Source organism: Bidens hawaiensis, unplaced genomic scaffold, assembly GCF_021521415.1.
Source record: "Bidens hawaiensis isolate Kalapana, Puna unplaced genomic scaffold, B.hawaiensis_p1.1 tig00017009_1, whole genome shotgun sequence".
NCBI classification, from domain to species: domain Eukaryota; kingdom Viridiplantae; phylum Streptophyta; class Magnoliopsida; order Asterales; family Asteraceae; genus Bidens; species Bidens hawaiensis.
The window spans coordinates 427,841-499,655 of record NW_027492574.1 but is presented as its reverse complement, the minus strand read 5'-3'; the positions used below and the strand labels follow the sequence as shown (position 1 = coordinate 499,655).

The 71,815-nt window shown below is 33.1% G+C and overlaps 5 protein-coding genes, 1 non-coding gene and 3 pseudogenes across 9 annotated transcripts; 5 read left to right on the top strand and 4 right to left on the bottom strand.

Annotated features, from left to right (window-relative positions):
- Nucleotides 1-463: 463 nt before the first annotated feature.
- On the top strand, nucleotides 464-6,511 carry LOC143552729 (heat shock protein 90-5, chloroplastic-like). Its single transcript, XM_077042877.1, has 19 exons — nucleotides 464-883; nucleotides 2,319-2,392; nucleotides 2,525-2,650; nucleotides 2,729-2,822; nucleotides 2,920-3,003; nucleotides 3,093-3,236; nucleotides 3,331-3,447; nucleotides 3,530-3,577; nucleotides 3,776-3,850; nucleotides 3,936-4,040; nucleotides 4,126-4,266; nucleotides 4,354-4,446; nucleotides 4,544-4,621; nucleotides 4,718-4,972; nucleotides 5,044-5,146; nucleotides 5,361-5,535; nucleotides 5,608-5,713; nucleotides 5,797-5,886; nucleotides 6,162-6,511. The coding sequence occupies exons 1-19, from the start codon at nucleotides 626-628 to the stop codon at nucleotides 6,357-6,359; spliced, it is 2,364 nt and encodes a 787-aa protein (XP_076898992.1). The 5' UTR covers nucleotides 464-625; the 3' UTR covers nucleotides 6,360-6,511.
- Nucleotides 6,512-12,269: 5,758 nt separating this feature from the next.
- Nucleotides 12,270-13,912, top strand: LOC143552712 (B3 domain-containing protein At5g24050-like). The gene is made up of 2 exons (XM_077042860.1): nucleotides 12,270-12,860; nucleotides 12,956-13,912. Exons 1-2 carry the CDS (start codon nucleotides 12,700-12,702, stop codon nucleotides 13,542-13,544), a joined length of 750 nt encoding a protein of 249 aa, XP_076898975.1. The 5' UTR covers nucleotides 12,270-12,699; the 3' UTR covers nucleotides 13,545-13,912.
- A 3,318-nt stretch (nucleotides 13,913-17,230) lies between these two features.
- Nucleotides 17,231-18,286, bottom strand: LOC143552687 (B3 domain-containing protein At5g24050-like). Its single transcript, XM_077042839.1, has 3 exons — nucleotides 18,180-18,286; nucleotides 17,952-18,041; nucleotides 17,231-17,856 (listed from the first exon to the last, which is right to left on the bottom strand). Exons 1-3 carry the CDS (start codon nucleotides 18,284-18,286, stop codon nucleotides 17,268-17,270), a joined length of 786 nt encoding a protein of 261 aa, XP_076898954.1. The 3' UTR covers nucleotides 17,231-17,267.
- Nucleotides 18,287-25,774: 7,488 nt separating this feature from the next.
- Nucleotides 25,775-25,853, top strand: LOC143552735 (small nucleolar RNA R160). The gene has a single exon (XR_013138702.1). It is a non-coding gene; the product is annotated as a small nucleolar RNA R160 (small nucleolar RNA).
- Nucleotides 25,854-34,077: 8,224 nt separating this feature from the next.
- On the top strand, nucleotides 34,078-42,577 carry LOC143552728 (F-box/FBD/LRR-repeat protein At1g13570-like). Its single transcript, XM_077042876.1, has 4 exons — nucleotides 34,078-34,115; nucleotides 40,698-41,496; nucleotides 41,972-42,139; nucleotides 42,224-42,577. The coding sequence occupies exons 2-4, from the start codon at nucleotides 40,702-40,704 to the stop codon at nucleotides 42,488-42,490; spliced, it is 1,230 nt and encodes a 409-aa protein (XP_076898991.1). The 5' UTR covers nucleotides 34,078-34,115; nucleotides 40,698-40,701; the 3' UTR covers nucleotides 42,491-42,577.
- LOC143552686 (F-box/FBD/LRR-repeat protein At1g13570-like) lies at nucleotides 34,651-37,409 on the top strand (annotated as a pseudogene). The gene is made up of 3 exons (XR_013138694.1): nucleotides 34,651-35,600; nucleotides 35,692-35,859; nucleotides 37,167-37,409. The product of XR_013138694.1 is annotated as an F-box/FBD/LRR-repeat protein At1g13570-like (transcript).
- Nucleotides 42,578-50,412: 7,835 nt separating the features above from the next.
- Nucleotides 50,413-51,480, bottom strand: LOC143552710 (3'-5' exonuclease-like; annotated as a pseudogene).
- A 692-nt stretch (nucleotides 51,481-52,172) lies between these two features.
- On the bottom strand, nucleotides 52,173-62,319 carry LOC143552727 (protein PHYLLO, chloroplastic-like). 3 transcript variants are annotated; one of them, XM_077042873.1, is made up of 26 exons: nucleotides 62,149-62,319; nucleotides 61,839-62,042; nucleotides 60,204-60,421; nucleotides 60,061-60,139; nucleotides 59,878-59,986; nucleotides 59,711-59,805; nucleotides 59,558-59,611; nucleotides 59,380-59,448; nucleotides 59,189-59,296; nucleotides 58,904-59,098; nucleotides 58,719-58,817; nucleotides 57,442-57,996; nucleotides 56,372-56,890; nucleotides 56,214-56,281; nucleotides 55,979-56,137; nucleotides 55,663-55,890; nucleotides 55,470-55,587; nucleotides 55,242-55,397; nucleotides 54,911-55,153; nucleotides 54,654-54,821; nucleotides 53,931-54,074; nucleotides 53,391-53,834; nucleotides 53,027-53,320; nucleotides 52,793-52,950; nucleotides 52,580-52,687; nucleotides 52,173-52,508 (listed from the first exon to the last, which is right to left on the bottom strand). In XM_077042873.1, the coding sequence occupies exons 1-26, from the start codon at nucleotides 62,257-62,259 to the stop codon at nucleotides 52,256-52,258; spliced, it is 4,956 nt and encodes a 1,651-aa protein (XP_076898988.1). In that variant the 5' UTR covers nucleotides 62,260-62,319; the 3' UTR covers nucleotides 52,173-52,255. The 3 variants fall into 3 exon arrangements, with proteins under 3 accessions (XP_076898988.1, XP_076898989.1, XP_076898990.1); XM_077042874.1 differs by having other exon boundaries at nucleotides 59,189-59,293; XM_077042875.1 differs by lacking the exons at nucleotides 59,711-59,805; nucleotides 59,878-59,986; nucleotides 60,061-60,139; ... (1 more) ...; nucleotides 61,839-62,042; nucleotides 62,149-62,319 and having other exon boundaries at nucleotides 59,189-59,293; nucleotides 59,541-59,611.
- A 3,808-nt stretch (nucleotides 62,320-66,127) lies between these two features.
- On the bottom strand, nucleotides 66,128-67,011 carry LOC143552709 (basic leucine zipper 43 pseudogene; annotated as a pseudogene).
- Between the last annotated feature and the right edge of the window lie 4,804 nt (nucleotides 67,012-71,815).

The window sequence follows — 71,815 nt, the reverse complement described above, 5'->3', positions numbered from 1 at the left end:
AGAAATCAAACCTGGGTCACATGAAACACCAAATCTCTTCCTTATCACTCCATCACCGGCTCATTAACTAGTCATTAAACAAAAAAAATCATATAAAACATTAATTGAAGATACTTATTAGACTATAAGTTCCCAAAGCTTAACCATCATCAAGTAAACTGGACCGACCCATAATTTAAACATAAAATAAACTGGTTTGAAACCGATTATGCAGAAATCAATTAATCGAACCGAAACCAGACAAAACCTGACAAAAACCAGTCAAAACCATAACCAAAATCAATCATAACCTGATCAGTAAACCGATCATAAACCGATTTAACTTTTATTTACATAACCAAATCAGTTCCAACCCAAACAAGTTCTGCGTTTTAAACTCGTCATTGCACCTAATTTACTCTTACATAAAAAAATAAAAAAACATAAAATGAAGATAATGTAACCGATGATGAAATGGCAAAATCCAAACCACACATCTAAGACCAAGAAACCTTCCAAACTCACACACCCTCTTGCCTACTTCTAGAACCCTCTTCCTCACCTCCAAAACCCCTCAATCTTCAACACCCTTCAAGGGTTTTTCATTTCTGCAGCCACCCTTTAATCTTTAACACACAAACCCATCATGGCACCTGTTCTAAGCAGAAGTTTAACACCTGCTTCTGTTCTATTCTCTTCAAAATCCAATACCCAAAACAGGTTATTGTCAAGAAGTGGTTTCTTGCATCAAAATGGGTTGAAAAGTAATAATCTTTCTTGCTCTGGGTTGAAGTTAAAGGTGGGTAAGAGAGGTGGTAGTGTGGTGGTGAAGTGTGAGGCTTCTGCTGTTGCTGAGAAAGAAGGTGTTGAGGCTTCTGGGGAGAGTTTTGAGTACCAGGCTGAGGTGGGTTTGTTGTATTTATTATTATTATTATTTATTATTATTATTATTATTATTATTATTATTTTTATTATTTTGGTCTTTGTTTGTGATAAAGTTTATAACTTTAGTGTTTCTTTTAAGGTTCTTTCAATTTTTATTAACAAAATGTTTGCAATTTTCTAGGCTTATTATGTTTATGTTCTTGTTGACTTTTGAAAATTATATAATTATTGCTTATGAAGCTAAAAATCTTGAATTTTTATCAGTTTGGTTGAGATTGGGTTGCCAAGTTTCATAATTTTTTAGGGTTAGCTGTTTTTGATGCTCTTGATTGAAAATTTTATCTTAAAATTATTTACTTATTAGTTTATGATAAAGTTTATAACTTGTGTTTTTATTATTTTTGGTTGAAATTGGGTTAGTTTTGTAATATTTTAGGGTTGGTTGTCTTTGATGTTCTTGATATTTTGATTGATTGGGATATTGTTATCTATTTGTCTTTGTTTATGATAAAGTTCATATTTTTATGTTTCTTTTAAAAATTGTGTTTCAGTTTATCATGTTTATGTAGCTTAAAATCTTGAATTTGTATCATTTTGGTTGAAATTGGGTTGCCAAGTTTCATAATTTAATAGGGTTAGTTGTCTTTGATGTTTTTGATTGAAAATTTGTAATCTATTTGTGTTTATTTATGATAAAGCATATAGCTTGTGTGTTTCTTGTGATGATTTCTTAATGTTTATGAGCAAATTGTTTGTAGTTTTTCAGTCTTGTCATGTTTTTGTTCTTGTTGACTTTTAAAGAATCTTTAATGTGATGCTTATGAAGCTTATCATTTTGGTTGAAATATTCGGTTGCCAAGTTTAATAATATTATAGGGTTACTTATTCATATTTTTGACCGCCAATTTGTTATCTACTTGTCTTTATTTATGTTAAAGTTTATAACTTGGGTGTTTCTTGTAATGATTCATTAGTGTTTATGAACAAGTTGTTTGTAGTTTTTCAGTCTTATCATGTTTATGTTATTGTTGTCCTTTAAAGAATCTTTAATATAATGCTTATGAAGCTTAAAGTTTTAAATTTTTATCATTTTGGTTGAAATTGGGTTACCAAATTTCATAATTTTAAAGGGTTAATTATCCTTATCTTTGATGTTCTTGATATTTTGATTGATTGAAAGTTTATTATCTATATGTCTTTACTTATGATAAAGTTCATAACTTGCATTTCTTTTGAAATTTTCTCAATGTTTATGAGCAGAATGTTTGCAGTTTTTTAGTCTTTTCATGCTTATGGTCTTGTTGACTTTTCAAGATTCTTTAATGGTTTTCTCAATGTTTTTGAACAAAATGTTTGCAGTTTTTTTTAGTTTTTTTTTGTTTATGTTCTTGTTGATTTTTAAAGATTCTTTAACTGATGCTTATAAAACCTAAAATCTTGAATTTCGGATGCAGGTGTCTCGTTTGATGAATCTGATAGTTCATAGTTTATACAGCCACAAGGAAATTTTCCTCAGGGAACTTGTGAGGTAAAGACATCTCTTTCTGTTCTGCACTTATTATTAAGTTTATTGAAGATTTTGTGTAATTTGATTGAGCCCATGTTATCTATAACTATGTATGCTCATATTTTCTTCTTTTTTACCTTTTTTTTGTTTCAGTAATGCTAGTGATGCACTTGATAAACTAAGATTCTTAAGTGTAACCGACCCGTCATTACTCGGAGATGCTGGTGAGCTAGAGATCCGTATCAAACCCGACCCTGAGAAAGGGACCATCACAATTTCGTAAGACTCTTTACTTATTTCATTTGGAAAGATTTCGTTAAAAGTCGAATCAATATTCTAATTACAATTACTTTTTAGAGATACCGGTATTGGAATGACCCGAGAAGAGCTAATTGACTGTCTTGGAACCATTGCTCAAAGTGGCACTTCTAAATTCTTGAATGCACTTAAGGTACTTGTTCTTTTTCATCTTACAATCATTTACTAGTAACACATATGTAATTCAGATTTTTAATTTTTAATTTTTTTTATTATTATTTTTTTAATAGGAGAACAAGGATCTTGGAAGTGACAACAGTTTAATCGGTCAATTTGGTGTCGGGTTCTATTCGGCTTTTTTGGTTGCTGAAAAGGTATTTAATTTCATAATCATAACTTTTTTTTAATCTCTTCTTATAGTTAACTTTACTGTTTTGCTGATTTAAATATTGCATTTAAATAGGTTAGCGTGTCTACAAAGAGTCCCAAATCTGACAAACAATACATTTGGGAAGCGTCAGCCGATAGCAGCTCGTATGTAATTAAAGAAGAAACCGACCCCGAAAAGCAGATTCGCCGTGGAACAGAAATAACACTTTATTTGAAGGTAGTTTATATGTTTTTTTTTTCATAAAGTTTTTATTTTTCTTTGTAGTTTTTTATGTTTTGATTGTATTAATCGTTTTTTTGTTTGTATATAGGATGATGACAAATATGAGTTCACCGAGCCTAGCAGGGTCCAGGGTTTAGTGAAAAACTACTCACAGTTTGTTTCGTTTCCCATATACACGTGGCAAGAGAAATCAAGAACAGTTGAGGTTAGTTAGTTATAACTTCTAGTTACCATATTTTCATAAATAAGTATAAATAGTAATGTGATATTGTTGTTTTTGTTTACAGGTAGAAGAAGAGGAAGAACCGAAAGAAGGAGAAGAAACACCACCAGAGGTAACTTTAAGCGTGTTGACCTTTTGACCTGTGTTGACTTTGAGCTAGCTAGTTTCTTTTTTTTTTAAAACTAACACACTAATAATAATGCCTAGAGAAACATATTTTGTATTTAACCTTATTGTGTTATTATTATATTATTTTATTTTTTATAATTTTATTTTTTATAAAGTTTATGCTGTTTGTTACGGTTTTCAGGGCGAGAAGAAGAAAAAGACGATAACTGAAAAATACTGGGATTGGGAATTGGCCAATGAGACAAAACCTATATGGGTAAGTTAAACCACTTTAAATATATCTTTTAGACATTTATTTATTTTAGATTTTGGAATTTGTTAATTACATGATTAAAATGCAGATGAGGAATCCAAAGGAAGTTGAAAGAGATCAATATAACGAGTTTTACAAGAAGACATTCAACGAGTTTCTTGATCCACTTGCATACACTCACTTTACCACTGAGGTATGTACCGTTTAGTTTATTTTTAACATATTTAATATATTATTGTTATACAATAAAATTATTTTAATGCTAACAATTTGTGCAGGGTGAAGTGGAATTTAGAAGTGTAATCTACGTTCCCGGAATGGCACCAATGAACAATGAAGATGTAGTAAATCCCAAAACGAAGAATATCCGTCTTTATGTGAAACGTGTGTTTATTTCAGATGATTTCGATGGCGAATTGGTAAATGTGTTTCCATTAATTTAACAAGCAAAAAATAGCTAAAACGTATTTTAATTAAATATCCTAAATTTGATTTTTGACATGCAGTTTCCAAGATACTTGAGCTTTGTAAAGGGTGTGGTGGATTCTAATGATCTTCCTCTAAATGTTTCTCGAGAAATACTTCAAGAAAGTCGAATTGTACGTTAAAAATTCCATTTTTACTTAATAAAATATATTATCTTAATCTTATATATTAAAGACACTATTTTTTTATTTTTTTGTTCTTGTGCTACAGGTTAGAATAATGAGAAAGAGGCTTGTTAGGAAAACTTTTGATATGATACAAGAACTTGCAGACAATGAGAACAAAGAGGTTAATAATTTAATATATCTTAAATTTGTAACACTTTTTTTTATATATTAAGGTGTATATATAAGTTGAGTTTGATCATTGATGAAATGATTATAGGATTATAGAAAGTTTTGGGAGAATTTCGGCAAGTTTATAAAGTTGGGATGCATCGAGGACACCGGAAATCATAAAAGAATAACTCCATTGTTGCGGTTTTTCTCATCGAAAAGTGAAGACGAGTTGATATGTTTAGATGAATATATCGATAACATGAATGAAAAACAAAATGCGATTTATTATATTGCAACCGACAGCTTGAAAAGTGCTAAATTGGCTCCCTTTTTGGAAAAATTGGTGCAAAAGGATATCGAGGTATGCGTTTCTATCAAAAAGATTTAGACTTTATTAAAAACAAAAATGATTTGTGGGTCCCGTCTTTGAAGGTGTTATATTTAGTCGAGCCTATTGATGAGGTGGCGATTCAGAATCTTCAAACATATAAAGAAAAGAAATTTGTTGATGTGAGCAAGGAGGATCTTGAGCTTGGTAAGTTGACCTATAACTGGGCATTAAACGAACACGAATGGATCACATTTGTGTACATTCGTTTAACTTTTACTGAACAAGCGATTGAACACGAACAATTAACGCACATGCATAAATATGTAAATGAACGAACATATGCGAACTTCCCGTCAAACGGTTCGCAACAGTTTCTTGACCTTGGTGAGCTGACTTTTGACCAACCGTTGACTTGTAGGTGACACGGACGAGGTTAAAGAACGTGAAAACAAACAAGAATATATCCTTCTTTGTGACTGGATGAAACAACAGCTAGGTGACAAAGTTGCAAAAGTACAAATCTCAAACCGTTTAAGTTCTTCGCCTTGTGTTCTTGTTTCTGGCAAATTCGGCTGGTCTGCCAATATGGAACGGTCGGTATTCATTTAAAAAAACAATCTTTATGTTAAAAGATTAAATCTTTATGTTAAAATATTATTTTTCAGATTAATGAAAGCACAAACTCTTGGTGATACTTCAACTTTGGAGTTCATGAGGGGTAGAAGAATAATGGAAGTCAACCCTGATCATCCAATCATTAAAGACTTAAATGTAAGTAATTAGTAATTACATTTTTTACATTTTTTTAATAAAAAGTTAGTTTTTGGATTTATTTTTTTTATAATATTTTGCAGGCTGCATGTAAAAATGCACCAGAAAGTAGTGAGGCAAAGAGAGCTGTGGATCTTTTATATGAAACAGCTTTAATAGCAAGTGGATTTACTGTAAGCATTTATTTTAAAAACATTTTTTTTGAACTGCAAATTTCAATAGAAACAGGACCGAAAACCCCTCCCGAGAAGCTAGCAGGGGCCGAAAAACAAATGATTTGATTTATTTCTTTATTATTATTATTATTTTATGAAGATGATCTGGTGGGTCAATGGCCCGTCAGTGTTCGAATTGGCCGTTAAAATATTTATTATTATTATTATTATTATTATTATTATTATATATATATTTTTTACTTGTTTGATAATTTTTTATTTTGAATGTGCAGCCTGATAGTCCAGCTGAATTGGGCGGAAAGATTTATGAGATGATGGCGGTTGCTCTCGGTGGAAAGTGGGGAAGAGTTGAGGAAAGTGAAGGTGTTGACTCGAACGTTGACCCGACAATTGAGTCCGAGTCCACTAACGAGACGGAAGTTGTCGAGCCTTCTGAAGTTAGGACCGAAACTGACCCATGGAGTACATGATCGAGTATTAATCAATAAACGTCAGTCAGTCGTTAGAAATCGAATCGGGAGGGATACGGATTTTGGATTGAGAGTTTTATACTTTTATGATTTGGATTTATTGAAATATGGATTTTAGTTCATATTTATATTGAAACTTTGTGGTTTATTTACATTACCTTGCATTGCAAATTATTTAGTTTAAAAATAAGTTATACAAAATTTTGACTGTATATTATCAAATATATCTATCTATAATATTATATATAAACGAATAAATAAGATAACATGTAGCGATCAATCTTTCTCATTCTTTATATTTTATATGTTTTTTTGCGCTAAAAAGGCCATGCTTCCGTATATTAAATATTTAATAATTTAGCGAGAAAAAAGTCAATGAGAAAATTTAATAATTTAGGATATCCAATGAGAATCACTTCCGGTTTTATCGACGTGTTGAGCATGAGAATCAGAACCACGACAGTGTTCATAATTTGAAACTACTTCAGAGTCCATAATAAGCTTAGTATGCGCTTCAATAGTTCCACTTTTGATGATATACGCCATTCGGTAGCTTCTTATTCTCATGCTCACGACGACGACCAATCCCCAAGTAAGTTTCATGTTCTTGAATCTCAATCTGTTGAAAATTGGAGAAGAAACTAAGTAACCAATGCATGTATAAATGTACGGAGTGTATTGAATATATAAAATATAACAAGAGGGTATTTTGAGAGGGGGGATCCAGAATTTTTCTTCGCTGGGGCATAAACGAAACAGTATGTTACAACTGATCAAAACAGGTCTAATCTTCATAGGTTATTGAACCTCGATATATATATATATATAGTAACGGACGTTCCCCTTAGAAAAAGATAAACATTTCAACTTCTTTTATATTAAAAATGGTTCAAGTTACTAACTTATTTGAATTTTGAAAGAAAATAAAATTCAAATTTGATTACAATAATTTATAAACTAATCGTTTGTCAATAATTTTTTAAAAATAACCCAGTAAATTAATAAACGAATTTTTTTTTAAAACAAAGTTTTGATCATAAACTTGTAAAATCGATATCTTATCTTAAATCTTATTTTATATATATATAAAAGAAACATCCCTAAATTTCATTAAGCGATTGTTTTATTTGCAAATGAAGGTTTCTTATGCGTTTGATCCGAATTCAAGGGTATAGGTCTCATCAAACATATATACGCTCGTGCTCGAATTACCTTTTTAAATTACTATTATTAATATTACATATAATTATAATATATATACACGGATATATAATTACCTTGGCCCACTATCTAATATGTTATCAAACGGGTCCAGGACTGTAAATTACTATCCTAGCCGAGAGGTGCACAAAAAACCCATACCCGTAACCGGATCTGAAAAAATACCTGAAACCGTATCAGCAAAAAATATCCGGAACCGGTTTTTTTGATACTTGGGTATTCTATACCCGAAACCGGAACCGACCCTACCCGTAGGGTGTGGATAGGGTATGTTTTTTGAGCCCAATACCCGTACCCGGAACCGTACCCGGTTTACCCGGAACCGGTCATACCCTATACCCATACCCGGTTATACGTGATACCTGATACCAATTTTTTAATACCCGAAATAATGCATGAGTTTTTATAGTATATTTTTATGTTTACTTCACAACTTTTATGTTTAAGTTTTATTAAAATGCATATAATAATCTGTCCTTAATTTGGTTCATAGTTTTTGTAACATAGTTTAATTATTTTTTATAAATTACAAAGCATATTTAAATTTTAAACAAATTAAAAATTGAACACAAAAATTACAAATTCAAAACCGGGTATTACTACCCGGTCGTACCCGGACACATACCCGGTTATACCCCAAGCCGATCATACCCTACCCGAGTACATTGGGTTGAGTTTTTCTCCTCAATACCCTATCCAAACCCTACCTGATTTCTCTTAATACCCGATTTTCCAATATTCGATCATACCCGAAACCGGTTCCATACCCAAACCCGAGTATTAGAAAAAACCCGATTTATGCACCTCTACTACCGAGTTGTCTAATATCTAAAATTAAAAACTCTGTCCCATAAACAAATTACCAAAATTAGGTACTCAGCCACTCTTGTATACTCAAAACTCACTCGATGCTCAATCGAAAAATGCACGGTTAACACTCATTCGATTTTGGTTCGGTGTGTAAACAAGCCACGCAATGCTTGGAAATTCTTGTGCGATTTTGCTTGGTTTGTAAATGAGCTTCGTAAAGAGAACCCTCGCTTGATTCGGTTATTGATCAGCCCTATATATCCAAGATTGGAGGTATAACAGTAATGATACCCTTATAAATATATGACAACTCATTAAAAAAAAATTTCATCACCTCTTTTCTAGTATCAAACATAAAAAAAAACACTGATATTTAGTTATACTTAACAAATTAAACACCAACAAAATCCAAACATTCAAATTTCAAACAAACCAAACAAAACTAAAGAAACATAAACACAATACATCCTCAACTAAGCCACAACATCCTCTTGATCTTCATCCTTTACTTCCACAACACCTTGATCACCACCACCCGGTTTCTCGACACACACGACCGCAAAACACAACTGCCGACCTCTACGAAACGACCACACTTGAATCTTAGAATCCTCCCTCAAACACTCCTTATTCTCCATCCAAAAATCAAACCAACGTCTCTTCAAAACATAGTTCACACTACTTTGCATATTCCACATAGTCAACTCCATAGGCTTGTTATACACTTCCAATGTGGGCCCCACCAACAAAACCTCAATCTTGTTTTCTTTAGTGTTCAATGTCCGTGTCTCGTCCGTAGTCAAGAACTCAACATTATTCTCCATTTGTTTAACCGGTATACTCAACCGGTTTTGACTTTGTAACGTGTCCGAATAATATAACCTTTTTTGTATCACGAGTTGCAACTCGGTACCATTCAACTCGTTCGTCACAAACTCGTTTAACCTCTCGGTTACTTCATTAATCACCACGGGGGAACGAACGTATTTTTTCGGCACCTTTCTTTTCTTCTTAGCGGATGTTGTTGACGCTGACAACGTCCGCACTCTCCTCTTCTTTGCGGTCTCCTTTGACTTGTTTGTTGCTAAGCCTAACTCATTGTCACGTATGGATTTTAACATTGCATTCGCGTGTTTTTGGATTTTTAGAAGGTAAGAATCGTCTTCTTTGATCGTTGGTCTTCATTTGTGTGTTCTTGCCGCGGGTGCGTCTTCGATCATCGTAATATTATCAGCCATGAAAGGTATCGATAGAGGAAGAATAAAGAGTTGGGGTTTGGTTATATAACTTATATTATTTGGGTTTGTGTTATGTTATAATAGTTATGTTCATTGATGGTGTGTGTAGTTATAGGATTTGGATACGTGAATAAATTTGTAATTAAGGAGAATAATCATAATCTCCAACTTTGAGATTATTTCCATATATAAGATCATGTATAAAACAATATTTTAATAATGTGCATCTTTTTACTCCGTATTAATTTGTATGATTTTCTACATACAAGTTTTAATCTAGGATTTCCCATGAGAATCACTCGCGGTTTTATCGACGTGTTGAGCATGAGAATCAGAACCGCAACCACGGTGTTCATCATTTGAAACTACTTCAGAGTCCATAATAAGCTTTAATTCCACTTCTGATGATATACATCATTCAGCAGCTTCTGATTCTCATACTCACAACGACGAAAAATCCCCAAGTAAGTTCATGTTCTCGAATCTCAATCTGTTAAGAATTAGAGAAGAAACTAATGAACCAATGTATGTATAAATTTATGTTAGACATGTGATTCACTTTTAAATAGAAATCTTATATTCCCCTTATAAAAATATGTATTTCAACAACCTTTATATTAAAAAATCGTTTTAAGTTACTAACTAACTGATTTGAATTTTGAAAAAAAAAATACAAATTTGATTACTATAAATTATAAACTAATCGTTTGTCAATAATTTTTTTTAAAAATAACCCAGTAAATTAATAAACTAAAAACGATTTTGTTTTAAAAACAAAATTTTGATCATAAACTTGTAAAATCGATATCTTATCTTAAATATATATAAAAGAAACATCCCTAAATTCTCTCAAGTCACTAGATTGTTTTATTTGTAAATAAAAACTTTTTATACGTTTGACCCGAATTCACGGGTATGAGTCTCATCAAACATATATATGCTCGTGCTCGAATTACCTTTTTAAATTATTACTATTACTATTATTAATATTACATATAATTATAATATATATACACAGATATATACATTATTACATCTAGAGGTGCAAAAAAAACCTGAAACCGAAACCGGACACGACAAAAAAACCCGGAACCAGTTTTTTTATACCCGACCCAGCCCGTAGGGTACGGATAGGGTATGCATTTGGATGCGTGAATAGATTTGTAATTAAGGAAAATAATCATAATCTCTTAACTTTGAGATTGTTTCCATATATAAAACAATATTCTATGCATAATGTGTGTCTTTTTATTAATTTGTATGATTTTCTAGAATAATGAACATAGTACACATGGACTTAACTAACGGTGATTGATAAAAATTGAAATGACAATTCAAAATAATAGAAACATATATTATTTTTTAAAATTTGGATATGTTTAGAAAATATATATTAGGAAATCAGGGTAAGATATTTTGAAAACTCCTATGAGTCATGACAATTTTAAGAACCACCAAAAATATGTTTTTTTAGATTGAAAGAGCTCATATACACGAATATTTTCGTGTAAAATAAACTTCAAGAGAACTTAAAAAAAAAGACTGACAAAAATTATTATTTTCACATGTTACATACGTTCATGCATTTTTATATACACTGTTACATATGTAACATGCTAAAAATGGGGAGAAGTATATATGGACATATGGTCAATGTGTAAAACGATAGAATTTATAGTTGGATGTATGATAAAAAAAATAATAATAAATAAATAATATGATATGTAGCAGAAAGAGAATGAAGCCTCTTGTAATTTGAGGTTTTTTAGATGACTATGACTAATTACTATTTTGTATAATCTTTTATGACATTATGAGGTTCGTACATGACCATTATTTAGGTGGCCCGTACTTTTAACCTTTTTAATGTGTTTATATGTAAAATAGTTATAAAAAAGCTATAATGTTTAAAACCCAATAACAAAATGACATTTTAAACCCATTTTAAAAAAGCTTAAAATAGCATTTTTAAAAAACTAACCCATTTTTGCTTTGGCCCATCTAAACCCATATGCCATTTAACCCAATTAACAAATTAAGGTTCAGTTTTGGCCCATCTAAACCCATATGCCATTTAACCCAATTAACAAATTAAGGTTCAGTTTTGGCCCATATTCCAACTATCCTATGAATCACGTTAGGTCCATCGAGCAATCAAGCAATGCTTTGTAAGTTTGTATTGTGGTACGGGATGGCTGTAGTCATCCCGGTTTTTTTACGCAGCAGTGCAGATTTATGTGTTTTAGTTTGAAAATTTTTATATGTAATGTAAATTTACTTGTTTTTGTCCGAAAATTTTGAACTCGGTCACTTTGGTTCATGAAAATTTTTATACTTGTTGAGTCAGGCTACCCGCCATTTTTGGTGAAATCTATATTTTTGTTTCCCGCTACTCTCTCTTATAAACTAACTCTTACAATACACAATAATGGTTTAAATAACCATATTAGTGATTAAATATCTAAATTTTATTCTAATATTTAAAAAAAAAACTTACTAAATCTTCATTATTTGTTGTTTATAGTTTTCAAATCCTTATTTTAAAAAAAAACTTACTAAATCTTCATACACATTCAGATTTAATTTTATATTAATTATCATATATAATTTTTTGAACAGCATTCATATTATTTACACTTAAATCATTAAAACTATAAACCGAATTTCAAATTTTAAACTAACAAACTTTTAAAAATATGATAATTAAGTAAATATTTTGTTTCCATAATTAATAATAAGATTTTCTTGTTATAAAAATCTATGTAACGTTGGCAACAAGCTTCAAACCGTCATCCCATACATATAAATAACCATTTAGGCTAATTACTAACTACTCATTCTAATCACAACTCACACACATACACATTATTATTCGATCCTATACATTCTGCAAAAACCTGAAGTCGACAATGAACAATCTTTCATCGATCACCGTCGATCATACTCGAGTCACAACACCGTCATCTACTCCGGCAATGTTACATGATCATCGGAACAATATGTCGTGTCAAGAAAGGTAACATATTCAACATTTAATTAAACCCAGTTTGTTAAAACAAGTTATATAACTTATGTTTTCATATATTATAAATAATAATAATAATAATATTAAGATTGTTTGTTACTATGATTATGAACTCAGGTTATTATTGCCTATAAAGAAACGTTGTTTTACTACTGCTTTCGAAGACAAGTATGATCATCAACAAGTTAAAAGGTTTAATCAAGAATGGTATGTGTATATACAAATAATAATAATATTATTATTATTATAACATAAGTTTTCATCATATGTATACTAACACGTTGCATGTTATGATAACTCAGGTTCTTGCCTATAAAGAAACGTTGTTTTGTTACATTCGAAGATGATCAACAAGTTAAAAAGTTAACCGAAGACGCGATAATCAAGAAACCCGAAAGTGTGTTGATGGAGAAGAAAAAGAAGAGGAAGATGCCTAAGAAGATGGTGCATGGACTGGTGGTGAACAACGACTCAACCGACCAGTTGAAGCGGTTCATCACGGGTGAGATGTTCGGTCTAGACATGAAGTTGGTGATCCAGAAATCGTTGTACGAGAGTGACTTGAATACGACGCAGAACAGGTTAAACATGCCCGTTAAGCAGCTTGTGACGCGCCCACACGAGTTCTTGACTGATGACGAGATGCGGGTTATTGAGGATGGTGGTAAAGATGGTATGGAGGTTAAGGTGGTGGGTCCCACGATGAAGATGTTTGAGAAACCGCTGAGGTTGAAGACTTGGCATATGAAGAATACCGATAACTTTGTTTTGAAGACGAACTGGAACGAGTTTGTGGGTCGTAATAAGATGGTTTTGAAGACGTATACGATGGTTCAAGTTTGGTCGTTTCGTAAAGAACGAGAGTTGTGCTTCGCTATTGTGCCGGTTTAGAGAGCCGAAGCTGTGAAAAGTGGCGTTTGATGGCTTAATGAGTTCGACTATTCATGTTGAGGTTCTTTAGTTTCTAAGTGTCTTTGATATTGTGAATTGGATGATAAGTAATTTCATGAGTTTTGATTAAGAATTGTTAATGAGTTGTAATTCCCTAGAGTTTGTTAATGAGTTGGTACTTTTTGTTCGCTTTATGTATTTTCCAACATATAATAACATTCACTCATTTATGATATGATGATAGTTTACAACTTGATAGCTTGTGTTCTAATGCTCTAATTCTTGTAAAACTATGTAACCAAATGCTGGGCTAAAACATTGGGCACCTCAAGCAGCACAGCCCGGCCCAATTAAAAAGATCAAGCCTACAACTACAACGCTTAGAGGTGCACAAATCGGGTTTTTCAAATACCCGGTTTCGGGTATGGAATTGGGTTTAGGTATAACCGGGTATTGAAAAATCGGGTATTGACGATACCCGGTTCGGGTCCGGGTATTGCCTTCTAAAACCATACGCTATCTATCGGGTTCGGGTCGGGTATAGAACCGAGTATTTCAAAAAACCGGGTATTTGAATACCTTATTTTTAAGTATTGAAAAAACCCTACTTTTGGGTTTTTTCAGGTTATTTTCCGAGTATTTTTCGGGCATAGATTGGATTTTTTAATGGGTTGCACTTTTTAGGGGTATTTTTCGGGTATAGATATGAAATTTGAAAAACTCGGTTTCGGGAATTGGAAAAACTGGTCCCGGTTATCGGGTATTACCGGGTACAAATCGGGTCAGGTACGGGTTCGGGTATTAAAAACCCGGGTATAAACAAACCGGTTCCGGGTTTTTTTTTTCCGAGTTCGGTTCCGGGTTTGGGTTTTTTGTGCACCTCTAACAACGCATATGAAGGCCGGTCTGTGAACATGAAACACTTGTCTCGCATACTCTACAATACTTGCTTTTGGCTCTTATAGTCACTATTTATTCATGGATTCGCTTACACCAACAGGCACATTATTTGACGATAAAACAAACACATTCGAGTATGTATAACTCATACATTTAGACATTTAGTTTTAACTTTTAACTTTGGTAGTATATGGCTGTTCAAAGAGCAAAGCAAGTTAAAACAGATGAACTCAATTCAAGATTGTATTTCCGTTGTGCATTGTATATTAAAAAAATGTGTTTTTATACATTTTTTATCTTTTGAAATATTTGTAGCCGAGTCAACATGGTGTTGAATTGTTGATGTGTTAAATGGGCAACTTGTTGTTGGGCCTCACTGATGCTTGGACTTTTGGGCTCTTGTTGTTGGGCCTTATTATACGAGCATTTTACACTAGCACGCCCACAAGTCAATAAGTCACAACTGAGGTCATACTAGCTCAATAAACTGCATGAGCAACTTGCATTGGCTCAAACTGATTTTATTTTTTTGAGTTACAAGTAGACATGTACGCATATACTAGTTTGGAACAAATGAACCAGCTTCCAACCCGACCCGATCGTAGCTTAAAACCGGCTTAGTTTAAGAACCAACCCATTGGGTCGTGACCAATTCGTAATCTCGGTCCCTCAAACCGGTTTGGACCCGACCCGATATGTGTGCACACCAAAAAAAACTTTTTTTGTCCCAAACCGGTTTCAACCCGATCCAAACCATCGGGTTGAACATTCTTGCGTCCAAACCGGTTTTAAACCCGATCCGGTTTCTTCCAAATCGGGATTGACTATGCCTTGACCAAGTGGACCGCCTTTAACTCAAACCGGTTTGATTCCTTTTGATTTTTCGATAAATTGCTAAACAAAATGTACTTTTTCATACAAACGCTTTTCGAATACTCTCTTTGGCTCATCTTTTTATTTTACATGTCACATGTGTAAAAATGGTATATATCTACAAGAATACCGGGAAAAAGAATACTAAAAAGGAAAAATCAACATTTTAATATATACAACAAATAAAGCTTTTTATATTTTCCTACTTCTCATTTCTTCTAAATATATTTTTATATTCATTATTTAACCAATGACACCTTTGTAGTTTTCTCATGTTTCACAAAAAAACTTTGGTTGTTTTATGCAAGTAGTGATATTAGTTTGAATTTTGAAGGGTGAATATTAACATGTTGTATATATTCATGGGTTGAAATGGAAGTTTTTGCATCTAACGTGTTTGGAATTGGGAGTTGGAGTATTGACTTTTGTCCGTAGTTGTAAATTTCGGATTCTCTTGGTTGCTAACGTACGCAATGGCCAATGGGGCACGATACTATAATTATATTTTATACACACAATTACGATTGTTCAAAAAGCCCGTGGCTCGCGGATCGCTTGAATCTTGTTCGAAAATAGCTCGACTCGAAAACGCTTGATTCTTAATGAGCTCGGCACGATTTCTAAACGAGCCGAGCTCGAGCCATAGTCAGCTCGGCTCGTGGCTTGACTCGTTAGCTCGTTTAAATTAAACCCCTAAAGTTTAATATCTATATATAATAATAGCATACCAAGAAATAAATAAATAAATAAGACTTATACATATATTATGTCACTCGATACTTAAAACATTATAAAAGAATAACTAAAATAAGACATATAAAGTTATAATTCTCTACTTTATAAATTTTATATACTATATGTGTTAAAATTACAAATTTTGTCTTTTATATATCAAAATTCGTAAAATATAAAAAAATAAATAAAAAATAAATAAATTTAAAAAATTAAAGGAGTCCGGCTCGACGAGCTCAACTCGAGCTTTAAACGAGCTGCGCTCGAGCTCGAATTTTTAGCTCGATAAAGAAAATGAGCCGAGCTCGAGCAAACTCTAGCTCGACTCGTTTACAACCCTAATACAATAAACATATACTTAAATTTCCCATCCTAAAATAGTTGCATATTCATAAAAGATAATAATATACATAGTTGATCTTAAACTAGAGGTGTTTGTAGCATTTGAAAATGCAAGACTCACAACCAAGAACCCGTAAGGCTAAAAACACCTCAACCCTATTGAGGAAGACCAGATCACTAATGTCTTAGTGGTTTTTACTTTTTACATGGTAATGGTAAACCCGTGTAGCAAACAATGCAACATTGAACTTTATACTTCGCATTTGTAAGTAGATTATTAATCAATAAGATTATATATTTCTTTTATCAGAATCAATCAGAATATGTAACTTTTTTTTAAATAACATACATGTTAGAATCTGGTGTCTGATGACATGATATAAAAACTCCCGAGGTCAAATAAAAGGCCCAAATAAAAAGTATATATAACTTTTTCTACTATTCAGTGTTATCCAAATGTGAATGAACATTAATTTTGTACATGAGGTTTGCTTTGTTTGATGATGTAAACAGTTTATTTGTAATGATGTAAAAGGTTTTTGTGAATCGAAAAATTATTAGTTTGCGGTATCATACTGAATATAGACAACGGTGAGTTAACCATGTACAGATTTATTTGTATAAACTGCGAGCCGGTTTGTATTTTTGGGTTGGACCGTTCGGGCTGCTGCGAGTACAGATTTACTGCATAAACTATTGTCTAAAAACAGATATATTAATAATCCATATATCACATTAATCAGTCAAGTCTAATAAACATATCATCAACTCATTATAACAAAATCCAGGTAATCAAAAGGCTCAATTCATAACCAATTATAACAAAATCTAAGACTTGTTAAGCCATCAAACAACACTTTTCGCAGCTTTGGGTCTCTAAACCGGCACGATCGCAAAGCACAACTCTCGGTCTTTACGAAACGACCAAACTTGAATCATCGTATACGCCTTCAAAACCATCTTATTACGACCCACAAACTCGTTCCAGTTCGTCTTCAAAACAAAGTTATCGGTATTCTTCATATGCCAAGTCTTCAACCTCAGCGGTTTCTCAAACATCTTCATCGTGGGACCCACCACCTTAACCTCCATACCATCTTTACCACCATCCTCAATAACCCGCATCTCGTCATCAGTCAAGAACTCGTGTGGGCGCGTCACAAGCTGCTTAACGGGCATGTTTAACCTGTTCTGCGTCGTATTCAAGTCACTCTCGTACAACGATTTCTGGATCACCAACTTCATGTCTAGACCGAACATCTCACCCGTGATGAACCGCTTCAACTGGTCGGTTGAGTCGTTGTTCACCACCAGTCCATGCACCATCTTCTTAGGCATCTTCCTCTTCTTTTTCTTCTCCATCAACACACTTTCGGGTTTCTTGATTATCGCGTCTTCGGTTAACTTTTTAACTTGTTGATCATCTTCGAATGTAACAAAACAACGTTTCTTTATAGGCAAGAACCTGAGTTATCATAACATGCAACGTGTTAGTATATATATGATGAAAACTTATGTTATAATAATAATAATATTATTATTATTTGTATATACACATACCATTCTTGATTAAACCTTTTAACTTGTTGATGATCATACTTGTCTTCGAAAGCAGTAGTAAAACAACGTTTCTTTATAGGCAATAATAACCTGAGTTCATAATCATAGTAACAAACAATCTTAATAATAATAATATTATTATTATTATTATTATTTATAATATATGAAAACATAAGTTATATAACTTGTTTTAACAAACTGGGTTTAATTAAATGTTGAATATGTTACCTTTCTTGACACGACATATTGTTCCGATGATCATGTAACATTGCCGGAGTAGATGACGGTGTTGTGACTCGAGTATGATCGACGGTGATCGATGAAAGATTGTTCATTGTCGACTTCAGGTTTTTGCAGAATGTATAGGATCGAATAATAATGTGTATGTGTGTGAGTTGTGATTAGAATGAGTAGTTAGTAATTAGCCTAAATGGTTATTTATATGTATGGGATGACGGTTTGAAGCTTGTTGCCAACGTTACATAGATTTTTATAACAAGAAAATCTTATTATTAATTATGGAAACAAAATATTTACTTAATTATCATATTTTTAAAAGTTTGTTAGTTTAAAATTTGAAATTCGGTTTATAGTTTTAATGATTTAAGTGTAAATAATATGAATGCTGTTCAAAAAATTATATATGATAATTAATATAAAATTAAATCTGAATGTGTATGTGTGATTATGATGACTTTGTACATAATTTATTTGTATGTACACAAAATGAGTTCCATTACAATAAAATCTAAAACATATAAGATTCTAATTAGTTTCCATATAAACGCGTATAATTTTTATTCAATTTTTTATTACGAGTATAATTTTTTTCAAATATTTAAATTTTAGAATTCGGTTTTATAGGTTTAATCTTTTTAACTATAACTAATATTATTCATACAGAAACTCATATTTCACGTGTTAATAAATTCAATATTTTGTAAACCAATAATTTTAAAATTAAGGATTTAAAGCAATAAATAACAAATATCGAAGATTTAGTAAAAAAAATTTCAAATGTTAGAATAAAATTCAGATATTTAATAACTAATTTGATTATTTATAACAATAATAAATAAGAGTTAGTTAATTAACTAGGGTTTTACCAGACGCGTTGCGCCGGGCAGGTTAGTAAAATTCAAGTGTCGTCGGTCCCGACGTTGAGGTGATAAGCAGAACTTGACATTATTAATAGGGGGGGGGGGGGGGTCAAAATATTGAAAAAAGAAAAACCGAAAATCAAAGAATTACTTAGTAAACCTCTGGTCTTCATTGCCGGAATCCGTCTACATTGCCGGAAAACCTCCATGAAAAACTTGCATACACTCCTTTCTCCACCTCTCGTCTTCCCCCTCACTCTCGGATTTTATATATCGGAATGATTCAAGGGGAAGTTCTATATTTGCTTAAAGTTTAACATTGTTCGACGGATTTCCGGGAGGGCCACGACCCCTCCCCGCCCTTAATAAGGTCCGCCATTGGTGATAAGTCGACTCGAATTCAATCGGTTCGGTGTCGTGCGTTATGATATCAGAACTAAAACCTAAATATAAAACAAAAAAATATAAATTTGAGGTGGACTAATGGGTGGTATCGGTCAGTAAAACCCGGACATTGGGAAGACCCCGAGTGTCGTTGATTGTGGGCGTTGAGACTGTGAGTGTACGCAAATTCGATTGGTTTTTGTCATATTCATTACGGTACCAGGGCTAAAACAAAAAAAAACATTGGCATTCGGTTGGTTTTCGTTACGTGCGTTACGGTAACGGATTTAAAACAAAATGCGATAAGTCTACGTGAATTCGGTCAGTTTCCGTGACGCTCGTTAGGATACAAGAAAAAAATTGTCATTCAATCAGTTTTCGTTATGGTACCTGAGCGAATAAACGGATAATATATATATATATTGAGTTGCACGAATCGGTGGTGTCCATCGGTAAACTTGGGTGTTGGTAAAACGCGAGCATTGTCGGTCCCGGACGTTGAGGCGATGAGTCTAGGCGAAATCAGTCGGTTTCTATTAGTTTGTTACGGTACCGGGGTTTAGATGGGCCAAAGCTAAAATGAGCCATTGGGTTAGTTTTTTAAAAATGTTAACAAACTTTAAAATGTCATTGCGTTATTGGGTTTTAACTTTTAAACATTATAGTTTTTTTATAACTATTTTACATGAAAATACATTAAAAAAATAAAGTACGATATACATATGTAAAATTCTCCATTTTAGCATGTTACATATTATAAATTCTCTTTTTTTACACATTGACCATATGTCCATATGTCGATATATACTTCTCCCCATATTAGCATGTCACATATGTAACACAGTGTATGTAAAAATGCATGAGCGTACGTAACATGTGAAAACATAAATTTTTGCCAATCTTTTTTAAGAAAAAAAAAGTTATATCAAAGTTTTTTTTACTCGAAAATATTCATGTGTATATGAGCTCTTCCAATTAAAAAAAAACATATTTTTTGGGTGGTTCTTAAAATTGTCATGACCCATAGGAGTTCTCAAAATACCTTAACCCTGATTTCTTAAATATATATTTTCTAAAAATATTCAAATTAAAAAAAGTAGTTAATATAATTTTGAATTATCATTTCAATTTTTATTATTTTTTAATCATAGTTAGTTAAGTCCATATGTTGTAAACATTTGTACATTGCACACCAATATATGTACTACGTACCAATTTGAGTTGTCCTATTATTATAGAAAAATATACAAATTAATAAAAAGATGCACATTATGCATATATTATTGTTTTATATATGATCTTATATATGGAAACAATCTCAAAGTTGGAGATTATGATTATTTTCCTTAATTACAAATCTATTCACATATCCAAATCCTATAACTACACCATCAATGAATATAACTATTATAACATAACACAAACCCAAATAATATAAGTTATATAACCAAACCCCAACTCTTTATTCTTCCTCTATCGATACCTTTCATGGCTGATAATATTACGATGATCGAAGACGCACCCGCGGCAAGAACACGCAAACGAAGACCAACGATCAAAGAAGACGATTCTTACCTTCTAAAAATCCAAAAACTCGCGAATGCAATGTTAAAATCCATACGTGACAATGAGTTAGGCTTAGCAACAAACAAGCCAAAGGAGACCGCAAAGAAGAGGAGCGTGCGGACGTTGTCAGCGTCAACAACATCCGCTAAGAAGAAAAGAAAGGTGCCGAAAAAATACGTTCGTTCCCCCGTGGTGATTAATGAAGTAACCGAGAGGTTAAACGAGTTTGTGACGAACGAGTTGAATGGTACCGAGTTGCAACTCGTGATACAAAAAAGGTTATATTATTCGGACACGTTACAAAGTCAAAACCGGTTGAGTATACCGGTTAAACAAATGGAGAATAATGTTGAGTTCTTGACTACGGACGAGACACGGACATTGAACACTAAAGAAAACAAGATTGAGGTTTTGTTGGTGGGGCCCACATTGGAAGTGTATAACAAGCCTATGGAGTTGACTATGTGGAATATGCAAAGTAGTGTGAACTATGTTTTGAAGAGACGTTGGTTTGATTTTTGGATGGAGAATAAGGAGTGTTTGAGGGAGGATTCTAAGATTCAAGTGTGGTCGTTTCGTAGAGGTCGGCAGTTGTGTTTTGCGGTCGTGTGTGTCGAGAAACCGGGTGGTGGTGATCAAGGTGTTGTGGAAGTAAAGGATGAAGATCAAGAGGATGTTGTGGCTTAGTTGAGGATGTATTGTGTTTATGTTTCTTTAGTTGTTTGGTTTGTTTGAATGTTTGGATTTTGTTGGTTTTTTAATTGGTTGAGTATAACTAAATTTGATGATCAGTGTTTTTTTTTATGTTTGATATTAGAAAAGAGGTGATGAAATTGTTTTTTCAATGAGTTGATTAAAACAAAAGTTAACGTTGAATTATTAATACCTGTTACTTGACTTTTTTTTAATCTTTGTTTCATTAGTGTTATACCTCCAGTCTTGAATAGATAGGGCTTATCATTAACCGAATTGAGCGAGGGCTTGTCTTTACTAAGTTCGTTTACAAACCGAGCAAAATCGAACATATTTCCAAGCATTGCTTGGCTCATTTACGCACCGAGCCAAAATCGAATGAGCATTAACCGTGCTTTTTTCGATAGTGCATCGAGTGAGTTTTAGGTAGACAAGATTGGTTGGGTAGCTAAGTTAGGTAATTTGTTTATGGAAATTTTAGATATTAGACAACTCGTTAGTGGGCTAGGCTAGTAATTTTACAGTATTGGACCCGTTTGATCACATAGAAAATTAGATAGTGGGCCAATGTAATAATGTATATATCCTTGTATAGTTGTATATATATTATAATTATATGTAATATATTAATAATAGTAATGATAATAATTTAAAAAGGTAATTCGAGCACGAGCATATATATATGTTTGATGAGACTCAAAGCTGTGAATTCGGGTCAAACGTATAAGAAGCTTTCATTTGTAAATAAAACAATCGTTTGAGAGAATTTAGGGATGTTTCTTTTATATATATTTAAGATAAGATATTGATTTTACAAGTTTATGATCAAAATTTTGTTTTAAAACAAAATTGTTTTTAGTTTATTAATTTACCTGGTTATTTAAAAAAAAAATATTGACAAACGACAAGTTTATAATTTATCGTAATCAAATTTGTATTTTATTATCTTTTCAAAATTCAAATAAGTTAGTTAACGATTAGTTTATAACCAAATTTGTATTTTATTTTCTTTTCAAAATTCAAATAAGTTAGTAACTTAATAAGTTAGTAACTTGAACCATTTTTTAATATAAAAGTGTTGAAACACATACTTCTCCTAATGAAACCATTCGATTTCAAGCTCCCTCAAAATACCCTATTTTTGTTACATAGTTTCTTATCTAATTCTCAACAGATTGAGATTCAAGAACATGAAACTTACTTGGGGATTTGCCGTCGTTGTGAGCATGAGAATCAGAAGCTGCTGAATGGTGTATATCATTAGAAGTGGAACTATTGAAGCACATACTAAGCTTATTATGGACTCTAAAGTAGTTTCAAATTATGAGCACTGTCGTGGTTCGGATTCTCATGCTCAAGACGTCGATAAAACCGCAAGTGAATCTCATACGTGACAATGAGTTAGGCCTAGAAACAAACAAGTCAAAGGAGACCCGAAGAAGAGGAGCGTGCGGACGTTGTCAACGACAACAACATCCGCTAAGAAGAAAAGAAAGGTGCCAAAAAAATACGTTCGTTCACCCATGGTGATTAATGAAGTAACCGAGAGGTTAGACGAGTTTGTGACGAACGAGTTGAATGGTACCGAGTTGCAACTCGTGATACAAAAAAGGTTATATTATTCGGACACGTTACAAAGTCAAAACCGGTTGAGTATACCGGTTAAACAAATAGAGAATGTTGAGTTCTTGACAACGGACGAGACACGGATATTAAACACTAATATCCGAAGTGTTTGAGGGAGGATTCGAAGATTCAAATGTGGTCGTTTCGTAGAGGTCGGCAGTTGTGTTTTGCGGTTGTGTGTGTCGAGAAACCGGGTGGTGATGATCAAGGTGTTGTGGAAGTAAAGGGTGAAGATCAAGAGGATGTTGTGGCTTAGTTGAGGATGTATTATGTTTATGTTTCTTTAGTTTTGTTTGAATGTTTGGATTTTGTTGGTGTTTGATTCGTTCAATATGATAAAGTTTCTGATTAGTGTTTTTCGATAGTTGACGTCTGATACATAAACGAGGTAATGAAACATGTTGTAGATTTAATGAATTGGTTAAAACAAGAGCAAAAAAATATTAATAAACTAAAAAAATGTTTGTTTATGTGTTTTGTTTTTCTTTGTTTCATTAGTTTTATACTTATCACTGGCGGACCTACACTTAAGGTGTAGGTATCGTTCGACCTCTTTAAAATTTTTTTAATAGATTTATATGTGTTAAAATCTTGATCGATCCTATGAAATTGAACACCACTCTCTTCCATATCGTTCGACCTCTTTAAAATTTTTTTAATAGATTTATATGTGTTAAAATCTTGATCGATCCTATGAAATTGAACACCACTCTCTTCCAATCCTTTATGAAAAAAAAAAACTCTTGGTCACCAAAAGCATCTAAGTATCAACGTATGGGCTACCATGTATGCGTGGATTTTATAACCGCACCCGAAGACCGAACCTTACCTGAAGTGATCTAAGACCCAAAGAAACCAAACTTGAAAACATCCAACCTAGAAGAATGAACCCAAACCCGTTTGAAGATTTGCGTTTATGTTTGATACATTCTATGAACTTTCTTGCATGTTGTGGTTTGTTGAAACATAATATGTGAACTTTCTTGCTACTTTATTATTATTTTTCATAAAGTTGTGATATAATAAATTGAAAGAAAATGTTGTTAAGTTTTCTTTTAAGAATTTCTTAGATACACCTCATATGCTTAGTGGTGCCTAATAGGACGGCATGTGTTATCTCTTAAGACTGGTCGCTATGGTGAGGGGCTTCGAAGCCCCTCCTCAGTGCCACGTCAGCGCCACGTGGACACTGGGGGGCTTCGAAGCCCCACTCGAAAGACGCCTCTCTATGGTGTGGGGGCTTCGAAGCCCCTTTAATACATATATACATATGTACGTATGTGTGTTAGAGAGATAGAGAGAGAGAGGGCCCCACCATATCCGCGCCAGCCGTTTGAACCACCAAATCATCGGCGCCCAATGAAGAACCGCGCCCCACTGTAGAGTTCGGTGCCCATCGGCGCCCGCCAGCTCAGCCATGGGCGCCCCATAGCGTATAGTCTAATGATTATATATGTTTTTTCCATAACTTTGCATATTTGCATAATAGTAACTGAGTTTGATTTAACATTTTTTTCTTAGTTTTATATTAATATAATTACGTGTATTAAAGATCCCAACTCTCACATTTTCTCCTTCATTTCATTCTTGACATAGAAAATTATGACGATGGCTTGATCTCAAGGTTTAGTGATCGAATTTGGAGAAATAATGCACAACTGAAATGATTGTAACAATTTTAAAACTTGATTACTATTCACTTATCTAGTTTGTATTAGAGGTCTACAAAAAAACAATCCATAACCGGTTAATCAAAAACCGAACCGAACTGGTTCGTTTCTCAAACCGGTTTCCAAACCAAACAAAACCGCCGGTTCGTATAGCGATTTGGATATTCTTCAATACAACTGGTTTTAAAACCAGCTTAAAATCGTCCCGAACGGTCTGGATCAGTTTGGCTACTTCTATGCTTAAACCAGTTTGGAATATGCAAAAATAAAACCGGTTCCGTTTGTAAAAAATCTGGTTTTATACAACTCTAGTTTGTACTAGGGTGATTACGGGATATAAATTGAACTGGGCTTTGATAGACTAGTTGATACCCATTATAAGCCCAATAAAAAATAACTAGATACTTGGCCCATTACATTCTTTTAATTCATCTAAACCAATTTGAAACCCTAGAACCAACCAAGGCCTACATAAATAGTAACACACTTTAACCTTAATCATCATATCATGTTCTTAGCCGCACCCATGTTCTTCCCGACCAAACTGAAACTCAAACACAAACTCATAGATCTTTGCACATAATAGCCCCTTGCAACTTGAAGCTTATAGCTGTAAGGAACAAAACGAGATAAAGGGTATTATTATTTGTGCTAAATCAAATATATAGTTTTGGCAAAACATTTTATTATTTATAGTTAGCAACAAGTGTTATGCTAAACGGTAACGTTTTGCCAAAACCACATATAATACCATTTTTTGTTATTTTTTTTAAGTTTAGTTATTTGCAAAATGATGAAGAACTTTAATCTGAATTTATATTTGTTGAATTCTTTTTTAGTACCTTCAAAGTTCTCTGAGTGCTTTATATTTTTTATAATATTAATAATAATATTAATTATTGTTTTATGTTTTGAGGCACCTATTTTCATAATCTGGTTTTATTATTGCTGATCAGATTATACGAGCATGGTGCAAAATGGATATTTTTTTTCATGTTTGTTATTTGACTTATTTATGTCAAATTAATGATTCTTGAAAAATTACAGTTTTATAAAAAAATTAAAATAAAATTTTTGGGCTTATTAGCTTTGTTTTAATGTTTTTGGGTTTTACATGGACATGGTTTTAGTTGTTTTTTATAAAATATTTTAATTTGTGTTGATTTGTTTATTAAACTTATGAAAACAAGTATTACTAGTATTTATTGAACTATGGAGAAATGTATAACTTGTTTAATACTCTAAATGAATTGTTGGTTGCTTTTGTTAATATTCCAAAATATCTTTTAGATATTGTTTTTTCAATTAATTATTTTTGTATTTGTTTGTTGAATCCTTTATTTTGACAAGAAAATACAATTGGGAATATTTTGTTAAGTTTTGCTATTGTTATTAGTCATATGTAAAAGCTTGATTGTAGTTGTTCAATTGTATATTTAATAGTTGATATTTTGAACTGTTGCAATTAAGGTGGTGTTTCTTTTTTCAAAAAGAGCTTCCTAACCTCTTTTGTCTGCGCTGCGCAGACCACGCTCAGACATTGAGGTTTGCAGGCCGTTTGTTTTCCGAAAGATAATTCATTAAAAAATGTCTGCGCGACCTCTTCCTCACGCAGACATGAACCATTCACTTCTCACCTCTTCTAAACATTTTCACCAACATCATGTCACAATATTAACTCCTCATCTTTCACTTCCAAACCCTAGATTCCTTCTCTCTAACCTTCTTCTCGTCACCCCCTCTCCCCACCTCCGGCGTCTCACCCCACTCCCAACTCCGGCCGTCGCACTCCCAAATCCGGCCGCCGCTAGAGGCAGATCCAACTTCGGCCATCGATGAACATGCCGATATGTTTGAGAATTTTGCAAACTAAAAACATTAGCTCCTATCTAATTTAGTGGTGAAGATGGGAAATGGTGTTCTATGAAGATTTAGGTGCTGTTTGTTTTTCCTTAGAAGCACTTCTCCACCTCTTTTGTCTGCACTGAGAAGAGGGCGCGCAGACGTTGGGCTCTGCAGTGTGTTTGTTTTTTCGAAGACGTTTCATTAAAAAACGTCTGCGCGCCCTCTTCTCCCAGAAGTGTTGGGATTATTACTTCTAACCTCTTCTACCATTTTATTTCATCGATCATCATATCCTCCTAACCCTAAACTCCTCTCCACTGCCCCATCCGGGAGCTCCACACGCCACGCCGGCTTCCTTTACACGCCACGCCGGCTTCCTCCACGCCCCATCCGGCTTCCTCCACACCGCCGCTCCATTCACCACGCTGCCGCCGCTGCTCCGGGATCTGTTAATCTGTTAATCACACATTCACATTCGAATCTAGGGTTCATAATCATGATTGTGAGAACACCTTTACCGAAGAAACGGCGGCCTGAAGCCACCGACAGCCCTAACTCCGATGGCCGTCTGCTCATCTTCGAGGACCTGCCGGAGCCTGAACCTTCTCATCAACACTCCGATCAAATGCTTTGCACTTACCAATGCCGTCAGCTGGTAATTAATTATTAATTACTAATTACACCGTTCGATTCGTATTTATGGCGCTTTTATTATGTCATACTCTTGTTTCCGAATTAAGATAGAGATTTTAGAAATTAAACATAATAGTTTATAAATTTATACAAGATATGGAGTAGTTGTTTTTGTTTTGGTGTTTATTAGTAACCTAGGGCTTAATTTGTTCTCTTCCGCAGGGATTTGGATCGTTTTGCTAAGTACATCCATAGTAGAATTAGGTGAATGCTTGTTATAAGCTTTTTATATTGGTTGTCAGTTGTTAATTGCAAAGCTGAAATGGAATTTGTTTTTAGAATCCTAAACTGAAACTAATTTACTGATGGATAACTACTGTTTTTTGTGTTTACCTATTTTTTATTTATATTTCAGTTTATTTAAATTTCAGCTTATTTTAGCAGTCTGCAGATGTTAAAAAACAAACAGTCTTCTTGTTGCAGACTGCAGAGTTTTGGTCCACCTCTTCTGCTACAGATGTTGGCAGATGTGGTTTCGCAGTCTTCTGACATTTTACCTCTGAAAAACAAACAGCACCTTAGAGAGAAAAGAGAGATGATGGATGAGAAGTTTGGGTGGGTGTTTGGGAAAATGGGTATATTAGTATTTAGTATTATTTTTATTTAGTATATAGTTTTAATTATATTAAATGATATGTGTAATGTAATTTTATTTGTTATTTTTTAGTTATATTAAAAAAATCATCACGTGTTGTAACGAAAAAAATAAAATAATTTTAGTGAATGTATCTTGTTTTATTTATTTTTTATAATTTAAATATATGTAATTTTATTTATATTTAATTTGATGGTCAATCTATCTATCCCGATATATGGATAGATATATGATTCAGCATGCCCTTTTGTAAAATCAAATGTAAAAATAAAAAAAAATTCCACTCTCCCCTGACTCCAGAATAAAGTGGTAAAGGGGGTAGTAATATAATAAATCATATAGAATCAATTAGAATCAATGGATTCGTGGTAAAATCCCTTTATGATGTATTTTAGTACAATTTTTGGCTGATATAGGGATCAAATGGTATAGTTCATTTGTTGGTAGCTTGGAGGATTAAAAGCATGACTCTTGCTTTCCAATTGGCTGTTTTTGCATTAATTGCTACTTCATCAATCTTATTGATTAGCGTACCCGTTGTATTTGCTTCTCCTGATGGTTGGTCAAGTAACAAAAATGTTGTATTTTCAGGTACATCATTATGGATTGGATTAGTCTTTCTGGTGGGTATCCTTAATTCTCTCATCTCTTGAACCTATTGTCCTAGATCCAAAACCGAAATGACCCTCTGAATTATTTTTGGTTGTGAGACACATTCACATTCAATAGAAGTCCCCAATATAAGTCCTCAAAATCAAAATAAAGATAGGAAAAAAAAATAAAAAAATTAGATTATTAGATTAGAGGGGGGGCCCAACTTCTTGTTCTTGAAAAAAAATGAATATTTCATTCAAATTAATAAAAAATTTGGGCTCAATCTGAAGAGAGTCTCCGGCCCAGCACTGCACAAATATGCTCCAGACATATATATCATATAGTTTTAGTTGCATTAACTTAATTTTAATTTTAGTTATAAATATTATTTTTTTATTTAAAAATAGAGAGAAGTGGTGATTTGATGACCATTTCTTTGTTATTTTGAAAGAAAGTGAAGGGAAATGGGTATGATTAATCTTTAGGTTCAGTAAGGTTCAAAAATTCCTGTTATATTTTAGCAGTCTGCAGACGTTAAAAAACAAACAGTCTTCTTATTGCAAATTACAGAGGTTTGGTCCACCTCTTCTGCTACAGAGACCTGCAGATGTGGTCCGCAAACTGCAGACGTTTTATCTCTTAAAAAACAAACAACACCTAAGTTTCTGAAGTGTGACTAATAACATTATTTTAACTTCATAAAATGTTTTGAATTGTGGTTTTTGGTCAACTTAAAGTTTCAAGAGACAAATTCTTAATGGTTTTAATTGAAAAAATGATTTATTTTGAAACAATAGCATAAACAGAAAATGATTCATTAGTGTTCAACTGATACATCATTAATACTACTTCCATCTAACTATCTGAGTATGGGTGTCTGCCAGCCCGTGCGTGGTGCAGCTCGATGTGGTTTTGGGCTAAAACCAAACCAAGTTTGGTTTCAGGTCTTTTACAACTGTTTGTGTAGGGGTATGGTACTAAACCCGGTTTTACGACCCTAAATTTATTATGTTTGGCTTATTTTATTATATGGACTAATACAATGTTATTGGGCTGAGGGGGTTTTGTGGAGGTAACCCTAACTGGGCTAGGCCCATTAGGGTACCATGATGGTGGCCATGAGGCTCTCTATATAAGAAGGTCTCCACCTCCTTGTTAGGGGGTCATGCTCAATAAGAGCCACCACCCTATTTTTGTGTCTGTAAACAAGAGACCTCAGGATTTCTTAGCAGTCACCTCCACACCCCCGAAAAGCCATTGCAGGTCTCAAGCAATCGAAGAAGAAGATCAAGTCGTGGTTCGTTCATCTCGAAATCCGCGGAAACATCGTCATGGATTAGGTCAGATTCATTTCATGCTTCGACATTGGTGCCATCCGTGGGACTCGAACCCACGACCACGTTTTTTAGATTCTGTTTTAGTTTTTGTTTGGTTTTGGGTTTTTTACCATTTGGGTTTAAAATTCTATGACAAAAAGTAAACTGAAAGTGATGATACAAAGTATTATTTTTTTTGTTAATTATAACTAAGTGATTGTTTCACATTTGGGCAAAATTATCCAAGCTACATATTTATTAAATTATTGTAAATTACGTAAAATAAAATATAAAGAAAATCAGTATCTTTAGTATTTGGATATATATGACTTATTTGTTTTCTCTAAGGGGCCAAACTCGAATTTGGATCTATCACTAACAAATGTATCTACAATTAGTATCACTATATCGCGGTAATGATGGTTGTGTACCGGTTTTAAGAATAAGATAAATAAGTTGTATCTTTTGGATGATCAACTTCCTTAGGGTCGGATCTGCAGCAACTTCCGTTTCTGTTTCTACGAGAAAGCAATTGATAAGAACGAAAATAAAGTTGGCAATTTAACAAAGTCTTTAAATAGCTGAGAAGGTAGATTGTTGGACCGACGAGCCTAATGTCACATTCGGTACTTAGTAGTGTATCAAAGTAAAAACTGTAAGCCATGTATGAACTAATTTTAATTAGTTTACTTTCTGTGCAATTTAGTCTCCATATTTACAATTATTGCGTGGACTTTGTATGATATATAAAATTTATATTAATCAATAAAAACTTATAAGATAAGACAGTGAAATAGGTATATGTAAGGTAAATAACTAACTATTGATTGGTTTGTGCATATATATGCTTTTTTTCTATTTATTTATCTGCCACGTTTGAATTCACAACCAAATGTGTCTTTGTTTCAACCATCATGTAAAAGCACATATGTGTTTTTTTTTCTATTTATTTATCTGGCACATTTGAATTCACAACCAAATGTGTCTTTGTTCCAACCATCACGTAAGCACATACAACTCCTTGTAAGCAATCACCATCATCACAATAATAATCAACACGACAACACCAATTATTTTTGCATATATCATCATCCTAGCATTGTGATGACAAGAATCTTCAATTCATGTTAAATGGTATAGTTGGTAGTGGTGCATCGGTAATTCCTGTATTACGATTCATTATGACGATCGCAAAGAGTACATTCAGTTCCATAAAATTTCTTTCCATATCTGGAATCTGGTGGGCTTTATAGCGATTGCATTGACCACACTGCAAAATAGTACGCATACATGCATTTAGATTTGTTATATCTCAGTATCTTTTGAGTTATAATGTAACTTTCGTGATGCTTTGTCGGCTCATGGATAAAAGAATGCCGTCATGTTTTGAGCTTGTTAGTTGTGGGTTTCAAAAAACCTATAAGTGTTTTGAATGAAAGTAATCCATGATCATGAATGTTATCTTAGAAAGTTTCCACACAAGCAAAAATAAAATAAAAGTTTGTAACCTTCTCATGGAACAAACATACAATATTGGTTGGCACGAGTAACCATTTAACATGAATCTAGAGTTGCCCTTATGACGATTGTGGAACACTAAAACTAAATGCTAGAGAAATTCCCTTGGCAGGTTAAGAAGATAACTAAGAGACCAATCTTGAAGAGTTGAAGGGAATGTAGTCCAAAAGGATGTTTAACTAGTTTTGTATGTTGTGTAAGAATTAGCTTCTTTTTATATACTAAGCAAACTGACTCATACAACCTAACTGTGTTTACTGATGGAATGAAACACACCTTAAGAAAAATATGTTTATGATGGCTGATTGGGTCAAAATAGCGGTGAACTAGGATACTGGCTCGTGTTACACAAGGGTGGAAAATATTTTAAACGTCATATATAATATTATAAAATTCTTTACCTTGTTCTCTACAAAACCACATGATGTATGAAAAGTGAAAAACATGTATAAATGGTAGAATGAGAAACTATATAAATATGCAAACAATTGAATTGCTAAAATAATAGCTATACTAATAAAGGGAATACAAAATCAGTTATAAATAATTAATTGTGGTCAAAATTGGTTTTTAAATCATTTGAAAGGAAATAGTTGGTTATGACTATAGTAAACATTAGTGAATTATGTGGTAATTCTATAGATGGAAACCGAATGACTTGGAAGTCTATGTGGATATCTTGTAATGCTTTAATAGTATAGTAAGATTGGATGAGAATTTGAATCGAGTATAAGGACGATGGCCTCCAAACACGAAAGTGCTTTGAGGAAAATATGTCAATTGGAAACAGAGAAAAAAGTAATTAAATCCAACAAAATAAAATAAATATAGATATGTTTAATAAAAGAAAATAAAATATTTCATGGTAGGAGGCTTGGGTTCTTCAGTGAAGACTCAAGTTTGATTCTCACTTATGTCGTTTTGGGTGGATTATGACAATGAGTGATTTGAGCTAAGACTTGTGCAAGGTTGTCAGTTCGGATCCCGAGCCCACCCCGGGTTTTCGTCCCACTGTGTGTTACGCCAAGAGAATTTTGCTCTTGTGGTGGCACAATGACTGTCAAGTAGCAGCCGGCAGTATGGTTTCCCGAGGGAACACCCAACCCAAACTTTGAAAGCCAGCGTGAGCCCGGTTAAAATAGCATAGTCCGGCGATAGTGGGACCATGAGGCTTTACAAATTTGAAGAGTACGGTGACCTAACATGCAAGAAAGTCGTCTTTCTAAAATATATATGCTTCATGGTTCAATAAGTGGCGGATCTATGGCTTATCCAGGGGTAGCCTAGGTTACCCCTCAACTTTCACGGTGATGTGTAAAATTAGTGAAAAAAATGTTCTTCCCTTTTCCATGTATTAGGTTACCCCTAAGCAAATATTAGGATACACTAAACAAATTTTATATAAAGGAAGAAAATGAGGAATGTTCATACTTTCATCGGAATTATTTTTCCGGTGATGTAGAGTTGAAGGATGAAGACGATGATAAGAAAAAAGATAAGGTTTTGTTTTGTAGTTAGGTATAGACTAGGTTCTTTTAAATGCACTGTGTATGAAAGTAAAAAAAGGTAAAGTGTTTTTTATTTACTGTTGCTTAATTTTGACTTTTTATAAATTAAAATTATAAAATATTAATATTGATAACAGGAAGCTAAAAGTTCATCCGTAATTTGTATTTTTTTACTTATTATTTAATTATACATTTGTTGGTATAGTTACTTTAGTTTATATCTTATTTCATTAATACTTTCACTCTATTGTTTTATTTATATATTCTTGTAATTTTAAAATATATTATGTTTTCTTACTTTATTCACAGGCAACAGATATAAACAAATATATATTATGATATTGTTGCTAATTTATGTTTAAGCCACAATTTGACATATTTTTGTCTAAACTTTTTGTAACTTTAAAATACATCGTTATCTACTCCGAAATAAGTTGTTATGCCGTGTTTATTTTTGTCAACATTTTGATATAAATTTTATTCAAATAATACGTTTTACTTTTCGACGTAAATTTCATTTAAAACCGACTAGGGTCAAATACGATATTATAAACAACTAGAGTTATTAGACATTAACCCAATTAAAAATGTAAAAAAATAAGGGTCAAATATGCACAAAGCCCTTGAGGACTCTTGAATTCTCATAGACGTGTACCAATATATGATAAAAAAAAAATTTGGGTTACCCCTGAAATAATCTTCTGGATCCGCCACTGGGTTCAATAATAACTAAGTCTTGTCAAACCCATCCCGAGCTCATCTAGGCTCGAGCGCTTGTTCTAAGCTTTATTTCTAAAGATCGTACTCGACTTGATTCGAGCTTTTAACGAGCGGATCTTGGATAGCTTACGAATGGCTTAGCTTGTTTGCGCCCTATGTGTATAACGTTCAAAGTATAAATGATACTGAACCTACGGTTTTAATCCGATTCAAACAGGTCTCATTTTGGGTTTAATTGGACCCAACCAACCAGAAACTTAACTCTCGTGTCGTGTCGTGTCCGCCGGAGTTCAGTTCAGTTTCATCGGATACGGTTTATGCTTTCTTTCTTTTAAGGTTAGAACATGTTTTCATCTAGTGTCTGTCGTTAGGTTTGTGAATAATCTAGGGTTTTGTAACACTGTTGTGTAGTTTTAGAACCTGTTTTCATAATTCAACTATTTCATTTGAAAATTTGGATTAAAAATCATATGTAACATCTGTATATCAATGTCATGGCTATATGAATTATATTCCGACTGAAACCGAAACCGAAACCTAATCAAAATTAAAAACCCAAAAAACGTAAAGCAACCTAAACGAAACCAAACCGCAGGTCCAAAAACAAAACGAAACAAAAAAACTTGAAACTGAATCGATACCAGAAACCGATTAAACTGAAACGAAACCAAAAAACTGAAACCTACCTGAAATAAAAAAAAACTGAATAAATGGAAACCGAACCCAGACCAAAACCCGAATAAATAGAAACCGACCGGAAACCAAAAACCAAATAAACTGAAACTGTACTAAAACGAAACTAAAAGACCGAAACCAAAAACCTAATAAACTGAAACCGACCAGAAACCAAAAACCAAATAAACTGAAACCAAAACCAAAAAAATCTAAAACCGAACTGAAGCAAAACCAACAACCATAAAAATTAAACAATTTCCTATGTAACATATGCATATGAATGTTTCGCCTATTTATTCCATTGATATATATTTGTGTATGATTAATATGCGTCTTCTTGTTAGAATAATGGAACTTATTCACGGGACGGCAAGTAAAGCATCCAAGTTTGCACCTGAAGATTTTATTAGCAACATGCCAGACATGATAACAACTAATATTCTTGATCGGTTGCCGATACAAGATGCAGTGAGGACCAGCATCTTGGCTAGAAACTGGAGGTCTAAGTGGACTCTGCTTAGCCAACTCGTATTTGATGCTGACTTCTTTCGTTTATTTAATACACAAGACGAAGTTAATCACTTTAGAGTTATAAGCAGGATTCTTCTTAATCTTAAAGGTGCCATTACTAAGTTTGATCTCACCACAGATGACTTATTGTATGCTGAAGATATTGACGACGAAGATTTTGATAATTTGATTTCGCTGTTGTCGAGAAAAGGAATTAGGGACCTCACTATTATGAATTGGCGTGACGTACAATTCGAGTTGCCTACCCATCTTTTCTCTTGTTCAGAGTTGAAACATTTGAAACTTTGAAAGTTTTATTTCAACCCGCCGCCGCCTACTTTTCATGGTTTTCCAAACCTGTTGAGCTTAGACTTGTGTGTGGATTTTGAAAAGAAGTTTGAACTCGGGGATTTTTTCACTCAGTGTCCCTTAGTTGAGAATTTGGCCATGGATGATCTATGGGAAATAGACAAAGTAAAACTAGACGGGATTGCAAAACTTGAAAATCTCAAAATATTATGTTTGTGATTTCATGATCTTGACGATGACGAGACCACAAGTTCCCGTACTATCTTTGATCTTCTGGATTCTCTTCCAAAACTTGAAGAGCTTGAGTTGGATTTTGAAGAGTGTCGGGTAATATAAATATATATAATATATATAATAACGAAGAAGTAATAATATTAGTTATAATCTAACTTGACCGTGGTACATGCTTATTTTGTAGTTGACAAAAGGCGGTGCTAGCAAGAGTTTCTCTACCGTCCTTCCCAGCCTCAAGGTTCTTAAATTATCAAGTATAAGTTTAGACAATGGTGTGATGTTTTCATTTGCTTTTGAATTAGTTAAGAGCTGCCCGAATCTGCTGTTTCTTCAAATCACAACAGATAACTCTGTATGTATCATGCTGTTCGTTTTAAAATCACGTGTATAGTTTTGCGTTTGAATGTTAGTTGCAAGACTGGCACATGGGAGGGTGAGGAGGGCAATCGCTGAAGGCCCGGTCTCCCATGGGCCCGAGTTTTTGAAAAAAGTATATATATGTAATATAAATTTTTATTTTTTTAATACATACTTTTCTAGTAGGGGGTGTGCAAGAAACCGAAAAAACCGGACCGAAACAAAAACCGACGGTTTGGTTTTATGTTTTTGTAAAAACCGAACTAACGGTTCGGTTTTTGTTTTGCGTATAATAAAAACCGGAAAAGCGAACCAAACTGAATTCTTAATTTTTTTTTATATTTTATGTTAAGTAATTTATAAGAATTTAATAAACATGTTACTCAAATATTTTTGGTAAAATGTTTAATAGTCTATTATTTTACAATTAACAAAATTATTTATACCTAAATTAATTATTTTTTTGACAAATTGCACTAATTTTGACGTTATTTTGACGTTATTTTACTAATCTCGTGAAAATAACGTGAAAATTTTGACGTTATTTTTTGACAAATTGCACTAATTTTGACGTTATTTTACTAATCTCGTGAAAATAACGTTAAAAGTGACGGACGGTTAATCAGGCATCATGTAGTGGCGTTGATAGCCGAAAGACAAGGGTACATGCACCGATCAGCCGGTGTCCCGATGATTGAGTGCTATGTGCCTTATGTCCAAGGCTTGATGCAAAACTACTATCGAGCCGGGGGTCTCACCGGAAGCAGCCTCTCTATCCTTATGGGGTAGAGGTAAGGCTGTCTACATCTTTCCCTCCTCAGACCCTACTATAGCTTTGCTATTGGTGGGATATACTGAGTACGATGATGATGATGATGATGATGAATTATTTTTTGACAAAAAAAATGCGACCTAAAATCTTCAAGATCAAATGGCAAAAACCGAGAAAACCGAACCGAAACAAAAATGAAAACCGAAAAAGAAAAAACCGAAACCGAACGGTTTCAAATACTCCCAAAACCGAAGTTTTGGTTTTCGGTTTGGTTTTAACCAAAAACCGCACCGAACCGCGCCATGCACACCCCTACTTTCTAGAACCGAATGATTTAGGCCCAATACCCATTAACATTTAACAAAAATAAAAACTATTTTTTGAGTAAGTTTTTATTTTTTTATAGAATTATTTTTTTTATGTATATGAGTAAGTTTGTATTTTGGGCCCCCTTTTTACATGTCCGAGGCCCAGCATTTTTTTTTTCTGTATTCTCGGGGACGGCCCTGACTAGTTGGTTATTCTTGCAGAATGCTGATTTGGCTCCACAGATAGACGACGATATAATCTGGCCGTTGCGGCTTCGAAGGGTGTTGTTACGATGTTCGAAAGGTTCAAAGAATGAATTACGGTTGATAGCGTTTTTACTTGCATGTTCCCCTTACCTAGACAAGATTGAAATTTGTTTCCGCTCGGTTTTAACTTCTGATGAAAAGTTGAAGTTTACTTTGGAGTTATTGAAGTTTCATCGAATCTCCCCTGAACTCTTCTAGTTTTAGTTGTTTTTGAACTTCTCTTATATTTGACGCGTATTTGTATGAATTCATGGCCCTGTTGTGTAATGAATATTTTCTACTTTACGTTTATTACTCGGATTTTGGGTTTTACGGGTTTTCATAGTTTTATCAATTACCGACCTGTATAGGGAAATCGGTTTCGGGTACCGATAAGGCAAATTAGTAGCAGTTTCTTTGTGAAGTGATGGACAGCCCCTTACCAATTCAAAATTTCTAGTAGTAGGGGTGTAAACGAGCCGACCCGAGCTCGACTTGTTTCAAGCTCTTTCTATAAGGCTCGAGCTCGGCGCGGTTATCAAGAGGTTACTATGGCTCGGTGTCAGTTGCTCTGCTTTTATTTTTATTTTTCGGTGTTTTTCATTTTTTATTATGAGCCGTTCCCAAGAACCCCTAAAGTTCTAGGGCCGGGGTAAAAAGAAATTGTTCCTTGAAATAATAAAAAAGAAGTAAATCCTAGAATTGAACTTAAAATAAGTTTTTTGTTTTAAGATAAGTTTATTATAAATTATATATATTTTTACCAACAATTAATGGCCTCTGAGTTGAGCGGGGCCTTGAGTTCGGCTTGTTTTGTTATATAATTTACTTCAGTTGAAAATGTTTTGTGTAAATGGATCTTCATGTATAGTGCTTGATTAAAAAATAAATCTTTTAATTATGGCTTTAGAAAAGGTAAGACCTGTATAACCCAAAAAATGACTTCCGACTACTAGCTATATTGCGGTTTTGCAGTAGTCGTCGTTTTCAAGTTACAAGCTTGTTTCACCGAACCGTGTTCTATAGGTCTGAACTCGGTTTTCCTTATTTCTGGAATGCCAAACGGATTTTGAACCTACGTTTATAATTAGGAGCGTTGTTTTACCCGAACCCGAATAACACGTAACCCTGAATAAACCCGAATCCGATTAAGATGGAACCCAAAACCCAAAGGTAGCATTCGGTTTGGTTAATACGATTTGAAATATCATATTGTAAAGTATGCATCGCAGCTTGTATTTAAATGCCTGATTACTGATTAACCCGACACGAATAACCCAAAGCCGATAACCAGAATCTTATCTAGGTTGATAAACAGGTAGGAATTTTGTGACAAAAAAACCCGAAACCCGATTAAAAAACCCAAACAACACCCTATTTTAATCGTGTTCCGGTTGAAGTGGACCTTAATTTAACAAAAACAGTAAATTTAATAAATAAATAAATAAGAAAATAAAGATAAGTAATAAATATATTAAAAAAAAGACCACAGGGGCATGTAGTTGAAATTAATAATTCCCAACCATAGACTTAACTTTTGTGTCTGCTGGAGTTCAAATTCATGGGATAAGGTTTCTGCTTTTAAGGTTAGAACATGTCTTCATAATTCAACTAATTAATTCCTTTGTAAATTTGGATTTAAGAAGGCACAAGTGCGGAAGATGGAGTTAGCAGAAATGAGAATGCTACGTTGGATGTGTGGGCACACAAGGCTAGACCGAATAAGAAACGTTGTGTTTCGCGAGAGATTAGGGGTGGCGAACATAGCAGACAAGATAAGAGAGTGGAGATTGAGATGGTTTGGACATGTAAAGAGAAGACAGACGACGAATCCTGTTAGATCCGTAGAAAACATTACTATAGAGGGGAGGAGGGGTAGAGGACGACCGAAATTAACTTGGGATGAGAGGATTAGGCATGATTTGATAGACCTAAACCTCTCCGAGGACATGGTTGAGGATAGGAATTCGTGGAGAAGTAGAATTAAAGTTAAGGATTTTTAGAGAGAATTGAATATCTTAGGGCTTAGACTTGACTTATTTAGGTCACATACCATAATGGTATTTCCCTTACATATATTATTATTATTATTATAATTATTATTAGCTTTTATATAGCTGTTAAACTGTGACCTTATTATTAATATTATTATAATTAGTAGTAGTTTTTATATAACTGTTAAACTTTGATTTCCTTTATTTTGCTTCATACTCATACACATACACATGTACTTAGAGCCGAGTCTCTCTGGAAGCCACCTCTTTATTCCTTTGGATAGAGGTACGGTGTGCCTACATCCCACCCTCCCCAGACCCTACCTATAGCTTTGCTGTCGGTGGGATTTTACTGGGTATGATTGATTGATATATATATTGATTGTAAATTTGGATTTAAAATCATATGTAACACCTGTATATCAGTGTCATGGCTTGGATTTTAAATCATTTTAAATCAAAAAACTTGAAACCAAACCAAAATTACACTAAAAAAAATTGAAACCGAACTGAAATGAAACCAAAAAATTGAAACCAACCTGATACCAAAAACCGACTCAAAACCAAAAACTGAATAAACTTTAACGGACCCGCAACCAAAAACCAAATCAAAAACCGTAGAAAATTTAACCCACCTGAAACCAAAAACCAAATAAACGGAAACCAAAACGAAACCTAAAAGCCTAATAAACTGGAATCAAAACTAAAAAACTGAAACGACCCGAAACCAAAAACCGAAAAAACTAGAACCGAACTGAAACCAAAAACCAAATAAACTGAAACCGAAACGAAACCAATAGCCTAATAAACTGAAACGACCCGAAACCAAAAACCGAATAAACTGATACCAACAACTGAATAAATCAAAACCGAACTGAAACAATACTAAAAAACTGAAACCAACCCGAAACAAAAAACTGAATAAACTGAAACTGACTCGAAACTATTAACTGAATAAACTGAAACCGACCCGAAATCCAAAACCGAATTAAACTGAAACGAAACTAAAAACTCGAAGCCGATGCGAAACCAAAAACTGAAAAAACTAAAACCGACCCGAAACCATAAACCAAATAAACTGAAACTGAAACGAAATCAAAAGCCCAATAAACTGAAACGAAGCTAAAAATCTAAAATGACCCAAAACTAAAAACCAAATAAACTGAAACCGACCCGAAACCAAAAACTGAGTAAATCGAAACTGAAATCCACATAAACTAAAACCGACCCAAAACCAAAAGCCTAATAAACCGAAATTAAAAATCCGAAAGCGGCCTGAAACCAAAAACCGAATAATTGAAACCGACCCAAAGCCAAAAACTAAATAAATTGATACCGAAGCAAAACTATAAAACCGAAAAAAAAAACTAAAACCGAACTAAAATGAAACTGACAACCAAAAAAATCGAACCGAACTGAAACGGAACTGTTTCCTTTGTAAAATTTGGATTTAAAATCTTATGTAACATCTATATGTATATCATAACTATTTTTTATTAATGTGTCTTCTTAGAACAATGGAACTCATTCACGGGACGAGGCGTAAAGCATCCAAGTTTGCACCCGAAGATGTTATTAGCAACATGCCAGATATTGTGATAACTAATATTTTGGATCGGTTGCTAATACAAGATGCAGTGAGGACCAGTATCTTATCTAGAAACTGGAGGTTTAAGTGGACTATGCTTAGCCAACTCGTATTTGATTGGAACTTCTTTGACTTATTAAAAACACAAGGCAAAATTAATCATGTGAGAGTTATTATTAGGATTCTTGTTCGTCTTAGAGGTGTCATTACTAAGTTTGTTCTCTCCATAGATGACGTATCGGATACTGAAGATATTAATAACTTGATTTTGTTCTTGTCGAGAAAAGGAATTAAGGACCTCACTCTTGTGAATTCGGATGACACGCTACTCAAGTTGCCTACCCATCTTTTCTCGTGTTTAGAGTTGAAACATTTGAAACTTTATAACTGTTGTTTCGACCCGCCACCTACTTTTCTTGGTTTTCCAAACCTGTTGAGCTTAGACTTGTGTGTGATGGCGTTTGAAAAGAAGTTTGAACTCGGGGAATTTTTTACTCGGTGTCCCTTACTCGAGAATTTGACCATGGATGATGTGTCTGAATGGGAAAAGATAAAATTAGATGGGATTGCAAAACTTGAAAATCTTAAAATATTATCTTTGCGGTTTTATGATGATGACTTTGAGGATGACGAGACGATGATCACGAGTTCAAGTACCATCTTTGAGCTTCTGGGCTCTCTTCTAAAACTTGAAGAGCTTCGGTTGGATTTTGCAAACTGTCGGGTAATAATTAATATAAATATTAAGGGCTGTAAACGAACCGAACCGAACGAATCCTTGTTCTGTTGTTCGTGTTCGTTCATTAAGCATTTGAACTGGTTCATGAACACGCACCGAACGATATTTCTTGTTCGTCTTCACTTTTTAAGAAAATGTATTTGTTCGTTTCGTTCTTTTAAGTTTCTAAACAAACACATACAAGCACAAATGAACATAAATGAGGTCTATTTTAATTGTTAAAATAATTAAAAAAAGTTTAAAAATTAAAAAAAATATAAAGAGTTTGGATAAAATAAAAATAAATATAAAAAGAAATTTAATGAACAATTCATGAACCAACGAATATAAACGAACTTCCCGACAAACTGTTCGCTGGACGTTCGGTTTGTTTACAGCCCTAAAATATAATAACTAAGAAGTGTTATTATTTATTTAGTACTAATCTGAAATGACCGTTGTACAAATTAAAATTTTGTAGTTGACGGACGCTGATGCTAACAAGAGGTTCTCTACCGTCTTTCCCAGCCTCAATGTTCTTAAATTATCAGGAATATGTTTAGACAATCGCGTGAAGTTATCATGTGCTTTTGAATTGATCAGCAGCTGCCCGAATCTACAAACTCTTGAAATGACAGCAAGTAACTGGGTATGTATCATGTATCATGTTGCTTGTCTTATAATCTCGTTGTATAGTTTTGCATTTGAATACTAGTTGTGTTATTTGTTGCAGAATGCTGATTCGCCTTCACAGGTAGACGACGACTACAATACAACGGGGCTGTTGCAGCTTCGAAGGGTGGTGTTTGAATGTTTGAAAGGTTCAGAGAATGAATTACGGTTGATAAAGTATTTACTTGCATGCTCGCCTTTCCTAAAAAGGATTGAAATTTATTTCCGCTTGTTATTATCTTCTGACGAAAAGTTGATGTTCGCTACGAAGTTATTGAAGTTTCATCGAGCCTCTCCTGTAGCTGAAATCGATGTCTTATGGTTTTAGTAGTTTTGAACTTCTCTTATATTTGACGCGTGTTTGTATGAATTTATGTCCCCGTTGTGTAATAAGCATTGTCTACTTTGGGTTTATTACTCGCTCGCATTTCATAGTTTAACTGATACCTTATATGTATTAGGCCTGTAAACGAACTGAATGAATACGAACAAGGGCATGTTCGTGTTCGTTTATTTAACTTTAAAAGAGCACGGACAATTAATCGAATATATATTGGTGTTCATGTTCGTTCGTTTAAGAAATTAACATGTTTGTGTTCGTTCATTTAAAATCTAAACGAATAGTTCCTGCCCATACCCGACCCATGGGTACGACCTGGTATTGGGTTTCTTCCCAGACCTGTACCCAGAACCGGACCTATTGGAATACTTAACTAGTCAAAACCCGATTTGAACCTACCCGAAACCCGAAAAAAACCGGTCAAATACTGACTATACCTAGAATCGGTTCCTACCCGACCCGATTTTGACTTTTGTTGACCCTTCCAGAACTGGTTCCTACACGGTTCCTAAATATACTCGGTTTGTGCTCCTCTTAATACAAACAAACATAAATAAACACACTTAAATGAACACAAACGAACGAATATAAAACATTAAGTAGAGGAGTTCATCCAAAAGTGAACATAAACGGACATAAACGAACGATCGCGAACATTAATGAACGAAGGAAACATATGTACATGTTCGTTTATTTATTAAACAAACGAACATAAACAAACTTTCCGCCAAACAATTCAGCAAAGTTCGATTCATTTACATCCCTACATAGAAAACTGAGAGGTGACTGTGAATTCTTAGTTTGTCCTTTAGACATATGCAACTTATTTGTAGATGATGTTCTTTATATGACATGTTTGATTTATTTTCGTCCTTTTGACTAACTGGCATCCAAAAACCCCTTTAAGTCTTGACATGTAAGGGCATTTAAGTCTTTTTACGCATACTATTTAAATATTTATAACTAAAAAACAAATTAAATATATTATTAGAAAAAGAAACTAAATAAAATATGTTAAACAAAAATCCGGTTAAGTCTTGACATGCTTGGATTTAACTGAGTTTTTGGATAACAGTTAGTGTAAAAGACAAAAAAACGAATATATTTGGACACAACCGGGAAATAAAGTTTAACAAAATTTGTAATTATGTCAGAAAGGAAAAATAAACAGGGGGCAGTCGTGAGTTGAAACTAATCATCCCCAACCAACCAGAAACTTAAACCTCCTGTGCGTGTGTCGCGTCCGCCGGAATACAGTTTCATCGGATACGGTTTATGTTTTTAAGGTTAGAACATGTTTTTATCAGTTGCTTTCTTATTATGTTTTTAGACATTTGTATCTTATACTAGGTTGTTGTTATGTTTGTGAATAATCTAATCTAGGGTTTTGTTTTGTCACACTTTTTAAATTATAATCCTATGTAACATCTGTATATCTATATCTATAATAATAATAATATATATAAATGAAGACATAAAAATCCTACGTGTCACGATGTGGCCGCTCCCCTTTTCTTTGGAGTCACCAGATTTGCTTGGTTTTTAAGTGTAGGCTTCTCATGCATTTGACTCGAATTCATAGGTATGGGTCTTACCAAACCCAGATATTCCTTAAACGGGTTATAACATCTCATTAAATAAAAAATTATTCTCACCAAATTATTGATGTAAAAATCCTATAAAATAGGATATACTAAAAATTAATATCTTATTTATTTTAAAAAAGATATATATATATATATATATATATATATATATATATATATATATATATAGATAGATAAAGGATCCAATATAATAATCCCTAATGGTACATTACGTACGCGACTCGCATCCGCGTCGATTTCAAACAACACGCGGTGGGAATATTGTAATATTCATCAAATCGTTGCTCCCATCGATTTCATCCACCTTCAACATGACCGTTCAGCAATCCGTCACCATCAAACGATCCTGTCCACCATCCAATGATTCCGTCCACCATACACCATCTTCCTCCGTCACGACCTGCTGATAAAATTGACCAACTGAAATTGAAATTGTTGAATTAATTGACCAATTAAACTTTGAAATTGGTCCAATTAATCATCAATTTGAAGTTTCAATTGATCAGTTTTGAGTTTTGAGTGATGGGTTTTAACTGAACGTTTAAAGTGTTAAGCGCCATTTGCAGGACCCAGTTGCAGACGTTCCATATTTTGTTCATATGATCGAATCAATGATCAAATTAACGGTCGATTGACGATTATTTGATGATTATGAGATTATATGAAGTGATTTCAGTGTTCAATTTCATGTTTACAGGTGTTTAATTTTTTTTCTGTTAGTTTTAGAAGTTCTGAACACCCAGAACTTCTTAGAACTTCTTAACTTTATCAGAACTTCTAAACTTTTTTTAACACCTAGAACTTCTAAACTTTATCAGAACTTATAAACTTTTTTTAACAACCTGAACTTCTTAGAACATATTAGAAAGTTTCAAAGTTGTTCATTGTTTTTTGAACACTCAGAACTTCATTCAACGTTTTAGAACGTTTAAATATGCTCTTTTTTGGTTAGAACGTTTAAAGGTCTTCAGTTTTGTTTCATAACGTTTAAACACAATATTTTGAACCCTAATCAGAGCTCGATTGAGTGCGTTATTTCTGCAAATCCATAATCGATTGATGATTCTAAAACCTCTTACACATCAATTCGATTGATTAAATCATCAATTTTGGTGTTTATTTTGGTCAGAACGTTTAAACTTTGAGCAGAACGTTTAAACATGAACCCTAATCATAACTCAATTAAGTGTGTTAATTTGTATTTTCATAATTGATTGATGATTCTAAAGCCACTTACACATCAATTCGATTGATTAAATCATCAATTTTTGATCAATTTGAAGATTTTTAATGTTCAGGTACGTTCTATTTCAATTTTGGTTTTTGACTTTAGAGATTTCATACTTTAAGCTGTGATTAGAGTTTAGAAATTGGATTAGATTGAGCGACAAGTTCCGAATTTGGATCAGAGTTTATTTGTAATCGACGAATTTTGATCGCGAACTACTGTTGGGTTATTTACGAAATTGCCACCGCGCGTTTTTTAATCAAACGCTCTGGAATGTCGCGTACCTAATGTATGATAAGCCATTATTGTACGTTAACCCACCCCTATATTATTTAAACTAAAAAAACAATTTTATAGTAAAAAAAATAAACGGGTCTTAGGTCTCATCAAACCATAAGTATATTATTAACTTTCATAAATATTATTTATAATTAAAAAAAAAATCCAATTTTATTGGTAAAAAAATAAACGGGTCTTGGGTCTCATCAAAACCATATAGCTTTTAAACCGGGTTATAACATCTCATTTATTTGTAAAACAATTTATCATCAAACCATAAGCATATTATTAATTTTTATACAATAAAAAAATTAAATTCAAAAAAAATAAATATTAGAACAAACAATATAAAACAACCCCCGTAATACGGGGGTTAAAAACTAGTATACATATATATAGGGGAGGGTTATCCTAAAAATAAGTAGTTTCCTAGGAAGACTAGGAATAAATCACAACCATTAGATCATGTTAATCAATGGTTGAGATTTAAAATTACCAATAACCGACATAGTTTCCTAGAATTACTCTTTAATCATTATAACCGGCATAGTTTCCTAGAATTGTTCTTTTACCATAGTTTGTAATGCCAAATGCCAAAAATTTGTTGGTTCTTACCATTCCTAGGAAACTCCTTATTCTTATTTGAACCATTTTCTATATATATATATATATGTATATATCAATGTCATGGCTATAATATATGAAAATTATATATATTTAGGAAGAGCGGTTCAGACCCTAGGGATGAGCAAATGGTATATGGTGTTTTCGTTTTTGGTACCAACTTGGTACCCACCTTTTAAGGTTTCGGTAGCGGTATTTTACTGATTTTTGCCTTTGCATACCGTACTGGTGATTAGTACTTTCGGCAGCGAGCTCATCCATGGTCAGAATGGACCAAGACAGGTTACGTAACGGGTCAGAAAAGGTTCTTTCGAGTAAACTAAGTAAGGACTAAAACAAACACACTGTTAGTTATGAAAATGGGGTGAATGAAGTCGTTTGTTACTGAACCGTTTGAAATAAAAATGCCATTAATTCCAACTCAAACCGAACCCAGATGAAACTGAACCAACAACCAAATAAATTGACATCAAAAGGAAACTAAAAAAAATTTAAACCGAACTAAAAAAAGACTAAAACCAAACCGAAACGAAACTAAAAAAAGACTAAAACCAAACCGAAACAAAACCAACAACTAAAAAAATCGAACCGAACTGAAACGAAACCATTTCTATTGTTAATTTGGATTTATAAATCCTATCTAACATTTATTTATGATTGATGCATGTCTTCTTGTTAGAATAATGGAATTCATTCACGGGACGACGCGCAAAGCATCCAAGCTTGCACCTGAAGATTTTATTACCGATATGCCAGATATTATAATAACTAATATTCTGGATCGGTTGCCAATACAAGAAGCAATGAGGACTAGTATCTTGGCTAGAAACTGGAGGTTTAGGTGGACTCTGCTTAGCCAGCTCGTATTTGATAGAGACTTCTTTGATTTATTAGAAACACAAGACGAAGATAATCCCTTTAATGTTATAAGGAGGATTCTTCTTCGTCTTAAAGGTACCATCACTAAGTTTGATCTCTCACCATAGACGACTTATTGCATTATGAATATATTACTAACGAAGATATTAATTACTTGATGTGACGAAAGAACTTAGACGATTTTAGAATATAAAATATCGGTGTTTTTGTGTGTGTGTGTCATAACTTACAAATACATTTTTTTATAAAGATAACACGATATAAGATATATAATCTATGATAATAAACTAATAAGGTAAGACAACAACATAGATATATGAAAGGTAAATGCATCAAAACGACAATAACATAGATATATGAAAGGTAAATGCATCAAAACAATTCTTCTGTCTTAAACATGAAACATCAGCTATAACTCTCTTGGGCCACAAGGATGGCATATGCAAGCACCATCGTCACAATAAGAATCAACACGACGACACCAATGCTTTTTGCATATATCATCATCCTGGCATTGCGATGACAATGATCGTCGGTTTATGCCAAAAGATGCACCTGGTGGTGGTGCAACTGTAGTTCTTGGATCACATATGCATTTACCATTGCGACTATCACAAAAAGCGCCTTCCGTTCCACAAAACACCTTGCAATAATCAAGTTCTCGTAAGCTTTATGTTGATTGTATCGGAGACACTGCAAGCAAAAAGGTTATTAGTATCATAATTCATAAATAATATACGTGCGATCATTAGAAAAAAAAAATAGTTTGCAAACAAGCATTTAAATTTGTTATATTTATGTGTTTTTAGTTATGTAACTTCCTTGACGAATCCCTTATTGGGTTGTCAATCGTGCATAAAGAATATCATCACGTTTTCAACGCATTGGTTGTGGATGGCACAAAACATATAAGCGTTTTTGTATGAAAAATGTTTAACATCTTTGTGAGACAAACTGACAATATTAATTGGTATGAGTAGCCAGATATTAAATTTTTTTCCGCTTACGACAATTGTAGAACATTGAAAGTAAATGATAGAGAAAGATAGAATTGTGTGCCTTTGCATGCTAAGAAGATAACTAAGAGACCAATTTTGAAGACAATGTAGTCCATAAGGATCTTTAGCTATAGCTTGTTTTGTAATTATATGTGAAATGTGAGACAATGAAGAGTTAGCTTCTTTTATAAGCAAACTTAAAACATGCAACCTAAATGCATTTGCTAATTAATTGTTTGGCTTTATATATTATTATTAATTGTAATTAATGTTATTACTCTTATTAAATATAATAAGAAAAATAAGTTTAACTTTATATATATATATATATTAAATGTAATTAATGTAATGTAATTAAAAATAGTATATATATATATATTAATGTTATTTAATAATATATATATTAATGTAATTAATGTAACATTAATATATATATATATATATATATATATTAATGTTATTTAAGAAAAATAAGTTTGGCTTTATATATTATTATTAAATGTAATTAATGTAATTAATTGCATTTGCTCCGTCCATCCGGACTAGCTAGTGGCCGGCTCAGGCTACCTTTAACTAATGGGGGCAGCGTACGGAGTACCCGACGTTACTTAGTTGGCCGTTCAAAAAAATGTTATTACTCTTATTAAAAACCTTTTTTTAAATGTTACGAGTTGCATTTTATATGTGTGTATGAATGCAATTTAGACTTTGACTTGTTAATATGCTATGAATAAAATGATTATCTTTACTATATATAATGTAGTAAATAAGGGTAAATTAAGACCATTTTTTAAGTAAATTACAAGTTTTAATGCATGTTGTACAACCTATATCAAGTGTAAAAGGGTCATTAACAGATTAAATATCACGTGTTATTCAATATTTCTTAATATATTTATAATTTTTACCCTTTAACTTTAACTATCATATGAAAATTAATTTATACAAAACTACCCCCTCATCTTTAACCCTTAACTAGACAATTCTATTTAATGTTTTAACTTTCTAATATTTTTAATATAATATGCTTAAAAAAAGAAAAAAAAAACATACCGTTGCAACGAGCTCATTTTTGTCTACGTACTGGTATAAAGAAAATCCAAATCCAATGTGTTTTTTAAAACTTACAAGTCAATGAAGCATCAAGGTACAACACTACTATGCAACTATAAATAAACCTATAAATACTTAAACATATATGAAATTACAAAACAAGTCCTCCCAATTCATTTATACATCACGTGTTATTCAGTTTAAACATATTTACAATTTTAACCCTTTATCTTTAACTACCTTATGAAAATTTTAAAAAGTTATACAACATTGCCCCCTCATCTTTAACCCTCAACTTGATAATTCTATTTAATGTTTTAACTTTCTAATATTTTTAATATATTATGCTTAAAAAAAAGAAAAAAACATACCGTTGCAACGAGCTCATTTTTGTCTACGTATTGATATAAAAAAATTTTCAAAACCGATGTGTTTTTTAAAACTTACAAGTCAATGAAGCATCAAGGTACAACACCACTATGCAACCAGAAATAAACCTAAAAATTACCCACCCACGTTCTATTGTAGTTTATCAATTCTGAATTTATAAAACCAGTCCTCCCATTTATACAAGTCACATTACGTTACCAATAAAATAAAATCACTCCAATTATTGTTGTACACATTTTTAACCACTTCACAAAAATTTGGAAAGCTAAACTAAAATAGACTCTACATCATATGTATATGGTTTAGTCAACTAAAAATAAGTGGTGTTAATATAAAGCCTAACATTTGTCAGTAAATGCAAAAAAACTTATCCACCAAGCAATAATCTCAAAAAAAACGTATAAACCAGGTAAATGATGGACTTACTCGTCGTAGTTGTATTTAATTTCTAAAACTTTTAAAATCTCGATAACATGAATATGAATCAAACAAGATAGTGGAAGAAATCAAAATACTTAGTTTTCTTGGGGTAGTATCAAGATTAAAGAAATTTGGTGACAACCGGGTTCAATGGTGTAAGTTCGACGTGTTAAATTAGTAAGTTTTCCGCCATTAAAAAAAGTTACCATGAATTTGAACATAAAATATTTTTTCACATTTTTTAACTTGTTAGTTATGTTAGTAATATTTATCTTAAACGTGTTGTGTATAATAATGCAACAGTTAAGTACAAAAATCAAACTAAAAAACCTAGCAACTTTCAAAAGTAATTTTGTAAATTTATATTAACTAGGCAAACATAATAATATACATACATAAACAATATATATGCTTTAACAAATATTATATGCATCAAATCTAGGGTTTTATCTATTTTTTTTATTTAACATCGTATTTATGTTTTTTTAGAGACTTGAACTCAAAACTTCTCAACCCCGTTTTAACATGTATTTAAAAATAATTTACATTTTCCTCAATTTTTTATGTGTATTTAAAAGAAATATAAGTTTCATGTCAACACACAACAACTCAACAAACTTTTTAATTCATAAACCACCTTCAAAAACCCTTGATACTTGTAACACATAAACCACCCATGCATGAAACTAAACAAAAGATTATAAACCCATTAACTTAATTATATTATTATTCAAGTAAAACCTTGTGACCAATCTTATAAGAAGCATAAGCATCAAGACACGCATACTCCACTTGATTCTCATTCAACTCTTTAGCCACCAGTTACTCGTACACACATGCTTAGGCTTCTTCATATGCATCCCCAACACATCCATCGCAAGATCCTTCAAACCCGGCCTACAAAACCTCCCAGGCCACTTCTTCATTGCCGCAACACGTATATCCGCACTTTTGCCACAATCCAACCCGTACTCGTTCTTCAACTTCAATATATCATCTTGAACTTCAATCCCAACAAAAGTGAATGTAGGATTCAAAAGAAAAGTTTTCAAAGTTTCCGGGATTTCGTCCATGTAAAAAAGTTGAAGGAATATGCATTTGGTGTCGACGCATAGTTGAAGAGTGGCGGATTTGTTACTCATGGACCGGAGAGGGTGAGGTCGCCACTCGACGTCAAGGCCAACGACCACCATTGAGTCGTTGGCATGAGTCGAGAGGATGTCGTTGATTCATTGCTCGGTGATGGTGGCTTTGGTTGTGACGGTGGTCTCGATTGTTTTGTTGTCGTAGTGGATGTGATACTTGGATGATGTCGAGTCGTAGGTTATGGTTCGAGCTGGGATGTAATGAAATGCCATGGTTAATTGCTACTTGATGATATACTAATGAATTGGTATTTAACTATTTATAATCATCTTGTGTAACTTATAAGACCTTTGGGTTGATCTATGAATACCTAAGGTCAAGAAACTGTTGGATTTTGTATTAAAAATTTATTAGTTATTAATACTTAATACACTTGAAACTTGATGCTAATCTAATATATGCTTAATAGACTTGAAGCTTGACTGATGTCTTAAATACTGTTAATTGTTGTATTATTATACAGATAATACTTGTTTTGTTTGTTTGTACATATGTTTTACCGCATGGTGTAAACAAGCTAAGTCGTTCGTTCGTGAGCTATTCGAAATTGATTTGATAAAGGTTAACATAAAACCGAGTTAAAATGAACTCGAGCCTTATGTCCAAATTATACTGAATGTAATTTAATAAATGAGCTTAAACAAGACTAAACTAACTTATTATTCATATAAGTTTATATGTTAAATAAATATAGATAAAATAAGTCATAAATAATAAACTGAGTTAAGCTCAAGCTTAGAAATAGAGCTCTAAACGAGCTTACCTCAAACTTCAGTTCGACTTGTTTACGCCCCAAGCTGTATTACAACACAAAATATAAATCACAAAGTTGGCGCGTTAACATGTTTAGACACATGTATAAAAAGTATAAAAAAAATTAAATGTCGGCTTTTTTAAAATAAAATCAGTGAAATACTCAGATTCTAGGGCTAACTGGCAGTTACAAAAAGTCGAAAACCTTGTGTAAAACACAAACAGATTTGGCGCTAACGTATATTAAAACTAGTGCACACATACTGTAACACGCTACTTATTGCGTGTAACGATAGTCATGAAAACAACACTTATTTTTAAAATACCTACACCGAATATCGCAGCATATTTGCTAAAACAGTTGACTGGTCTCTGATTATGAATCAAGCACCATATTCAGTCTTGTAACAAATTCACTTATTGACTGAATCACAAGAAGTGGATTCTCTATATGAACAGCATGCCCACTATCAGGAATCTTGACCATTGTATGAAGACGTTTGACCGAATGATCTTGACTCTTGAGTTTTGACCACATACTTTGACCAATCTTTTTAAATTTCTCATCTTTATCACCAACAATTAGCAGAATTGGAGATTTATTATGCTTCAAATCTTCCCACAAAGACCTATTATAAAAAATAAAAATAAAATATAAAATTCGTTCAAAGTTACGAAAATAGTAAATGAACAAACTTACGGTTGTCTTCCGGTACTAAGGTCGGACAAAGCTTTTGCGAGAGCTTCCACGTTATCGTGCTTCATACGGCTAGCAACTATTTGATTAAACTGTGGATGGCTTCTTAAGCTGCATGGTGAACATGTTACAGTCACAATCATATATGTAAACATATGGACCAAAGTAACTATAAATAAATAAATAAATAAATAAAAACTAAAATTTTTAAACTACCTTCTCCATAGCTCTCCAGAATACCATGTCTCCATGAATAAATCCAATCTGTATGAAACAATCGCACGCGCTAGAAAATCATCTTTAACGCTGCGAACGCTTCTCTTTACCTCATCATCTAATCCCGGGCTTCCAGATATTATAACTGCTCCTTTTACCTTAAAGTATAACACAGCTTAACGATAATGATAAAAAAAAATGGCATTATAATTATACATATATCTCTTTATTTACCATTTTGTTGCATCTTAAAGCCAAGTATAAAGCGATCCGTGCTCCCATTGAATATCCAACAACCGTGACTTTACTAGCGGTTAGAATAAGAAACAGCTTGTTTAGCATGCCTGCAACTAACTTCATTGACAGGTCAGCTTCTCGGTCCATGTCATCATGGACATGCATCTTTGAACTTCCAAGACCGGGAAGGTCTAATGCAATGCATCTTGAAGATGCTGACATGGCGGTTATGATCGGAATCCAATCTTCACTAGTCCCGAGGAAGCCATGAAGGAATACAATAACATTATCCTGCATCAATATATAAAACATCAAAATATTGATAATTCACACGTGTAAAAAGTGAAATGTTTTTTCGTACGTTTTTTTCGTCTCCGAGCTCTTTTACGTTTATTGAAAATGTCACACCCTCGACGTCCACTTTTAGCTCATAATTACGTACTTCAACCGCATTTAAACTTTGGATTAATGAATTTTGATTGATATTAAAGTTGACCAAAGTTTGACCAGCATCGAAAACCGATGCTTCGCCACGGCTAATAGAAAAAGGCTCGGTGGTTACATCTTCTTTGAGCCACTTGTATGTTCCAAGACCATGAGCAACAGGTGGTGCGGGTTCAACATTCATTAAATTGCATAATTCTGCATTTTGTATTTCAAGAAAACATGAAAACTGAACGTATGCTGACAAGGCGAATCCGCTTTCAAATGCTGCACTGACAACCGCCATCTTCCCCTGCTGCTGGGCCCATCTTGCAATTAACGCAGCCTTTTCGAATCCACCAACAAAGGTTGGTTTTATAACCTGAATATAAGAGTAATATCAGATTTTTAATTTATAAAAAAAAATAAAAATACAAATAATAATAATAATAATAAATTGAAGATGTTAATCACTTACAACAGCAACAATTCCATTGTGTTTGAACCTAGCAAGCGTTTTAATTGGATCTTCTTTGAGATTATCAATGGTTTCATCTAGGGCCACTGGTAAGCCGGTTTCTTCACAAAACTTAATTATATCATCTTCATCATTCACAGGTTCCTGATATTTGCAAGTTAATATTTTTCAGTAAGTAGGTTGTGATTATAAACATATGTTCCACTTGAGAAATTCTTTATAGAGTTTAAACAGACATATTTACATACATATAATATATAATAAGGGTGTAAATGAGCGCTCGTGAGCTACTCGAGATCGGCTCGCAAAAACCTCAAATCGAGCCAAGCTTAAGCGTGCACAAGCCCAAGCTCAAGCCTAAAAATAAGCTTGTTTGATAAACGAGCCCGAGCCTTTACAAACATAACTTGAAACGAGCCGAGCTCGGCCCGGCTCGTTTACACCCCTAGTATACGTTTAATGACAAAAATAAAGAAAAGAGATTGCAAGTCACCCAAAGTGTACGGTTAATGCATAAAAACCTCCAAAATCGTTTTTATTGAAAAAAGGTAAATTATTACTGAAATAATACTATTTTGGTAATCGTATAACACTAATTATTTAAAAAACAAAATAAAAATTTAAGACAAAACATGTTTTAGGTCAATCCAACTGGATCCATTTCGACCGGTACCAAAAGTAACTAGTAACAGTTTTGGCCCGTAACTGTACTATAAAGGATACCTCAATATACTGTAATGCACAGTCTTTCACATTAGAGCCAAACTGAAGAGCCTGATTATATGACCATTTTCGGTTTGCATCAGCACGAAGATGAACTTTGAAACCAACTTTCTTCCTTATTTTTTGTATAACAATGGCATCTTCAATGGGATTGGCTCGACGTGCCACCTGTCAAGATAAAATATTATGAAAAATTACTTAATATTGTTTCACAAATAATTCTAGATACTAGAATCAAGAACAAAGCTTTTGCTCACTTTTAGTTTGATTGCAGTAAACCCCTCGTCAACGAGTGTAGCTGCAACATTGGCTACTTCTTCGGGAGTTTCATCAGAGTCAACAAGTGCACAAACTTTAACATTTAACGACTTTCTAGAACATTCTTCTTTAGGAGCGTACGGATGAAGTAAATCTAACATGGTGGAACCTTCGGCTGCAGCCATAGCATTTAAAACAGCCATCTCTAAACCGCATCTAACACTCGGAAGAAGTGAATCTGGCTACATATCATGCAAATAAAATAATTCTAAGACTTATGATTATTAATATATAATATGATAAATATGTGATAAAAATAGTTGAAGATACCGGGATTCCTAAAATGGTTGATATCCACTTAGAGAATGATCCTTTTAAAAGAGGTAATGATGAATATAAAGGCACTGCTTTAATAACATGAGTAAGAAACTGAAGTTGTTCTTTTACATCCAACATATTTTCCTTGTGATTCCCGAGTGGTGCCACCTGTACACAATAACTGCTCAGAAACAACTTTACAAAATTAAAAAAAATATACATATATAAAATTAAATTTACCTCCCCGATTCCTTTGCTTCCATCTTCAAGAAACAAAGTTAGCACAAAGCCTTCTCTGTAATGTTCGGAATGGCGGTTACCGAAACGAGTTGTGGTCAGTGGAGCCAAAAGCTGAATTCTGTCATAGTGTCATAACAAAATTTGTAAATTTTATAAATTATTATTTTTTAAAAAATATGAATCAAGAACTGACCTGTACTGGAAGCTCTCCAATTTACATATTTTAGGAGCTGAAAGCCGTGAAATGGTGGAAAAAGCATGACTTGCTGCTTGACAAGCAAATTGTCGCAATTTACTGTGGAAGTTTGCATTGGCATCAATGGAGCTTTCAACTTCAATGACACAGTCAACTTCTTCATGTTGACTTTTTATTACAGCGTTTTGCAGCTCGGCTTTCGTGTGGACATGTACATGCTTCACACTTCATGTTGATCCATTTATATAATGTCAGAAACTAGTATAAATAAATACTGAATTACTAATAATTACATCTTATATAAGCGTCTTACCCGTGCGCCAAACATAGATTTTGAATTCCAACATTGTGAGTCGTGTAAAAATATTTATTTAATATTTCTTCTTCAGTCATACTTGCAATCGGTAGAAGACTGAATATTGCACCACCATGATTGTTGACCACAATTATCGTCATATGTTTCCGTGAAATCCTTCAAAAACAACAAAAACATATAAACGTGGGACCCGCGATTCAAAAGACACAAACTTTACATAGACAATCCGTACCTTTGTTTCAAAAGTGCCAATCCATTGGTATCATGCAAAAACGAGACGTCTCCAATCACACAAACAACCTGCAATTCAAGATTTTAAAAACATTAAACAATCAATTATTTCATTATTTAATAATAATTTTATTAAATAATTTATGAAAATTCAGATACTCTTTTGTTGTGGCCCACGGCGAAACCGACAGCTGTACTAAGTAAACCGTCAATACCACTAGCTCCTCGGTTCCCCGCCACCTGGATCCAATGAAATGGAAATCCAGAACTTGATGACGGGGCACTGCCGCGTGTACTTCCATTCCCATACATATCCGCATCTCGTATTGGCATGCTATTTCCTAAAAACATTGTAGACCCATAATCCAAAGCGACTGAAGTTATATACGCCACATACGGTTCCGTCAACGAGTTTTCTGAATTTAATAAAAACGATATCTCCCAGTCAACCATCATGTTTATCGAACACAGAAAGCTGGTCCATTTGCTGTCGATGCGAGTTGTCACGCAGGATCGCAGCACCTGATCAGTAAACTGACTTATAGAACTATGAACCCTATGTGTTATTATATGTGACGGGTCGTGACGATTAGGATGATTATCGATTAATATATACGAGCATGGAGAACAGTCTTGCAGCATCTGCGAAACTCGTTTGCTTGTTATCCGGCTTCCTATCTGTATTTAAAAACAAAAATATATCAAAAAAGTCAAACTTAAGTTGACCGTGTAGGCGTGTATTCACTATGATATACTTAGGAATGGCAATTGCGACCCATTGGGTTGAATGGGTTGTATTAAAATGTATATAATGGGTCAAACTAAAAAAAAGAATTTGATTGAAACGGGTCAAAACGGGTTGACATTTGTCGAGTTTTTTTATTTATTTATTTTTATGGAATGAGAAAAACGGAGGAAACTTTTTAGTGTTTTTACTTTTTAAGTTTTTGATTTATATTTCGAGTTATAATTTTTTAATTATTTTTTTGGAATTTTTAAATGAGAGGTTACTGAAATCTCAATCCATTTTGACCCATTTCAAAAACCCCTCATTAAAAAATTAAATAATTAAAAAATCATAACTCGATATATAAATCAAAAACTAAAATAGTAAAAGTACTAAAAAGTTTCTTCCGTTTTTCTCGTTCCATATATATATAAAAAAAAAAAAAAAAAAACTCATTCAACCCAATGGATCACAATTGCCACCCCTAGATATACTCACATACCTGAACAATAACATCAGGTTTGACCCACTGTTTGACTTCAGCAGAAAGTAACGAATGATCGAGGTGGTCGATAAAAAGAATGTCTTCATTAGGTTTATAACAAGCACTTTTATATTTTCTTAACCTTAAACCTGACAAAATATCGGCTACGACCGGCCACTTAAGATGTTTAGCCAACAAAACAGCTGCGTATATATCATTCTCGTTAAAAACCGCTCCAACTAGTAGTAAGCCTCGTTTTGCGCCTTGAATTATATTCAACACATCTGCTAAACTGCTATGTGTAAAAGAATTGTGGGAATGTATATAGTTCGTAAATGGTTGACCACTCGATACCCAAAAGTCTAATCCTTTTAAACAACTTTGACTCCATTCTTGTGGTGTGTTTTCTAGAGGCTCACGAAAACTACAGTTGATATGAACGGGCCCGCAAGGTGAAGAAGTTGCATGATATACAGCGGAGTCGATGGTTGTTAGAACCATCCTGGTTGAGATAACGTCTGTGGGTGCAGGCAGACTGAAAGAATGTCTTACATATGAACCATAATGGTTAACCTAGCGTATTAAATAAAAAGCATCATGTGAGATTGCATATAATTAAAGAAAATTTAATAAAAAGTATTCTATTATGTAGCTTTCGATAAAATGTACTCATTTAGTTAAACGAACAAACATGAACACATGTCTCGTTCGTTCATTTAAATTCGTATATGGCCGTTCGTTTCATTTATTTTTGTAGTTTACATTTGTTTAAGTTCGTTCGTTTGCGCTCATTTAAATATTCATATAAACTTTTTTGGCACATTACAACTTAGTCTTGTTTTAATAACTTTTTAATACCAACACGTTGTTCTTCACGTCTTTTGACTGGATTTATCTCAGTTATGTTAATCTATTTACATACGTGAACCGTTCCTTTATACTATTAACAAACGAACACGAAGATGTTCATTTTCTTAACGAATGAACACGAACAAGAAACCATCATTTATTTCAATTTTCATGTTCGATCATTTGTTCGGTTAGAGTTACACGAGCATGCTCCGTTTGTGTTCGTTCGGTTCTTTTACAAACCTATTTTTTCGTGATGTGGTGCTTGTAAAACCATTAACTTAGTGAAAACCTTAAAAATATTTTTTCATAAAAGTTTGTGCCTTTTCATGAGTGAACAAAACTGTGTTACTCATAAAAAAAATTATACTAAAGTTAGTTACTTTTCTAACCAACTTGTCAAAAAATAATAATAATAATAATAACAACAACAACAAGCAAAATACCTGATTAATTGCCTGATTGGCACCAGTATCCAGAAGCTCAGGGGGGCGATCTGCTGTGAGTAATAACAGAGGCAAAAAATCTTGAGAAGCTTCCACTACCTGCAAATTACTCTTTTATTAATACTAAAACATTGAAAAGATTATTATGAAGCATATAACAATTACTCGATAAAACATAAACTCACAGCAGGTAAAAGATTTGAAACTGCAGTGCCAGATGAGGTTATAACGACAGCTGGTTTATGACAGCCACGCGCATAACCAATAGCATGGAACGTAAGTGACCGTTCATCAATGCATGCAATACAACTAATCATAGGATGACAAGTGGCAGCAATGGCTAGAGGAGAGGATCGTGACCCTGGAGCTATGCAAAAATACTGATTCGAAAAATCAAATTCGAATTAAGTTTTTAACAAGACGGTGAATAAGCAAATAATTTTGTTTTTTAATTTATTTAACCGACTCACCGTCAAACCGAGTCGATAACATTCTTCAACCATTAATGATGCCCACACGGCATTGATGTTAGCAGATTCTTTTAAAGAAAAACTAATATCTCGGGACTGATCCAGCTTCTTATAAGCAGAAAATAAAGATTTTAAATACAAAAAAAAACATAAAAATATCATAAATGTATATAATCACAAAGTTATCATACCATGTTATTGGAGATGCTGACATTAGCTGAAAGTCTAAGGGAAAACTGAGAGGATAACGAAGCATTTTCCTACATGATAAGGGCGTTTAAGACATTTTTCCAGGTTTACACAAATATTAAAAAATAAAAATATAAAACCAAGCAAACTCATAAAATTTTACCAGGAAAAAAGAGATACCAGTTCCATGTGCTCAAGGCAACCATCGGTTAACAAAAGAGCATTTTTATATACCTACAAGAACAGTGGTAATATAATAAAATATATTATTAAAATTCATTCCCATGTAATGTGTTTTTTTTTTTGAGTTAATTCATAATAAAAGAAATTTACCATTTGTGCATGTTCATCAACCATCATGTTGAACTTTCTTAGAACAGAACTAACACATCTGTTCAAGCGGTTGTCTTCATTGGGCATTGCAAGAACTGGCCTAGAATAAATATTTAAAAAAATGAATAATGATAAAACACGAGTGTATATAAATTTCAAAACTATACCGGTAATAAGACGGATAATAACATCAAAAGCATCCTCATATCTGGATGAGTCGTTCCATGCTAGTGTTGCAGTTAATATGGATAAACCTTCAGACTCGACTAATTCTATCTGTAAAAAGTTTAAATTCAGTTTAAAAGATTTAATCTATTAAATTAAGAATTTACTGGAGAACATTATGTTACCTGAGGAATGAACATGTAAAATGAATTATTCTCAAATAAACCATAAGCCGTCGGATATGTTGAATCAACAGGTTGATATCTATAAAGTGATTTCATGTTAACCTTCTGAAAGTGATTATAAGCATGGAATATTAAAAGTTAACCTTCTGAAAGAGATCTGGTCTGCTGAAGCAGAGGAAAAATTAGTTTTAATGTAAACTGCAGCACCGATTCCAAAAACGCCACGAGTTCTACTAAATGAGAGAAACTTATTGGTTGATGTTTCAACCGCTGTAGAAATGAAAAACTGAGGAAATACTTCTAATGATGCATCTTGACAGCAAAACCAACTCAATGCTTTTGACCCAGGTGATACAGCAATCTGCATATTAAAATAAACAACATGATAAGTTAACTTCATGCACGTGTTACACAAATCACATGGATTTGGCAATGGTAATCAACTAATTGACTAATTGTATTATATAAAGTTCGATGCTTTTGTTCCTATTCAACCATGTTAGACATTTACAAGAACAAGTATAAAACAGTGTTGTATAAAATTGCGATTAGGCACCGATTAATCGAAAATCAGAGGGCCACCGATTTTATTTCACCTAATTGGCCCCTAAAATCAGTACCAGTCAAAGTTGGTGAAAAACGGTCAAAATCTTTGTAGTATTTGAAAATTTATTCTTATTTAGAAAAATTAAATTCAAATGTTTTATATATCTACCACACTATACCAACAAAACCACACCTCTTTCATATTTCTAAATTTTTACAAAAAGTGGACTCGCACACCGACTCTTCATCGGATATATAGGTGGTGTTTGGGATTACTTATTTTCACCAACTTATAACTTATTAACTTTTTGAAAAGTTAATAAGTTGTTTGGAATTGCTTATGTTGTGAGAGTATAAGTTAATAAGTCATGATATTCTGATTTATTAACTTTTGACAAAAAGTTATAAGGAGGTAAATAAGTATCCCAAACACCCCCATAACTGGAACTTGGAAAATGAATTAATCATTGCTGTGGTTCAAGCGGGGTCCTACTTTTAGTCGACGAATGTGAAAGCTCGCCATCGTAAAAAATTAAGTAAAAATAAGTTCTTTACATAAATATAGGGTGGATTCATTGTAAAACCACAATAAAGTGGGGAACCGAGGAACCATGTGTTTCACATGTTAAAAAATCATTTAAAAAAATTCATTTTTACATGTAAAAAACTCACTTTTGCATAATCTTTTTTGAAGCTTTTGCATATAAACACATGTAGAAGCCGTTTTATAAAAAAAATTAAAAAAATATATATTTTTTTTACAAAAAGCACCGAGAAAGTATACAAAAATGTATGTTTTACATGTAAAAATGAGTTTTTTATATATTTTTTTAACAAAAAATCATATAAGAATCCAATCCTATTAATCCCGATTAATCCATATTTATCTCTAGTCAGTACCCCACCTTCCGACTAGCGAGTTCTACAACACTGGTATAAAACAAGTAAAATTTCATTAAAATTTGTGTATAACATTCATGGTTGTAAAAAACTAAAAATCGCACCTAGGCGCCAAATAATCACCAACTAATCAGTAGTCAGTACCCCACCGCCTAGTCACCAATTACTCGCTATCTAGTCAAAACCAGTCAAAAATGAAAACTTTATGTTTCATTTAATACCTATTAATCCCGATTAATCGTTAAATCCTACCCGTCCGCCCAACTAGCCCCTACGGAGTTCTAAAACACCAAATTCATATTCATTAAAAACCGAAAAATAATTACAAAAACCTGAAATCTGTACATTCCAGCTTTATCTTTATCATAATTACGTTTCGACTTCAATTCGATAACCGCATCTTTAATACTTTGAACACCCAACTCCAAAGTCAACGCCGGAGTCAACGTACGTGTAATGCAGGTACCCACTAATAATGCAGCTTCTCCAGCTTCAAGAAACTTAATTTCTTCTCTCTGAATTGAATATCTAACAATCTATATGCATATGTATATGTATATATATACATACCCAACAAAGTTTAATTAAATTAGTAAGTATTGAATTAAATAATAAGAATAATAAGTTGGGTTAATTATAGACCTTGTAATTACGTTGTTGGTGGAGGTGGGTGAAACGGCGTCGTGTGGAAGGTATCATGACGTGGGGTTTAGAGGGTAGAAGAAGAGAGATTAAGTTGGTGTGGAGATTCATGTTATGTTTGGATAAGGAGAGTGAGTGTGTTCAGTGTGAAGAAGAGTATTGTTATTGATGAAACTAAATTCTTTTGTAAATAACAACCGGGATAGACCCACGAGACCGGACCCGGATCGTAACTGATTATTTACGATAGGACTAATACCTGGGTTTTGAAAATACCATTAAACAGGTCCGGGTGATCAGGTTGGGTTAGGTCAAAGTTTGACCATTATCTCTTTACATAAAATGGGTAAGGATCGTGAGACCCAGATCATGAGAATAGCAGTAAATGGGTCCGGGTGGGGTCTCACGGGTCTGGCCTGTTTGCATACTCCTAAGAAAGGGTGGCTTAAAAAATCTTCTTTTTGTAATGTTAAGTGTTTTGTTTTTTTTTGTTAGCTTTTGCTAGTTTTGGTTCACTAAAAGCTGTTTTAAAAAAATATTTATATAATTGTCTACCATAAAATTCTACGTGTCGCTCTCAGGTTGCCTCCCATTCTCTAGAGCCCTTGATTTATAAATAGAAGTTTCTCATGCATTTGACCCAAAATCACGGGTATGGATCTTACCAAACCCAGAAAGTCTTTAAATGGGTTATAACATCTCATTTATTTGTGAAACTTTTTCATAATCAAACAATAATTTCGCGGGTCATGGGTCTCACCAAATCCGGATAACCCTTAAACGGGTTATAACATCTCATTTATTTGTGAAATAACTCTTTTAATCATCAAAGAATAATTTTCACGGATTATGAGTCTTACCAAACCTTAATAGCTCTCAAATGGGTTATAAGATCTTATTTATTGGTAAATACTTTCATCCTCAAACCCTAATTTAATTTATCTTCTTTACATGTTCTCCATTGATGGTCTATCATCTCTATCGCCGGTTAACTTCCGATACTAGCCGCTATCGTCAACTACATCAGCGTCCCCTTTTTCATTAGACAAATATTTGTGGTCATGTTTGTTCATTTAAAAAAATCAACATGTTCGTGTTTGTGTATTTTTGTTCGTTAAAAATCTAAAAAACTTACACATCTCAATTGAAAATACCTAAACGCAAAAAAATATAATAACAAACTAATATATATTTATTAAATTAAAATAAACTACGTTAAAAAATAAAATAAATAATCATAAAATAACAAAACGATTAAAAACAAAAACTTAAATAAACTCCAGTAACTCGGCAGGATCAAACTAGTTTGTTCATATTTTTGTAACATTCAATGTTTGAAGTCTAACGTAAAACAAGTTTTGCAAAACATGTATATCTTTTTAAGAAAGCCTTTTAAAATTTCGTGTTACTTTTGTTTTGGTTATCTTGAAAATACTTATAATATTAACAACCAAACACATTCTCTCTCTCTCTCTCTCTCTCTCTCTTATAACCATCATTAATCTCTATTAATTGTTGCCTACGCCTCGAAAAAGTTTCACATCGCTACTAATAGTCGTTCGTGATCAGGTTCAAACAGGGTCAAGTTCGAGTTTTACATGTGCCTTCTCATTACCAAATAGGAGACACTTTTACTAAGGGCTTTCCCGGCGTCTGTTTGATGACTTTCAGTTCAGTTTCGGCCTACATTCTCCTCTCAGTTCGACTACAGCGTATGATAGACTGTATATTAGGAACGTTAACTATAAATCATTCTTAATCATACTTTGGCCCTAGACATTCATAATCCTCTAAAGAGCTAAGTCTCCTGGCGATTCACATTGATATAACTTACATTCTAGATCGAGTGTTACGATTTTGGAACAACCATACAACCTTCGAAGCTCCGGATCCAATATATTGAGCACTTATGAAAATTTAGGCATATGAATTGTTCAAGCACATGATAATTGAAATATATGTTTTGAGTTTACAATTGCCATCCTGTGTTCTTATGATTCACGAAAATTTGTTTAGCATGCTTACAAGTTATAAGTTACAGGATCATACATGTTTTCATTTGTCTTAAACTTAGAAGCTCAAATATGACATGTTACAGCGTTTAAAAATTAAATACATGTGTATTTAATAAATGTAACGAGTTAGGGTTTGTAGCTATGAAAAATTATGCCACGTACATTCATACATCCTTAGAATTGTGTTTGTAGTTTGATTATGTATAAATGACACGTCAATCCTACTAGATTGGTGTGTTACAAATACGATATTGAGACGAGTTCACTTTTAGTTGATGGAAGTCTTTGTAGTCCTACTTCATTTCAATTTACTCTTTTGTGATTCTCAATTTCGGTCTAGCTAGCTTCTTGCTAGCTGTTCATACTAATTGTATATCAATCATCTACCAATTTAGTAAATTACGTGCAGATTATATGTCAAATAGGAAAAGAACATGATACTTAAGGGACAATTCCATTCGTGTAGATCGAAAATACCATAATCCACTATGAACACTAAAACCAGAAAAGTTTAATTTGCATAGTGATGGATGGATCTTTTAGAACAGTGGATATAATTATTTCCAAAACAATGAGTTATGATTTATGAAGCAACACAACACCTAAAAATGCTTTTTGCCAAAATCTTATACACTCAATTATATAATATAAGGAAAACAACGCACAATGTACAGTACAATACAATACAATAGGGTGATTTTTGTATGTAATAAACTAATAATATATATAGTGGATTCTTCTTTATTTTCAGTGTTTTACTTGTTATGGTAGTCCATTCAATCTATAAAATGAGCACTAATTAAATGCCAGCACTTACCACCACAATTTGTCCATTGCCTGTTTATATTGCTATGCCAATATATATATATTACAAGAAAGGTTTTCATATTATGGGCCCTTAATATCCCACCCTCTTCCTCAATGTGACTGATCCTTGCTCCCTGTCTCCACCAATATATCTATTTCACTTGATCTTTATTTTGACAAAATACACCACATAACTCCAAACTGCCTAATAATGTGACCATTTTATGACATCCATAATGATTAATATGTATTTATCGCGATGCAATGATAGCTTGCGTTGTAGGTTTTGACGTATGCCGGTTTGAATTCTAAATGGCCATTTTGTATATCATACTGCTAGTATATAACAATCATGAAGAATAAGTATACTAGTTTGGTGTTAAACTCATGTTCACAACTGATCAAAAGGTCCTGGGTTCGAGTCCTGGACGTAAAATTAATTATATTAGCTAGTTCTTCATTTCAGATATGCATGCAGTTTGCATGGATTCATTTGTTAATGATTTTGGTACTAAGATTGCTAAATATTCATTGTACATGTTAATAAAAAGGCTTAATATTTTATTATGATTATTGTTTTTTTATCTAAAGAGTATTCTGGAAAACGTTTAAGAATCCAAATAATTTAATATTTGAAAATTAATTCTTTTATCATGAAAGTATCTTTTTAATTTATATTCTTTTGTTCCATTTGACATCATGAAGAGACAAGAGAGTGTAATGCTGTTTGGATTAGAGCATAAAATCACAAGGCATCAAAAATTAAGATTATCAAAGATTATTTATTATATATATTTTTATGTTGGTTAGTTAGGCCTTGTTTTATTATCAAAATGTTCGATTATTTATCGTATGAACACACTTTAAGGAGCTTTATATTTTTCTAAATATATATATAGAATATTTCTTATGAAATTGCTTCTCTTATCCGCATCTGAAGTGGGCTTATATTAATAATATATAGTGTTATAAAGGTCATGATGGAAGCTAAATTACGTCAAATAAATGAATGATCACTAATAATTGCATCCACACCAATATAGAACAAAAATTATCAATTAAACAACCCAATAAAAGAAAAGAAGAAACTAAAATGATGCAAATTATATTGCTCAAAGAGTTTATTTATATTTTAAGACTATACTTTAGTTAATAATTAAGGCACTCATTTTGGTAAAAACAAATCAATGAAGCATATTAGAAGGTGCAAGAAGGAACACACACAACCTCATGATCATCATCATCAAGATCTCTTAAAGTAGTGTAAGTTCTAGCAAGTTGTGCTTCACTAAGCATCTGCCTTAGTTCCATGGTTTCTTTCTTAAGCCTATCATTTTCTTGAATAACTTGTTCATGAGTCTCCAAGAATCGGTTCAGCTTGTCGATAAGTCCATGGTTCTCGGTCCTGAGCCACATAACTTGGGTGCATAGCTCATCCAACTGCTTTTGTTTCCTCATCCGGGACCTTCGAGCTGACTCCCGGTTCGATATCATCCTCCTTTGCTTCCTTTCATTGATGATGCTCATCTGGTTCTCATCGGCTTCATCTGAAGTGCTTGAGTTATTGTAACTTAGAGATGAAGATTGTTGGTAGCAATCAACCATGGGTATTTGAGGATTTGTACTAGGTTGATGATAATAAGGTAAGTTTGTCATGAAATGGACAGAAGGTGACATGTTGTTTGAGAATGAAGTGAAGGTTGTTGAGAAGTTCCATGAAGGGTCTTCATATTCAGGGGCTAAACAGTAATTTCCTGCCATCGCTCTCGAGTTTTTTCAACCGCTAACAAATTAGTATATCGTGGCGATCGGATTGTGTTTATAGGGTGATGATAGCAAGAGGATGAGGATATATAGAATGGATGAGGAATGAAGGGATTTTATAGGAGGTGAAAAGTGGCCAATATGTAGCAAATAGCATGAATAATGCCATAATGGCCTTGGCTTACGATAGCAAGAGTGGTTTATTATTTGATTTTCACAAAATTAGCTTTTTAAGAATGATGACTTTGAGTTATAATGGGTATGATGTATTTTTGGTGTGATTGGAGGGTGATACTGTTTGTAACAAAAGCTACTTTATATAAGTAGGCCCTAATTTCCTCATTTTCAAATTCCATTGTGAGACACAATATTTTGGATCATGATGAACTTGGATTACATCTCACAAATCTAGCTAATCAATCTATCTAATTGAAGTCTTTCTATATTTACTCTAAACAAAACCTTGACATCACTAGCAGGAGTGTCACACCTAGGTTGTTTTTATCAATCCATTTAAAAGAATCATTTTTAATTACATCTACTTGAAGCACACAAACAAACATGTACAATGTCACTCTTAGGATTTGTTGAGCTAAAGTAACAATGTTTATGAATCACCAAATAACCAGAAGAGCGGTTTGAACCACGTAGTACCTCAAAATAATTTCGTATTCTGAATGAAGTAAAGAATCCTAGAGGATGAGAATGTTCTTTATGTTGGTGAAATATGTAAGATTATCCAAAGTATAGAATTCTGTAAGTAATCACTTTTACCTTTGGTTTTGCACTTTTGCTTACTACTATTTAGCACAAGCATCGTGCACTCAATGATGTGCCACTTGTGACATAAAGGAGAATTTTACTAGTTCATTTGTAGACACAACTTCAATCATGACATCCTATGTTTGGTTTCGAAAATGGTCTCTTTTCGTACCATTTATATATGTGGTTTAGATGGATTTGCCTTTCTTAATGAACGTACCTAAATCCTAAAGATATCATCCATCCATAAAATAATGAAACTGAACCATTTTAATGTGGAAATTTTGTTTTGTTAATATTGAAACGTACCTATAAACATAGATACGGAAAACGACTAAACATAGAAAACCCCAAGTCATGAGGTTCAAACTCTATCAAGCATCCGAACAAAAGGTAGAAAAAATGACTAAAACATATCGATGCACAAACAAACTACTATCAACCGCACAATATTGTAATTCTGAAATAAATTTGTTGGTAATTTTAGACCGTAATGGGAGAACCAAAATTGACAAGCTGATCACCGTTGGTATATATCCAAGTTAGACTACCAAAAGTTGGTTAGTCTTATCTTACAAACCGAGTTATGGTCTAACTGTAATCAAGTTTTAGAAGTTATATTTTCTTGGTTATAATAATTCAAGGGTTAGGAGTTATCCAATTAACCTGTCCTTATACTACTGATTCAGGACTTAAGTTGCATCATAGCATTGATTAAGAACACGATCAAGAAACCAAATAACAAGACCAAAACCAAGAAGCCTTCGGTCAAGATCTGGATCATCAAGATCTTGATCAAGAAATCGATCAAGAGTTCGGGTTCATGAAACTGAACACGATCAATCCAAGAAACCTAGAGCGATTGATCAAGGTGTCTTCAATCAACTCCAAGTCAAGGGTTAAAACAAGCTAAATAAGGGGGTGGATCAAGAACCAACAAAACCGAAAAGGAACTTAAATTGTATTAAAGCAAAACTGATAACGAATGAGACTTGTTTGATCAAAGCCACGATCAAAGTGTTATGGAAATTGATCCAAGTCAGTGATCAGAAGAATTGAAAAGGCCTTTACAAGGAGTTGCTGAGTTCGATCGAAGACAAGGCAAGGGCTAGATCGAGCTGATCAGCTGAGCTGGAAAGTTCGAAACTTAATACATCTATCACCTACAACCGAAGAAAGCACAAGGATACGATGGGCGAACAACTGGAACCCCCAAAGATCAACATCAACTTGACATCACTCAAATATTCAATGTCAGACTTTGGGTAACCTTGATATTCTTATTATAGACAACGTTTTGAATCGTCTCGATCAGGGACGAAGCTCCACCCCCGGCCCCCTGTGTTTTATGTGCGTTAGTGTAAATTGACCGTTTTTTCGTCTGAAAATTTATATACGTGGTGTAAATTTACCCATTTTATACGGAAAATTTGAGGCTGACCCCCTTAGTTTATGATTTTTATGATACATGTTGAGTCCAGCCCTCCCGATGAACTCACCCAAGCTTCGCCATTTGTCTCGATCATATAAATTTGTAAATTTTGTATTATTTTTGATTATTTTGTATATAGTTTTGACTATTACATTTCACATTAATAGCTAGCGTATCATTATATTGTTATATCATTTTTTTAATTACAAAGTGACCCACTTTCTTATGATCTCATCGCTAGACGGTGTAGGCTATCATCGATGCATTTCATCGGGTGAAAGATGAACATCGGTCGGTAAAGTCTTTGATTAACCACGACCTAATTTCCTTATGACGGAGTTAGTATCTTTACAGGCTGATCGCTAAAACTATTTCAATCGGTAAAAGATAATAAAACTTTTAGAAAGTTGGATATATAATTTCTAGAATGAATAAATCTATAATCCGGAATGTTGAAGATGAGTCAAAATTAAACATCTCATACACATTAACTTACCATACTAGGATACATGATCATTATGTTATCATATAACTTTCAACTTGAAAAAATGAATTGCTTTATAAATGAATAAACACAATTACACAAAACTAATGGTCTTAAAACATAACTGAACGATAATAACACAAAATTATAGTTAATTACGTTAAAGCAAAAGTCTTGTTTCATGGATAATAATTGAGCATGTGGGTCTATGTATACACCTGAAAGTTTGTGACGTCGGGAGTCTAATAATTTGCCAAAGAAAAATGATAAACAACAAAAGCTTTATTTAAAAAAATTAGAATTTAAAAAAGCAAATCTTAAAATAGATTTATGAGAGTATTTTCCGTTCCATGATTATATATTTATATGTATGTATCATGTATGTGTGTGTGATGTGCCAAGACTTTGTGTCTTTTTCATATAAACCAGGATAAACATTAAATGTTTATGTAATTTGAATATACAACTCCACAGGTGTTTATACTATAGAAGATTATATAAATACATACCATAATAAGATTATCAAACTTTTACTATGCCTATATAAGTATGTAAATATGATGTTTTGAATGCTGATCAAGTGTCTAGTGATACTTTTTAATGGTTCATTGATCTTTTGGATTGGTTTTGAAACTAGACGACATAATCAACTAAAAGTATAAAATTCTAAACGTACAGATTTTTTTTAAATATGACAACGCAAACTTTAACCTTTCTGTAAAGTCAATTATCTACAAGTTGGCCAAGGTTTTTGAAAAACAAAAATTTACCAACGGATAACCCATCGGTAACCATTATCAGATAAATGTCCGGGTGTGCCTAGTTTTAATTACGCATGGTCTTACAATCCGTCAACGAAGGCCCTAAAAAATATTTCTAATCGATATGCCTTGATGTATTTTGTCACGTACACAAAACCATTAACCATAACTTGTATATATAGAAAGAGAGTGTTAACTAAACATTTTGTAGCATCATCATCAGGCGAATGTATATCCAAATAAAAGAAATCATGCATATAACTAAACATTTTGTAGCATAGAATGTAAATATATATATATTATAATAATTAAAAAGTTAACTCACCCTGGTGCATACTGCATAAGAAAAGCTTGATGAAGTTCTTGGTAAGACGCCTGACCTTTACATCAAGTCTAATTCCACCAACTCTTGAATGCTCTTATACAAGGAAGAAGCATAACATGTTTAATTTCTACAATGTCGGATTCTAAAGCAGTCGAAGGACCTTGAATTCTATAAGAATGCGGGTCGCATCAGAAACATGCTCGTAAAACACATTAAACCTAATCTAATAATAATTATATTCATAATAGTTCACCACAAGTACAAGCAAAACACAAGTTATAACACTTGAAAAAAATCATATTTACTTATAGGACATTCATCATCTGATTCATCACTTTGCCACTTAATTCCAGCCAGCTCGTTTGTCTTCTTATTTCACCTCAAATTCATTAATTTTTTTTCTAGTGGGATATCATATTATTCTTATTTCACAAAGAACTGTTACATGTTTGATGTTCCTGTATAAACATGCAAAGAACACAAAATAATATATGCAAAAATTGCAACAACCAATATCTATAGTATTCTTTTATATGAAAAAGTAAATAAGATTGACATAAAAGATTAAATGATTCTCTCTAGAATTAATTAATTCCCCTAATTTACTCGTGTTGCAAATTGGATTCACATACGTAATTCAAAAAATTACAGTAACCTACACGTGTGTGCATGCTTTATATGAATGCATGCATTTATCAATTCAAATAAATTCCCATTACAATGATAATGATGTGTTTAATTGTCATGTTACAATCTTAAATATAATCTGATTATAAGCAAATGAATGTTCCATATTGTTTTTTTTATATCAATTGTTTATTATTTTTCTTTTATTTTCTTTTTACCGTACAAACTTTTTGATGCAAAGAAACTGTGTTATGAGTTATCATATTCGTGTAAACAATGTTTGCACATTTGGTGGTTCCTTTAAAGAAGTGGATAAGGTCAAGATACACGCATGATGGAAAAATATCATATTATTTATTCGGAAAGATGTACAAACAATATGTAGTCTTGAGGTATTGAAACTCATTTTGGGTTAATTAAACCTGAAGACATAATGAAAAAAAAACTGTTTTAAATACACTACTGTATCTTGTTATTCAAGAAACGAACCAAATCCCATAGGCACACATTCATGGTATGTTAAAATAGTTAAATCACGTTCATTCATGTGGCTAACGCCCGATGTCACCTCACCCACGAAGGGCGCCAAACACCATGTCATGGGGGTTAAAGGCGGGGCACCAAACATGAGGCACCATCCCCTTAACAAGCGTTAGATAGTCTACTTCTTTCCACAAATCACATGCAAAC

Excerpts from the sequence above, each read along its gene's own strand:
- LOC143552729 (XM_077042877.1), top strand. The coding sequence starts at position 626 with ATGGCACCTGTTCTAAGCAGAAGTTTAACACCTGCTTCTGTTCTATTC. Across the intron at positions 2,651-2,728 it reads AAAGGGACCATCACAATTTC|AGATACCGGTATTGGAATGA; the intron begins GTAAGACTCTTT and ends ATTACTTTTTAG. Across the intron at positions 3,851-3,935 it reads ATGAGACAAAACCTATATGG|ATGAGGAATCCAAAGGAAGT; the intron begins GTAAGTTAAACC and ends ATTAAAATGCAG.
- LOC143552712 (XM_077042860.1), top strand. The coding sequence starts at position 12,700 with ATGTTTTCATATATTATAAATAATAATAATAATAATATTAAGATTGTT. Across the intron at positions 12,861-12,955 it reads AAAAGGTTTAATCAAGAATG|GTTCTTGCCTATAAAGAAAC; the intron begins GTATGTGTATAT and ends ATGATAACTCAG.
- LOC143552687 (XM_077042839.1), bottom strand. The coding sequence starts at position 18,286 with ATGAACAATCTTTCATCGATCACCGTCGATCATACTCGAGTCACAACA. Across the intron at positions 18,042-18,179 it reads AATATGTCGTGTCAAGAAAG|GTTATTATTGCCTATAAAGA; the intron begins GTAACATATTCA and ends TTATGAACTCAG. Across the intron at positions 17,857-17,951 it reads AAAAGGTTTAATCAAGAATG|GTTCTTGCCTATAAAGAAAC; the intron begins GTATGTGTATAT and ends ATGATAACTCAG.
- LOC143552728 (XM_077042876.1), top strand. The coding sequence starts at position 40,702 with ATGGAACTCATTCACGGGACGAGGCGTAAAGCATCCAAGTTTGCACCC. Across the intron at positions 41,497-41,971 it reads TGGATTTTGCAAACTGTCGG|TTGACGGACGCTGATGCTAA; the intron begins GTAATAATTAAT and ends AAAATTTTGTAG. Across the intron at positions 42,140-42,223 it reads AAATGACAGCAAGTAACTGG|AATGCTGATTCGCCTTCACA; the intron begins GTATGTATCATG and ends TATTTGTTGCAG.
- LOC143552727 (XM_077042873.1), bottom strand. The coding sequence starts at position 62,259 with ATGAATCTCCACACCAACTTAATCTCTCTTCTTCTACCCTCTAAACCC. Across the intron at positions 55,588-55,662 it reads TTGGAGAGCTTCCAGTACAG|AATTCAGCTTTTGGCTCCAC; the intron begins GTCAGTTCTTGA and ends ACACTATGACAG. Across the intron at positions 52,951-53,026 it reads CTTTAAGATGCAACAAAATG|GTAAAAGGAGCAGTTATAAT; the intron begins GTAAATAAAGAG and ends TTATACTTTAAG.